At 37.0% G+C, this 72089-nt stretch overlaps 1 long non-coding RNA gene across 1 annotated transcript; it reads right to left on the bottom strand.

Annotated features, from left to right (window-relative positions):
- Positions 1–21799: 21799 nt before the first annotated feature.
- LOC150022345 (uncharacterized) lies at positions 21800–60542 on the bottom strand. Its single transcript, XR_016509437.1, has 3 exons — positions 60483–60542; positions 58860–59040; positions 21800–21879 (listed from the first exon to the last, which is right to left on the bottom strand). It is a non-coding gene; the product is annotated as an uncharacterized LOC150022345 (long non-coding RNA).
- Between the last annotated feature and the right edge of the window lie 11547 nt (positions 60543–72089).

Genomic DNA, 72089 nt, shown 5'->3' with positions numbered 1-72089 from the left:
ATCCTTCTCAGACTATTCCAAAAGATACAAGAAGAGGGAAGACTGCCAAACTCATTCTATGAAGCCAGTATAACCCTAATTCCAAAACCAGGTCAAGACACAACAAAGAAAGAAAACTACAGGCCAATATCGCTGATGAACATAGATGCTAAAATCCTCAACAAAATATTGGCAAACCGGATCCAGCAACACATTAGAAAGATCATACACCACGATCAAGTAGGATTCATCCCAGGGATGCAAGGATGGTTTAACATTCGTAAATCAATAAACGTAATACACCACATAAACAAAATGAAAGACAAAAACCACATGATAATATCAATAGATGCAGAAAAAGCATTTGATAAAGTACAACACCCATTTATGATAAAAACTCTCAGCAAAATGGGAATAGAGGGAGCATACCTCAACATAATAAAGGCCATATATGAGAAACCTGAAGCCAACATCATACTCAATGGGCAAAAACTGAGAGCATTCCCCCTGAGATCAGGAACAAGACAAGGATGTCCGCTCTCCCCACTCCTATTCAACATAGTCTTGGAAGTTCTAGCCACCGCAATCAGACAAGAAAGAGAAATAAAAGGCATCCAAATTGGAAAAGAGGAAGTAAAACTGTCATTATTTGCAGATGACATGATAGTGTACATAGAAAACCCTATAGACTCCACAAAAAAACTACTCGACCTAATAAGTGAATTCGGCAAAATAGCAGGATACAAAGTCAATATTAAGAAATCAAAGGCATTTTTATACACCAACAATAAAAACTCAGAGATAGAAACTGAAAGAAAAATTCAATTTACCATAGCAACAAGAAAAATAAAATACCTAGGAATAAACTTAACCAAGGAGGTAAAAGACCTGTACTCAGAAAACTACATAACATTGAAGAAAGAAATTAAAGAAGATACAAATAAATGGAAGCATATACCATGCTCATGGATGGGAAGAATCAACATCATTAAAATGTCCATACTACCCAAAGCAATTTATAGATTCAATGCAATCCCTATTAAAATACCAGCAACATATTTCACAGACCTAGAACAAATACTTCAAAAATTTATATGGAACCAAAAAAGAGCCCGAATAGCCACAGCAATTTTGAGGAAGAAGAACACAGTAGGAGGAATCACAATACCTGATATCAAACTATACTACAAGGCCACGGTAATCAAAACAGTCTGGTACTGGCATAAAAACAGACATATAGATCAATGGAACAGAATAGAGAGCCCAGAAATAAACCCAGGTTCATATGGTCAACTAATATTTGACAAAGGGGGAAAGAACATCAAATGGAGTGAAAAGAGCCTCTTCAACAAATGGTGTTGGGAGAACTGGACAGGGACATGCAAAAAAATGAAACTAGACCACCAACTTACACCATACACCAGAATAAACTCAAAATGGATCAAAGACTTAAATGTAAGCCGTGATACCATAAAAGTCCTAGAGGAAAAAATAGGCAGGAAAATTTCAGATATCCCACGTAGCAACATTTTCACTGATATATCTCCTAAGGCAAGGGAAATAAAGGAAAGAATAAACAAATGGGACTACATCAAACTAAAAAGTTTCTGCTCAGCTAAAGAAAACATCAGCAAGATGAAAAGGAAACCAACCATATGGGAAAATATATTCGCCAATGACATCTCAGACAAGGGATTGATCTCCAAAATATATAAAGAACTCATACGACTCAACACCAAGAAGACAGACAACCCAATTAAAAAATGGGCAAAGGACCTGAACAAACACTTCTCCAAAGAAGACATACAGAGGGCCCATAGACATATGAAAATATGCTCAACATCACTAGCCATCAGAGAGATGCAAATAAAAACCACAATGAGATACCACCTCACACCAGTCAGAATGGCCATAATCAACAAATCAACAAACAACTTGTGCTGGAGAGGATGCGGAGAAACGGGAACCCTGGTGCATTGCTGGTGGGAATGCAGACTGGTGCAGCCACTATGGAAAACAGTTTGGAATTTCCTCAAAAAACTAAAAATGGAACTGCCTTTTGAGCCAGCAATTCCATTACTGGGATTATATCCGAAAAATCCTGAAACACCAATTCAAAAGAACCTATGCACTCCAATGTTCATAGCAGCACTATTTACAATAGCCAAGTGCTGGAAACAACCTAAATGCCCATCTGTAGATGAGTGGATCAAAAAACTGTGGTACATTTACACAATGGAGTTCTATGTAGCAGAAAGAAAGAAGGAACTTCTACCATTTGCAACAACATGGATGGAACTAGAGAGAATTATGCTTAGCGAAATAAGCCAGGCAACGAAAGAAAATTACGTTATGCTGTCACGTATTACAGGAAACTAATGAACAACACAAACAAATGAGCAAAATTGAACCAGAGGTATGTAAACAAGGAGTAGACTAACAGTAACAAGGGGGGAGGGGGGAGGGAGAAAAGGGGGTAAGAAGGGGAAGTGTAAAATCAAAGAACATGTATAAATGACCCACAGACATGGGCAACTGAGTGGGGACTGAATGTGGGGGAAGGGAGGGGCAGGATACAGGGAAGCAAGAGGGGAAAAAAAAAAAGTGAGACAACTGTAATGGAAAAACAAACAAAAAAATTTTTTTTAGTGGGGGAAAATGAAAATATGAAGAATGGAAATGCCAGTTCAGTGAATATTAGGACAAAGATTTTCCTTCACGTTGTATATTTTTCTCCCTATTTGATCTCTCCAGAGTTTGGCATTCTAAACAAGTACGTAATGACTTAAGTTTCTTTGCATAGACCTAATAAGACCAGTTGTTAATAGAGGTTCCTTTTTCTGAACAAGCCTTTGACTGGAATGTCAAGCCTAAAGGAGACATGCTTGGGCTCATGTTGTTACCAAAAAGCCCTAAGGAACTGGGAATGACTTTCAAAGGTAATAAAAGCCCGCGAAATAAAAGGCCTGCTGCCATGGTTGGTTGTGCGGTCCACAGCAATCTCTCCAGGGAAGGAACGAAGGTTGTTTTCCTGAAAGATGGCTAGAAGGGACCTTAAGGCACAATGGAAAACCAGAAAGACTTGGAAAGGACAGGTGTGTACAGGCAAGGATGAATGCCAGGTATGTGGCCCAGCTTCTGTGCACTGAAGAGCAGACTGAGGGCCACCCTAAATGTTCCTTGGGTAAGTTCCAGCAAAACAGAACTAAAGATCATAAGTGATCATTTGCTGCTCTTGTTATGCTTATGCAAATGAACAGGATAAATTAAAAATGGACTTAATGTAGTCCCTTTAAAGACAAGGAGAGTAATCTTAGGGAGAAAAATCAGTATTCAAGGAAAATCACAATGATCAGTGGCAGACTGTAAAGTAGGGCAGCTAACCGTCTTAAAAGTTTCTTCTCATTTAAAAAATGGTTTCACTTGAAAATTAAACCATATCTGTGATATCACCAAAGAGATTCAAGTTGCAGGCAAGTAGAATGTCAAGTGCCTTGCAACTGTATGTCTTCCCAATAAGACAGTCTTACAGATTTAGAGACTTTTTTGTTGGTTATGTTACATAAATTAACATGTGTTTTCTGTTTTCAAAGGGCATAAGCCTATGACCGCATTACCTGAGTGATTGTCTGTACGCATAAGCCTCACTTAATCCTCTCTGCAGCGCTGCCTCCGGAGACTCAACAGTTTGGCTGAACTAAATGGCTGAGTTGGTGAAGAATGGGGTGGTCTGTGGGCTTCACTTTAAAACTGAATTCTCTTTTCTATCCTAATGGCTTGGACAGAAAGGGCCCAGAGGTCCGAGAGGGGGGAAACATAAACTATTTCCCTCAGCCCAAACTAAATAAAATGGGCAAAAGGGTTTTGGACAGGAGAGATGTGCCTAGCACACCTTCCTCCAAAGAAGCCCTTTTTTTTTTTTTTTTTTTTTTTTTTTTTCTCCTAATGTGGAACATTGAAAAATTAATCCCTGCCTTTTGCCACCTAGTAGTTATGGATTGAATGATGCTTTTTAACCCTTTTTGCCAAATCTGTTGCCCCCAGAACACAACAAGGATGCCAGCCTGCTAAACCAAGCACACCGTTGTCCGGAGACAGCCAACTGACCTGGAGTCTGCATGATCCTTCCCCATGTGGGAAGGCCACCCTCCCCTCCACACCCCCACTCTTATTAGGGATTTCTGGACCCAAGGGTAGGTAGGACGACGACCATGTCCAGCTTGAAGCAGCTAGAGGAGCTTGAGACCTTCGCCCATTGTCCTTTACAAGATTACAAAGGGTCTTAATATCTGAGAGGGAGGGATAGTTATTTTTTACGAACCATGGGTATGGACTTGGAGGGGGATGCTGGGGGAGGGAGATACTGGGTGGAGGGGAGTAAAGGGGAAAAAATTGGAACTACTGTAACAGCATAATCAATAAAATATATTAAAAAAAATTTAAGAATGGGAATTATAACAATAAAATCACTTCATCTTGCCATATCACAGTCAATGTCATTTCTAAAAACATTTACTGAATGAATATTTGTGTGTAAATTATTCTAGGAGATAACATTTCATTTAGTTCCTAAAACAACAGTTCTCAGAACCCCTTTACACTTTTAATAATTATTAAGAATTCCAAAGAACTTTTGTTTAAGGGGATTATATCTATCAACATTTGCCAAATTAGAAATTAAAACTAGTAAATGCTTAAAATATTTAATTCACTTAAAATAAAAATAATAAAATCATTACAAGTCAACATCACATATAATAAAAAAGACTTTAAAAATAGTAATGGTTACAAATATCTTTAATTTCTGGCTAAATAGAAGACAGCTGGGTTATATTTGCTTCTATATTCAGTCTCCTATGATGTCACATGTCACTAAGCCTCTAGAGAATACCACAGTACATTTGTGAGAGAATGGGAGTGAATAGGGCAAATATTAGTATTACTTGAAAATAGTTTGACCTCATAGGCCCTGTGAAAGTATCTCTGAGATCTTCCAAGATAACCACGCTTTGAGAATCCTTGCCTAGAATAATCTTTGGAGTAAATATTACATTTAACATGTGAGGAAACTAAACCTCAATGAGTAAATGACTTTCCAAAGGTGACAGAAAAAGTAAGTGATGGTTGCAGAAACTCCAATCTCTTCATTGCAGAGACAGAATTTAATCCAGTGACCACACTTTTAACTACAACTTTTATTTCTATTTATGATAGAGTAGCCATTGACCAGGGGAAGACATTTCAGTCCTTAAATTCCAAACAGCTCTAGATAACACTGTTGTGCCAAGTAAAGTGCGTATGTTCAAGAAAACTGAAAACAAGAAACTGCCACGAGAAAAAGAGCCTGACAGCTGGTTGGTGAAAAGCTCTTCAGATGATATTGGGAGAGAAGAAGCATACAGCTCAGGACCCCAAAGATAAACAGGAAAACATGGCCGATACATGAGAAAAAGAACGTTTTTTTTCTGAGAGAAATTGACAAAATTTTATCCACCTGAGTCTTTGATTGCTGAGTGGCCACGTAAGGCTATTTTGAAGTAGAAGATTGATTGATTGCAGAGGGGCAGAAAAGACTCGCTCCATATTTAGTTATTGATAAGGAATAGAGAGGTTCCCCAGGAGATGAGAAAATTGGCAGTATGTAAAACTGAAGGTTCTCAGTGTCATCTGGCAAGCACTAAATTAATGATATTTTATGTTAATTAATGTATTAATATAAACCTGTGGTAAGAGTACCTGTCTCTGAGCTATATTTAATTTTTCTCAAAAGTGCTGTAAAAGACAGTGATATGCAAACTCAGCAATATTCCTTGAAACTAATTACCCAGGAAATTTTTTCTTAGACTGTTACTGACATAGATAGATATTACATGGTCACATGTGCCAAAAATTTTTTTAATTTCTGAAGCTGAACTGTTCAAATGAATGAAAGATTACCTTTTTTAAAAGACTGTGTTTTCCTATAAATAATACTATCTAAAGTTTATTATCATTTACATCAATGTGTGGCAAAAATAACATTAAATACTGAGAAATTACTGCATGTTAGACATTGTAGTACATCATTTAGATGGATTGTTTATTTTGTTCTCACAACACACCTAAGAAGATGGCCCTTGAGTTATTCCTAATTTATAATGAGGAATAAGAAGCTCAGAACTGTTAAGTAACTTGCCTATTATCCCTTGTATAATGAATTATGAGGCTAAGATTTGATCCCACAAAAGTTTGTTTTTAACTACCATGCTTTACTAATTTGATGACACTGGAAGAGAAGAATAAGCTTTGATTTGATGAAATCGAGGTCACCTATTTGGCTCCTGTTTAGATACCAGGACTTGTTTTGCTCGTATACTCCCTGCTGGAGCCATCAATCTTTCTTGGTGGAAATGGTTTTCTGACCCTTTATTTTTAGGTTGTTATATATTACTTTTTCCAGGGTATTGGGATTTTGGGAAAAATTTAAAGATCAAGGTTTGCTCATAACTCTGAGTGAGCATGTGTATATGTGTTTTACCCTTTTAAAGGAAAAAAAAAAAATGGAACAAGAACCAATAGAAAAAATGCAGAATACTTCTGATGTCTGGTTCAAAAAAATTTTGAATCTAACCAATGAGGCTAGTTTTTCTTCTCCTCCTCCTCCTACTCTTTTTCTTCAATAGAAAATTAGCTATGTTATCTACTTGTTTGATCATTGGCAGGTCACACATCTGACTCACTTATAAAATAATTTGGTTAAACTAAATAATAATAATAGTAATGATCACGATGATGATAACAAAAATAGCAGTTCTAAAATGTGTAACAATCATCCTTACACACTATTTTTTACTTAGTTCACATTTTTAATTCTCATATTAATCTTATGAAATAGGAATCATTATGATACATAAGTTGCAAATTTAAAAAACGAAGGGACAATGAGGTTAAGATACTTGTTCAACACCAAACAGTTACTAAGTGGCTGTCAGGGTTGGAATCCACATTCTGACTCCAGAATCCATGACTTTGAGTATTCAAAACTGATTTAAACCAATACTCCCCTCCAGTTAAAAAAAAAAATTAGGCTACACCATTGAAGAATATGGTTTTTCTTTCTTAAACATTCTCTGATTATTCCATTTAAGAAAATTAATAAATAGTAGAATAATGCCTTACTAAACATTGAAATTTCAACATGCTAAAATGATACATTTTACTGAAATAACTAATATATTTTTTATTCATCTTACAGAGAGAAAGAGAAAGAGAGAGAGAGAGTCAGAGAGAGACATCAGTTTTTTGTACCACCTATTTATACATTCATGGGTTGATTTTTTTATGTGCCCTGACTGGGGACAGAACCCGTAACTTTGATATATCAGGATGACGCTCTAATCAAATGAGGTACCTGGCCAGGGTTGAAGTAACTAATATTTAGAATTTGTAAAGGAACAAGTGATTGCTTGGAAAAACCACAATAAGCACAGTCATAGATAATAAAGAGAAAATATATAAATGGCAATGTCAAGCCAACCAACATTTTTGTTGCAAATTTTCACTGGAATAAAAATATCAGCTTTGGTTTGATAATACAAATCAATGAATGCTAAAGTCCTATCTCTGATTCTTAGATACACAAGGGAACTGACCCTAAGATTCTGATATTCACTTCCATTGTTCTCAGAGTGGGATGCCTTTAAGAATGGGTACTATTTAAAAATTAAAAAGTATCCATCTCCCACAAAAATGCCAGCAACTAACAATAGTAAATCAAAATCTGGGGTGGAGGGTTAGTAAACATGCAACAAAATAAGTGTTATATACAAACAGCCCAGAAACAGAAATAAAAAGCCCCTTTATTTAGTGTGCCTTTAACATATCCTCCATATTATAATTACATAATAATTCTGGAGATGGTGCAATAAAAATAGACTGCTATTACTTCATTTGTACTTTTTGACTACCATAATATTGAAACGTACATCTGCAAAATCTGCCTCTGAGTAGTTCATGACCAGTTTGTCTTCACTTTAGTTTGTTTATGTGTTCATTTTTTGCTTTTCTTTTTGGTAGATAATCCAATTCTTTTTTTTTTTTTTTTTTTTTTTTAGTAATTTGTTTGTTTGTTTTATTTCTAGAGAGAGGGGAAAGGAGAAAGAGAGGGAGAGAAACATCACTGTGTGGTTGCCTCTCACTCGTGCCCCCAACTGCGGACCTGACATGCAACCTAGTCATGTGTCCTGACTGGGAATTGAACCACCGACACTTGGCTCACAGGCCGACACTCAATCCATTGAACCATAGCAGCCAGGTCATTTGTTTTTAATTTGTTTAGGTGTTCTGAGTCATACTTCTGTATCTAGCAGTTTTGTCTCTAAAACATTTATGAAGTCTCATTACATTACAGATCTGGTCAAAATGGCAGCATAGATAGATGTGGCTCACATCTTCACACAATCACATCAAAATTACAAATAAAATAGAGAACAAGCATCAGCCAGAACCATCATAAACTGAATTCAATGGAAGCCTGACAACTATAGAATTAAAGAAACCATATCCATCAAGATGGGTAGAGGGGTGTAGACGTGAAATGGGCTGGTCTCTAACCCACATGTGGTGGATAAAATGTCAGGAAGGATATCTCAGAAGCGAGGAGTCCCAGCCCCACACCAGGCCCCCCAGCCTAGAGTTCCAGGGCCAGGAAGATAAGTCCCCACAGCTCTGGCTGCAAAAACCAGCGGGGATTGAGTTGGTGGAAAAAACTGCTGGAGCCCCAAGCAGTTCCTCTTAAAGAACCCACACACGGACTCACCTACTCAGACCTCCTCCTTCTGAGCTCCAGCACCAGGTTAGCAGCTTGAAAGACACCAGTGGTATATGGGGAGAAACTGAAATACCTGGCATCAAGGCAAGCAGAGGCCATTGTCTCTTTTCTAAACCCTGCTCCCACAAAGCCAGCAAGCTGGTGCCATAGCTGAGACTCCATCAACCTGGCTAACACTGTTTGACCCACCTTGGAGATCCCCAGAGACTCTGCCCCACCCAACTTACAGGTCCCTCTGAGCTGCTTTTCCATATGAATGCCTGATCTTGTCTCATGCTTCACAACTTACTAAATCCTCTCAAACAAACAACAGCTGGCCTCAGTGAGCCCCAGGAACAACACTAGCAGCAGCCAGCCTAGATTCACAGCTTGGCTTCACCTGGGAATCTTCAAGCCCAGAACAAGTAGCAGCCATCTCAAACTGCTTTATAGCTCAGGTATGATGTCTATCATAGATGGGGCTGACCTTGACCTATAGCAGCCAGGAAACCCCAAGGCCAATGCACCCAATGGACAGCTACATACCACATCAGAGCACCACCACCCTGCCCCTGCAAAGCTGGTCCTCCTCAGAGGGTGGAGGCCAGTGGTCAGTGATCACAGCTAGTCCTTGCAACTGAATGGCCTGTGTAAATCCCTCCCATTGATCTGCCAACAGCAACCAAGGCTCAACTACAAGAGGAGAGTTTACTCAACTCACATGAAGGGAGCACCTTGAGTACCAAGCTTGGGTGATAGGGGAGGCAGTGCCACTGGACTCTGCATGACACCTACCACATTAGGTCACACTACAATGACACGGAGTCAAAGTACCTCTACTCGATATACAGAAACAAATACAGGGAGGTTGCCAAATTTCAGAGACAAAGACACATGGCCAAAAGAAAAGAATAGAACAAAACTACAGAAAAAGAATTAAACAAAAGAGCAATAGCCATCTTGTCAGAAGTAGAGTTCAAAACACTGGTGATCAAGATGCTCAGAGAAATAATTGAGTATAACCACAAAATAAAGGAAGAAGTTAAGGTTATACAAAGTGAAATAAAGTAAAATATACAGAGAATCGACAGTGATGGGAAGGTAGCCAAGATTCAAATTAATGATTTGGAACAAAAATAAGAATTAAACATTCACCTGAAACAAAAAGAAGAAACAAGAAGTGAAAAAAATAAAGAAAGAACTAGGAACATCTGGGACAACTTTAAACATACTAATATCCAAATCACAGAGGTGTCAGAAGGAGAAGAGGAAGAGCAAGAAATTGAAAAATTATTTGAAAAAATAATGAAAGAAAACTTCCCTTATTTGACAGAGGAAATAGACATTCAAGTCCAGGAAGCACAGAGTCCCAAACAAGATGGACCCAAAGAGGGACACACCAAGACACACCATAGCCAAAATTCCAAAGGTTAAAGATAAAGAGATAATCTTAAAAGCAGCAAGAGAAAAGCAGAGAGTTACCTACAAAGGACTTCCCATAAGACTATCAGCTGATTTTTCAAAAGAAACTTTGCAAGCACGGACTGCCAAGAAGTATTCAAAGTCATGAAAACCAAGGACCTACAACCAAGATTACTCTGTCCAGCAAAGCTACCATTTAGAATGGGATGGCAGATAAAGTGCTTCCCAGACAAGGTAAAGCTAAAGAAATTCATCATCACCAAGCCATTATTATATGGAATGTTAAAGGGACTTATTTAAGAAAAAGAAGATCAAAACTATAAACATTAAAATGGCAAAAAATTCACAACTACCAACAACTGAATCTAAAAACTAAAAACAAAAAGAGCAACAAGAACAGGAACAGAATCATAGGTATGGAGATCATTTAGAGGGTTATTAGCTGGGAAGGGGAATTGGGGAGAAATGGAAGAAATGGTGCAGAAATCAAGAAGCATAATTGGTAGGAACAAAATAGGGGGATGTTAAGAATAGTTTGGGAAAGGGTGAAGCCAAAGAACTTATATGTATGACCCATGGTCATGAACTAAGGGATGGGATTGTTGGAGGGAAGGGGGTACCAGGTGGAGGGGAACAAAAGGAAAAAATTGGAACAACTGTAATAGCATAATCAATGAAATATACTTAAAAAAGAACATTATAATTAAGGGTCCACAAGTTGCTTCAAACAAGAGCTTGATCTTAAATTGTGACAAGGAATTTTATTCTGCTTTATAGATATATATTACTATAAATGTAAAAATAAATCTAATACAATTCAAAATCTCAATGTACTCATTGTTATTCATTTTCTTTCCTATGACTTTGATATTAATTACAGAACATATTTTTTTGGTAGCAGATTAATGTCTTTATCATAGCAATGTTTCTTTTAATAGGCCATTACATGTAGTACTTTCTTTTTCTCTAATATATGAAAATCTGTGCATTATTTATGCAATGACATTCTTACAAAAACATCATTTGCTTTGGTGAAAGTTTTATGATTGGGTCTCATTAGATAGCAGGTCTCCTACAATTTAAATACAATTTTATATTTTTCAGTTATTTAACTAATAATATTTCAGAGAGATCTCCTAGCTAAAATGAGACACCTGTGCTTGGTTTGTTTGTGATTTAAATATATTTTTATGACTGTACTTTATTATAAAGATAACACATGGATTTTTGAGGGAAAAAACATGAAAAATGGAGATTAAAAAAATTCATACCAAATCCCATCTGCATATAGATAACCATTCTTATCATTAATTTCTAATTCATACTTAAAATGTTGGTTTTTATTTTTGGATCCTCAACAAAATTATAACTATTATATTTTAAAGCAATGCCCTGCTCTTCCCTCATATTTATTTATTAAAAATTTCTTTAATATGACCAATTTTTATAAGTCTTACAAATTTTAAGATATTAAGACCAGTGAGCTCTATTTTTGGAATTTTGATTGTTTATAGTAGTAATAAAAATGGTAAAAGAATTTCTCAAAAGTTAAGGGATACCCAGAGCACATGTAATTTTTAAACTTCTGTTATGTTATTTGCCCTGGCCGTGTGGCTCAGTTGGCTGGAATGTAGTCCCATACACAAAACATTACTTGTTTGATCCCTGGTGAGGGCACATTGCTAGGGTGACGGTTTAATCCCAGATCAGGGTGGGTATGGGAAGCAACTGATTATTTCTCTCTCTCTCTCTCTCTCTCTCTCTCTCTCCCTCCCTCTCTCATTAATAAATGCATTCCCTCAGGTGAGGATTGAAATAAAAAGAACAACTTCTATGATGTTATTTATGATAAAATCCAAAACATAAATTTATATTTCTTTATAAACATCAGGTCACTCTGTAGCCCCAACTCACAGATGCAGTTGTGGCCATTATCATATGACAAGTGTTTGTTGTCAATGTTCAGTTTGACTGCATGAACTTCATAGCCACCGTACTTTCACTGACTGCTGTTAGGGGCATGTTCGGTGGCCATGCACCAAACTGTATCTTAATTAATCTTATGTTTATTAGTCTGCTTTCTCAGGCACAATATTTTTTTAATAGTTTTATTGTATTTTTTCTATTACTGTTTATCTCTCTTATACCCTCTTCCACCTCCACTCACCCCCATCACACTATTGTCCCTCCCTGTCCATGTATTCTTTTTCTCTTTCGCTTGATCCCTCCATCCACCAATCCCCACCTCCCAGAGCTGTCAGCCAGCTCTCCGTCTATGAGTCTGTCTCTATTTTGCTTGTTAGTTCAGTTTGTTCATTAGATTCTACATATAAGTGAAATCATATAATATTTTTCTTTCTCTGACTGGCTTGTTTCACTTAGCTATATTTAAGCAACTGAGCAAAAACATGCCTGAATTGGCTGGACTTTTATAAGTTGAAACAATTTCAAAGGTTCACACAGACAAGCGTGCACCAAATTCAATGTATATGGTAACATAAATATGAATTATTACCTATAAAATAATAAAATAAAAACATTCTTTGCAAGTTTAAAGAATATAATTCTTCTCTGCTGCAAATTTTTATTTCACTTTATATCACTTTCAAGGCCCTTTCAAGCCATGTTGGAAAGTATGTCTTTATGTGCATGGTGTCTCATGTGTATATCAGCCAGCTCTGTGACAACAACAAATATAAAATGCATATCTAGTAACCATTTTCAATTTAGCCATATGATATGAAGTAAAATATATACCAAGATTGTAGAGTCAAAATTGCAAGATGAAAGAGTTTGTTATTTTCATAAATATATAGCTTTTTATATCACAGAAAGAGTCACACAAGTATCTACAAAAGAGACAGAAAAACTGAGAGCATACCTCATTACCACTACTGTAAAACAAATAAAGAACTCCACATTGACAATGGATTAGCAAGATGATATCACCCAGAAAATGTGCTTTTGCTGTGTCTTTATTTTTTCCTAAACCATATATATGCTTGGGATAGACAACATTCTATTTTCACATGATAATGAAACAAGGGATTGTCTTGCTGTAAACACACCTCCAAAATAGTATTTTTGATATAAATTTTTATTGAAATTACTTTCATTAGGTTTTTATAAGAATAAGGTATTCATAGATGGTTGCTGCAAAATATTCATACAATAAAAATATAAAGAAAAGACAAAGTAAAAAAAGTATGTACCTAATGCATGTAACAGTGTTGTCAGTTTTCTTCAAGATGTTTTGAGATATTTGCATAATTTTGGGAATTTTTTATACAAACTCCATGTGTAAAAACACATATATATTGTTCTGATCAATTTTTACTCCTTATGAGTAATAAAAATAGTACCTTTCTATTCTTATATACTTTTGAGTAGATTAATAATACTTAAAATTATGTAAATTGTGAACATATGTATGCATATTTTATCTTATATATGTATGTATACAATGTACATTTCATACATTTTAAATGCATGTAGAATAAAGATATACATATATAAATCTCCAAGTTTTTTAAGTGATGAGTAGTGAGGTTGTATGCAGATTATTGCCCTAATAAACAATATTGAAATGAATATCCTTAAAACAATCTTCTTGTAAATAATTATTTTGTACTTATAAAATTATCTGAAAGATGCCATACTAGAAAATTGCTGAGGATACAATCCAATACAAATTACTAATAGTATGTGTTTTACTTTTTTTTTCATAATTTAAAATTATCTTCCAAGAGGGCACTTCCTATGAGGGTAATTCTATGAAGCCTGGATTTTGTAAGCCACAGAACATGTATGAGGTTATTTTCCTGAGAAAGGTCATGTAATCCTTTTTTCTTAATAAGAGAATTATTATATCTAACTGAATGATTTTTGCATTTAAATGTGACGTTTCTCTCGTAGATGGAGAGCAGCTAGTGGAGGGGGGAACGAGGGGCTGGAGGGACTGAGCAAAAAGGAAGGACTCACGGACATGGACAACAGTGTGGGGATTGCTGGGGGAGGGGAGTGTAAGGCGGCTAAATGGTAATGGGAAAAAAAATAAAATAAAGATTAAATTTAAAAATAAAAGAAAAACAGTTCTTAAGTCCCCTTGGAAAGGACCTCACAAAACTCTTTCCCTTAAGTTACTGACCACTGACACTGTGGCTAAAGTAGAGAGAACTGAGCCGTGAATGAACAGAAACATTTCACAGCTAAAGAAGGCTCAGGCTGTGCAGATAGATGCGACAAGGAAGCTGACATCAAAACAGCCTGCTTCCTCCCAAAACTCCATATCAAGACTTCATACCTCAACTAAACGTGAAACTCTTTCTTCTTCTCCTTCTTTCCTTTATGTTGGCATTGGCCGGGAATGAAGCAGGGTGACCTTTCAGACTGCTGGGTTTGCCGTCAAAGATTCTAATCTATCCCTTTTCCTCCCTGAGACAAATTTCTGTTCTATTCCCAATGTCACTGCAAACTATAATCACCCGAGAAGTCTCTTACTGAGTTCAATGTTTGTGACCAGAACAAGCAGTGCCTTGTTTTTACCTTTCTTTTGTTATAACTATAGATACCCAATTAGACACACTTATGTGAATCTTAATACATTGCACCCCCACATTCTCATGATTACCTAGATTAGATTAGCTAGATAATATCTGTCCCTATTTTAGAAAATATCTCACCAGCAGCGCTCATCTTTGCCAAATATTTAGAACAACTTTTTATTTCAGGCTGGGAGATTTTCTTCCTGTCTGTATTAAAAACCAGCTAACTGATCCCTGGATTGAATGGGTAAATGCAGCAATCACTATAAAAAAATAAAATAAAACAAAACAAAATAAAAGTGACATTACTGTCTTGCCACTGGTTATAAATTTGATTTGTTCAATTATATCTTACTGGGAAAAAGAACATATTCATATTGAATATATGTAAATAACTACATGTCAAGAAAAATAAAGTGACTGCAAAGGTGCTTTGTACAATATTTGCCTTAGTCTAGCTTTTTCCAAAAAAAGTAGAATCTGAGACACAGACTTGCTGGTCTACATTATCAAGCTGTGCGCAGCTGGTCCTCAATAACATTTTACTTAGCTTTATTAACATTGAAATATTATTTTCTTAATTATTTTATGCTTTATCATTTCAAAGTTTTCTTTGATTGCTTAAATATTCTATATATCCATACTTAGATATCCACATATAATTCAATAAATAAAGTTTTTAAAATATATCAACCTCAGTATACAGGATAATGCCTGTACTATAAGGAATTAATCTTATTAAATTTCAAACATGTTACATAAATAGACAAAAATCTGTTAATTATTTTGCTACTAGTAGACTTTCAGCCCTAGTATGCCTGGGCCTTAGGCCTCAGGACACCCTCTCAGCCCCATTTTGAAATACCTGCCTCCCTCAGCCTGGGTCCAGCAGAGGTCAACAGTGCTGTTGAGGTAGGACAGTCCAAGATCACATATGCTCCTGTATTAACTCCACATCCTACACTGGATCCAGCCTCAGGTTTCCGCTCAAAGCACTCCTCTACCATCCACTGCATGCGTGGGTTCCAGGTCTCTGAAATGTGACTCTGTGCTTATCCTGAGCCTGGGGCTGGACCCTCACAGCAGATTCCCCACTGCAGGCCCGTGCTGCATTTCTCTCACAGAGTCATAAGATTGGTGCTGACATCGGTGGTAGTGGTGTTTGGGACGATTCTCATTCACAGGGACATGGGGTAAGTTTACTGCTCTGGGTGACATACCATGGGTTCAGGCTGCATGGGTTCACTTGTCAGCGTTCCTACTATGATACCACCTCTTGTCACTACTAACTACCCAAGGGCAGCAAGGATGACAGGAGATGTCACCCTCTTCCCTCATTTCACCGGCAGTCACATTGGTCATTTCATCCCATCCACAGGCTTCTTGCCACATAGTCCTCCAAAAAATGTACCCATTTCCTTCAAGGACATAGGACTTTTGAGATTGTTGTTCTGCAGTGCCATGGACTCTTCCAACTTATGTCCATTCTTTCCTCATTTAAATAACAATGTTGTTTTATGAGGTTGGTCTTAAACCAAACCTGAGAAGGGATAACCAGTCCTTGTATGGATGGTACGTAGTAGTCTTCTTGTTCCACCCCTGGCTCCTTGCCTGACTGGCTCTCTGGACAGTGTGCAGAAAGTGGTGGTGGGGAGTGCAATCAACACTTAAAAAGACCACATTCCAGTAATACATTGATTACAGTCTAAAGAATTCAAGAGAAGTCATAATTGGACAATGTGCTAGTCTACATTTATATTATAAAATTCTGAATGATAAGTTTAACATGACCAGAAAACAAATACATTTCACATTTTACTCCATATTCTGGGCAAGTGTAACATTTGTGGTCATTATTAATAAAAGACAGTGACAATCTTAGAGAGAGTTACTGAAAGCTAGCATTAACAGAAGGCACAATGAATGATGGATAATGTAGCACATGAGTAATGATTATAAGCAGATCCAAATAAATGGTATTGGAGAACTGCAGAGGCAAAATCTATGTTATTTCAGTACAAGCAGTTTCCCAAGAGCCATTGCATCACATGTAATAGTAGCACAGCTACCTCTTTCATGTGGTGGGAGATAGGATATCAGCTATGAATGCACAATTGATATGAACAAAAGAGATTATTCCTAGACATGAAGAGGAAGATGCTGCCAGACAATATGAAGAATCCTCACATTCACTGGTCCAATGATTAGCAAATATTTAAGTACATTTTCTCTAACTATTAATCTAACACTTTGTTGATAAATTATGATATATGAAGTCTGTCCAGAAAAAGTCCAGCCACTGGTAATATAACAAGAGTGGTTTGCACGACATCAATATAACCTTATAGTCAAGGAGAGTGGACTGAAAAGCGCATGCGTGAATAATGACAACTTCACTGTACTAGTTAGTGGGGGCAGTAGATGACACTGAGTGAGCATGTGTACTGTGTGGCTGTCACATTCAAAATGGCTGAGCAAGTAGAAAGACAAATCTCATCAAATTTTGCATTAAGCTTGAACACTCCTCTCTGTAAACTATTTGGATGATTCAGAAGGCTGGAGCCTATGGGCAACTGGTGATTGGCAGCTTCATCACGGCAACTCATGTATTGTGTCTCATGCAGTTTGTGGAGAAACATCAAATCACCCAGGTGACTCAGCTCCCTTACAGCCCAGATTTGGAATACTGCAACTTCTGGCTTTTCCCGAAACTAAAGTCACCTTTGAAAGGGAAGAAATTTCAGACTATCGATGAGATTCAGGAAAATATGATGGGGTAGCTGGTGGGGATTGGGAGAACGGTGTAAGGTCCCAAGGTGCCTACTTAGAAGGGGACTGAGGTGGTGCCATTGTCCTATATACAATGTTTCTGTACCTTGTATCTTCTTCAATAAACTTCTCTTTTTCATAATATATAGCCGGACACTTTCTGGACAGACCAGGTACTATACCACACAGGGACCTGTGAGTTTCATAATTCATTTTTGTAAATCACACTGGTCTATTCTTAGGAGTCTCAAAAAAATATATATGTCCAGGTCCCACACACCCTAGAGGTGACTTTGACACATGAGTAAACTATACATCACTTCTATGTTTCTTAAAGTGAAAATAAATTTATGTATGAATATTACTCTGTTATTGATCTATTGTTGTTTAACAAGTTACCCCAAAATTTAGAAGCTCTAAACAACCAACATTATTTCACATAATTTTGGAAGATCAGAAATATAGGAATGGCTTAAGTGAGTGGTTCTCACTCGAGGTATAATATTTTTTTAAAAAGTAAAATTGTAACCATGTGGGACCCTCCACAGGGCTGCTCACATAATATGCCAGCTGGCTTCCCCCAGAGTAAATGGTTCTAGAAAATTGAGCATGTACAAGACAAAGTCACAGTCTTTGAATATCTTCATCTCAGAAGTGACATACCATCATTTTTGCTATAGTGTATACTTTAGAAATGAATTACTAAATTTAGCTTGTACTCAAGGGAAAAATATTAAAGACCTTTATTAAGGGTAAAGTATCTCAGCATGTGTGTACATACATGTTTTCTCCCCGGCCTTATTGATGTATAATTTACAAATAAAATTAAATATATTTTTAGTGGACACATAATGATTTGATACACATTGTGAAAGGATTACCACAATCTAGTTAATTAACACACCCATCATTTCATATAGGGTGTGTGTGTGTATGCACGCTAAGAATACTTCAAAAATGTAGTAACGCCTTATGTGTGTGTGTGTGTATGTGTGTGTGTATATATATATATATATATATTTAAATTGCCACAATGATATATGCATGTTTCACTAGTTACTAGGTATTGGACATTTAACAGTATATAAAAATAAGAGTAAAAAGAAGACAAGAATATGTAGCTAGGCTATCAGGTATTTTTTTGTTTGTTTTTGCATTCTCTATAATTTTGAATTGAAATCTATTTGGAAATTCTGTAATCAGACAAACTACATATTAATAAACTCAAATAAATATCATTCTACAGTTTTATATCAGTTAAAATGCTGGAAATTATGCTTAACCTGGTCTTTCTAGAGAACCATATTTATTATTGACATGATTTTGTTTATAAGATGATAATTTTATTTTATTCCATATATTTTAAGTGTGATAAGTATTTTTAAAGAATTTTTTTCTATTCTAAATAATAATATAAATTTTGCCGAACATATGTTTTTTATAACTGTTTTATTTTAAATATTTGGAAAGTATTCTAAATTAATGTTTCATATAGTTAGTGTTAGAAATTAGAAAGCTGAATTTAATAATGATTTTTATAAAAACTCACAAATATTTCACAAATTATATTACATAACATATTTTTGCACTGTGATAATATCAAGATGAAATGTAAATTATCTAACCTGAATAATTTACTCAAGCATTCACTTTGAATAGAAATATTACAAAAAAACCTTAAATTTTATTTAACATTACCAAAGTTCTCAATTTTTTCTCCTATCAACTAGATATCAATTTTTAATTTTTTGCCTCACACACTGAACCTGTCAATCAGTCTTTACCTATAACTTGATTATTTTTCTGAACTAATATTTTTTATTTAAAAAACCAGCACATTTAAATCATTTGGACATTTTTTCTATTTCTGAGGTTATTGAGTTTTGCTTTGTTTTATTAGCTTTGATTTATGTGAATGCTTCTTAGTCTCTATAAGTCAATCAGAGCAGAGCTCCAAGGGGCTTTATAAACTAATTTATTAATTTCTCCAGAGTTAAGCAAAAGATATCAAGCCATATGTTCAAAAAATATTTTATAAGCACAATAAAAGTCTCTTATCAAACTTTCAGAGACAGAAGAAACTTGGGAGATGAAAACTTTGTGCAGGATATTAATCATTTAGCAGGGGTCTTGGTACTACAGAGACCGTAGACCAGAAAAGCCAGGATGAAGATTTCATATGCAGTGAATGTTGCTCTGTTGTTTTCTCTAGTTCTTCCAAATAGGCTTTGATGGATTGCAATATGGAATTTACTTGGCTAATGTTTATTAAACATTTACTGACAATTAATGTTAATAAATTAATTAATGCTAAGAAGTATTTATTAGACATTAATTATTATCAATACATCTAGTTAGCAAGTGTTGCGGACTACGACCAGCAGAGTCTGCAGTGTTGCAGATGAGGGGGAACAAATGGACACGGACTCAGTGGATCCTGTGGAGAAAAAAGACAGAGTGGCTACCTTCTAGGAGAGAGAGTGCCTCGACCCTTGCCTAGACCGGCTTTTTATTACCGTTCTCAAGGAATTACATCCAAGAGAGTCATAAATTATCATATTAAAGTTAATTTAAATGGTTATAGCTTACAGATAAAAAAGAAGAGAATATTGTGCATGCAGGGGGATGATAAGAATGGGCAAGCTGGCCACATTCTGTCCTTGAAACAGCTCAGAATAAACTCTAGGAAGTTACTTCAAGGTTACACACTAAACATCTGTTGTTCTCAACCTTAGGATGAGAGAGTTTTAGCAAAAGCAAGCTTTAAAGCAGCCTAGATACCATGCAGACCTGATTCCCACAGGAAAGCCAATCTGCGGGCCTGGTTCCTGTGTGCCGCCTTGTGCCTGTCGGTTTTCCGGACCAGGACCGAGCTACATGCACCACTGCCATGAAGACCGGTTCCCTATAAGCAAGTATTTTCTTCACACCTTCATTTGTCTCATTTATGTGTTTTTAAAGGTTTCTTTAGATCTTTCCACAGAAGGGAGAAAAAATATTTTACACTTAGGCTAATATCTCTGGACAAGCCAGGAATGATCTTACGCATTTAACTACATTTCAGTTTTAACACACAGTGAGCTACATTCATACAATTGTTATTGAAACTAACTAAAGGTATCTCAAAAGTCAAAAAGTTCTGATCTCTAAACCATGTACATATGACTATGGTGTACAAAAACGATGGGATTTTTAAGACTAACTGCTAGTATTCAGAAGTTCAAAACAAGAAAGAAAATGTGTCAACCCGAATCCACCCCCCAAAAGTTATAATTAAAAAAATATTCTTGGTGAGATGATAAAAGTCTTTTTAAATATATTTACAAACAGAAAACGAACAGATTCAGTTTTACAAATTTAGCCATGAGGTAGATCAGCATGTAATTAACATTTTCAACAAAAACTCACCTGCTGATTGTATCAGCTGTGTAATGAGAAGGTCAAGGAAGCACAAAGAATATCTAAAATACATTTGTTATGACTTCCTTGACGCAGTGCTTCCCCTGCACCCAGAGGACACAAAGCTTTGTTTTTGTGTGGTTTTTGTTTTCTTTAAATTATTTAAGCTCTTAATAGGACATAAACAAACCAAACAACAGAGTATGCTATAGCCTCCATACTGAGGACCAAAAATGACATAAGCCACTTTCCAACCTTATAACTAATATAAGTGAATAATCCTACTAAATCTATGACCTATAATGTCTTATAGCCTGGTAGCAAAGATATGGGTATTCCAAATGAGAGGAGATAAAATCATCTAGAACAAGATACTAATGCAAATGACAACATAAGGGGTAAACCCACCCTTTCTGTCATTTGTTACCTGACAAAACCAGTAAACCAGATCCTACAATCAAAACTAGGCTCCCAGTGTTTTATCACCAACAGAAGTCATAAATTGGTAACCAGTACAAAAGTGAATCAAACCTCACCAAGAACCAGACATACTCCAGAAAGAGAAACAGAATCTGAAACAGTAATAGAGACACCAAATGAAAAACTTTCATCTCTGAATAGCGAGACTTACCCCTGAAGCTGGAAAAAGCTGACAGCTATAAGCTGCCCACGAGCTACACCTCTTGGACAATATTTGTCTAATCAGCACCAGTGGTTAAATCAACCTGGGCATTTTGTTGGGACCTCTACCTTTGGAAAGAAATTTCATAGGTAATAGCATTAAGAAAATAAAAATTATATTTTTACCTGCAAATGGTTTAAAAGAGAATCCAAACTTTTTAGTTTTTTCCAAGATGCAAGTTTTTTCTTTCTTCCTTCCTTTCCTTCCTTCCTTCCTTCCTTCCTTCTTTCCTTCCTTCCTTCCTTCCTTCTTTTTTTCCTTCCTTTCTTCCTTCTTCTCTTTCTCTTTTTTTCTTACTGTGGAACAGGATGTGCTCAGTTGTAATGGTGTCAAGGCAAAGTTAAGTTTTACTTTCTTTAATCAAATGCATACATTTAATTATAAGCTATATTAACTATGTGAGTAAAAAATGTTACAAGTTAGTCCTTCAAATCTAATATTTTGACCCAAATACAGAACCCTGCAGTTAAAGCAGATAAGCTATTCATGCAGTCTACCTCTCCTGTTTTCTCCAATCAAATTTAATAATCAGAGTGGAGGTTATTAGCCAGAGTAAACTGTGATGTCACATCCATACCTTAATTTCTTTTATCTATAAAAAAATTAGAAAGAATATATGGTAAAGGATGAATATACTTGACTTTTATAGAGCAAATATGTCTTAGAAAGTAGGAGTAGCAATTATAGCTAAAACTATCTATTTTTTTAACTTGAATTGTTTAAAGACATCCTTAATGTCCATGCAGTCAATCTTATTAGATGTCCTTCAGGCATCATTAAATTCTCAAAGCTAATTTTCTGAATCAACATTATAATGAAGCCTTGAAAAATTATTTTGATACTGCTGACTTTGGTATATTAATTCAAAGACATCTGTGGTCCTGGCTGATGTAGCTCACCAGCCTGCTAACTGAAAGGTTGCTGGTTTGATTCTGAGTCAGGGCCCAAGCCTGGGTTGCAGGCCAGGTCCCCAGCTGGGGGTGTGTGAGAGACAGCTGATGGGTGTATCTCTTTCATGTTTCTCTCCTCTCTCTTTCTCACTCCCTTTTCCTCTCTCTAAAAGTAAATAAATAAAATCTTTTTTTTTTAATCTGCAAAATTCAGTCTTCAATGAAGAAAGATTTTTTTAGCATTTAGTCATTAAAAATTTGCTGAGTCCTTTTGAGAAAATATTAGTTGTATATGGCAAACAGAACAATGAGTAATTCTTAATTTAAGACAACCATTAATTAATCTGGTACCTTGTGTCTCATCTATTATAAAGAATGTTTTTTCTTAATATTGACCCTAAAATTCCTTTTGATAATAAAAGTCATATGTACTTTCTGTGGTTTATTTCATAAAAATTCTATTTATGCTTTTTTATTTTAAAATATAAATACTTTCAAATTATTTCCCCCAGTTATTTTATAATGTTGTTTAATTAGAACTAAAATTTTTCTTGAGTTTTTAATATGTTAAAAAATGTTGGACAAGTTTAAGAAAAATACAAAAGCTATTGGACTTTGTTTTCTTAAGTCAAAAAAAAGCTTATTGTTATTAAATGCTACTAATAGAGGAAATGCTTTATTTAAATTGTTATAGCCAATTTTAAAAAATAGCTAATGTTTGAAAGAAAAATCCCAAAACCACTATTGGAGCTGCAAGAAAAAGTTTATTGAATGAGCATGTGCAAATATTTTATAACATGATGTGCTATAAACCAACATATACGTCCAGAAATAGAAAAATGTTAAATGTTCTCCAAATAGGACAGCCTTCCCATCATACATGTATTGCCAGCTTCATAACATGTGAAAAAATGTCACAAGCAAAGCTTGACACATTTTTAATGAAGATGCAATATTAGTTTTATAATCATTTTCTGTCAGACACATATATCCAATCTTGTCTTCTCTGGAAACAACCATTTCATCTGTGATTACCTGCACTAGGCTGAAATATGTTTTCCCACTGTAGCCAGATTTTGGTGTTTAAACGCTACTACTTCAACTCCATCAAATACCTCTATTCCTTCTACTTCTCAGCACTATTATCTATTCAATTCTGCAACAGGACTTATTGCCAGTGACTCAGGAACTGAAGGAATGGAGAAAGACTGATACCATCAAATGTTATCAAAAAATTGCTTCAGAATTATACTCTAACCATTCCGTGTAAACTTACTACAAATACTATACATTCATTAGTAGATTTTTACTGCAAAAAAGAGCAGAAAAATTAGAATAGAACTAAATTTTTAAATGGTGCATAACAAACAAGAACAAATAGGACCCCCTTGGTAGAGATACTAATTCAGAGTAGAATAAAAAAATTATTGCTACTGATGAAAATGAAGAAACATTATACAGTAAGTTTACTAGGTTGAGTTGGTTAAGAGCTATTTTACTGTCATTATAATATAAAGTAAAATAAAATTCAAAGATAAATCCAAGCAAAGTGTATTTTGACTTTAAAAGAAAATTGAAAGTCATTTATAAGACATAGTTACTTACAATAACATTTGTTCTTCTAAGATGTGAAATTACATTGATTTTTTTCAAAGTGCATTGTATTTTACTGAAGCAGGGTTTTGTCACTTAATTGTAAAGTAAAACATTAATTAATTATTCATTTTTAATGGGCTGGGGTTAATGTATTATTTTATTAAATATGAAAATAGCATATTTAGTACAGAAACATATATCTATGAATCAGAAAAACTTCCAGTTTAAAGACTTTTAATTATTATGAATGTAAAATTTGAGTATTATCTAACTCATTTTCTGAGTATTAGTATGTCTAAGATACCCTGAATATTTTCCTGAAAACTGTCGTTTACAATACATTGAAGAAGATGCTATGAGGAAAAAATTCTATGTAAAAAATAGTGTTTACTAAAATAAATAGTTCTCTGCCAAGGTTTACACTACTTAAAATATCAATGGGCTGCTCACATAGTTTTACTATAAATGTTGATTTTAACAACAATGCAAACACATTAGGGAAAAATACTTTTTATGTCTTTACAATGTAATGACTTTCCATAGGCCCCTCAGAGCTTATCTAAAAGATAAATAAAATCCCTCATGAGTGTGTGTGTGTATGTGTATCTGTGTGTTTCCCAGAGATAAACTCTAGTAGCAGTTTTCCCAAAAATTAGTTTTTATTCTCATGGTAAACAATTTAGAGACTTTAACACCATTACACAAAATCAATTTGTCTCCCTTTTTCTTCTCAGCTATTTAAACCAATGTTTAATCAATACCAAGTAATATAGGCACTTATCACTATGTGAGGTTAAGGCAATTTAGGAAAGATATTTTCCTAGAGCTCCTAAATATTTGTAATCTGTGTGAAAAAATATAACCTGAATAAACTATTCCCTCTATAATTCAGGCAGATCCTTAGGAGCTAAGGTTTGGGATAATTTGAAATTTAGCAGCCCTAAGAATACCACTCTCTGCTTTCTCAAGTCATAGTTTCTATATCCAAATCAGAAACTATCTACTGTCCAGGTGCAAAGAAGTCTTCTGGAGATGCTTGGTATTTCAAGTATCTGCAAATAATATCTATTTGTTAGGAAAGCATATGTACATCTAAATATCCATTGGTCCTAAGTAAATTAATGATATAAAAACACTGTATATAATATAATCCTAAATTAATCTACATGTACTCCATAATTACAACAAAATAATTTTTAATTAGAATTATACAAATTATAAAAATATAAACATAACACACAGAGAAACTAATTCTCTTAAAGCAATATGAAGTCTGGGCCTCATAAATGAAAAAGAGAACTAAAATAATTAAATTATTGATTTAAGCCCCTTAAATCAAAACAAAGGATCTCTGTTCTTTCTGAGTTCTAATAGATGAAGTTTTATTAAAAACAGAAAAGTATATAAATAGAGAACTTAAAATTGAACCTATGCATTTGAAATAATTTATAAAATGGAATTTTTATTTATCTTTAATTGATCTATGTGTCTGTTTTTATGCCAGTACCATGCTGTTTTATTACTATGGTATTATAGTATAGTTTGATATTAGGTAGCATGATACCTCCAACTTTGTTCTTTCTTAAGATCCCTGTGGCTATTTGGGGTTCTTTGGGGTTCCACATAAAATTTTGAAATATTTGTTCTAGTTATGTGAAATATGTCATTGGTATCTTGATCAGAATTACACTGAATTTATAGATTGCTTTTGGGTGGTATGGACATTTTAATGATGCTAATTCTTCCTATCCATGAACATGGTATGTGCTTCCACTTATTTGTATCTTCTATTTCTTTCTTCAGGGTCTTATAATTTTCTGAGTATAGGTCTTTTACATACCTGGTTAGATTTATTCCCAGGTATTTTATTCTTTTTGAAGCAAATTTGAATAAGATTATTTTCTTAATTTTCCTCTCTGTTAGTTTGTTATTAGCATATAAAAATGCAACTGATTTCTGGATATTAATTTTGTATCCTGCCAGTTTGCCAAATTCATTTATCTGTTCTAGAAGTTTCTTGGTGGAATCTTTGCGGTTCTCCATGTACAGTATCATGTCATCTTTAAATAAACATGATTTCACTTCTTCCTTTCCAATTTGGATGCTTTTTATTTCCTCTTATCTGATTGCTGTGGCTAAGAATTCCAGCACTATGTTGAATAAGTGAGCATTTTATCCCAAAACAGCAGAATATACATACTTTTCAAGTGCACATGGAATGTTTTCTAGGATAGACCACATGTTAGCACACAAAACAAGTCTCAGTAAATTCAAGAAGAATGAATTTATATCAAGCATCTTCTCTAACCATATTGGTATGAAACTAGAAATCAATCACAAGAAGAACACTGAAAAACACACAAAGACATGGAAGCTAAATAGCATGTTATTAAACAATGAATGGGTCAACAAGAATATCAAGGAAGAAATCAGGTAATACCTTGAAACAAATGAAAATGATAACACAACATTCCAAAATCTGTGAGACACAGGGAAAGCAATCCTAAGAGGGAAATTAATAATATTACAGGCCTATTTCAAAAATAAAATTAAAAAACCTCAACTAAACAGTCTAACTTTACACCTAGAGGACCTTGAAAAGGAACAAGAAATAAAGCCCAATGTGAGTAAAAGGAAGGAAACAATAAAGATCAGAGCAGAAATAAATAAAATAGAATCTAAAAAAATTATACAAAAGATAAATGAATCCAAGAGCTAGTTCTTTGAAAAGATAAACAAGATTGACAAACTGTTAACCAGACTCATTAAGAAAAGAAGAGAGAGGACTCAAATAAAATCAAAAATGAAAGAGAAGAAATAATAACTGACACCAAAGAACTACAAAGAATTACAAGAAAATATTATGAACAACTATCTGCCAACAAACTGGACAAACTGGGTGAAGTGGGTAAATTCCTAGAAATATACAATTTTTCAAAACTAAATCAGAAGCAATCAGAGGATCTGAATAAACAGATTACACGTAGTGAAATTGAGGCAGTAATACAAAAAAAAAAAAAAAATTCCCAACAAACAAAAGCCCTGGACTGGAAGAATTCACAGGAGAATTTCACCAAACATTCCAGAAGAACTAACACCTCTTCTTCTCAAACTGTTTTATAAGATTCAAGAGGAGGAAAGGCCCCCAAGTTCATTTTATGAAGCCAACATTATTCTAATTTCAGAACCAGATAAAGACACTACAAAAAAGGAAGTTATAGGCCAATATCCTTGCTGAACATAGATGCTAAAATTCTTAACACAATATTAGCAAACTGAACAGGCAATTCATCAAAAATATCATACACCATGATCAAGTAGGGTTTATTCTGGGAATGCAAGGTTAGTACAAAATTCTCAAATCAATAAATGTGATTCACTGCATAAACAAAATGAAGGATAAAAACCACATGATCATATCAATAGATGCTAAAAAGCATTTGATAAAATCCAGCATCCATTTATTATAAAAACTTTCAGCAAAGTGGGATGAGCGAGAACATACCTAAACATAATAAAGGCCATATATGACAAATGCACTGCCAGCATCACACTCAATGGGCAAAAACTACAAGTGCTGCCTTTCAGATCAGGAACAAAGCAGGGATATCTGTTTTCCCTTAATTTCTATGTTGCTAAATTCCAGTCAGTGCTTTCACCAGGGCCTTTTCATATTCCACAGAGGACAAGATAATGGTAAGAGAGGGTCACACAATTAAGACAGGGCCAGAGAAGAAATGTGATCATTATAGACACAAGTTGAAATGACTATTTAGTCCAGAGGAACTTCAATAACATGGTTGCTTTGTAGAACATATTGTTAGTCTCTATTCAATTTTAAAATATATTTGAGAATACAATTTGCTTCATCACAATGTTTCTTTATGAGGACACACTTATTGCAAGTGGCAGGAAGGATTGGACTTTTTCTAGCAATTGGCTTGTTTTTGATAACTGTCTTACAGCTTTGAAAATAATTGTTTTTCTCTTTGTTGCTTACATGCTTAGACTCAAATTTGTTGCCTACCCCTAGAAAAGTGCATGTCACATATTTATCAATTAATCCTATTGCATAAACATTTCCCACCCAACTTGCACTCCTTATTTCTACTAGTTTTATCACTCATTTTTTTCATGTATTAAATTTTTCTTTCTTCAGATATCTTTAACCCCTTATCCTAGTTCAATAATCAGTCTATAACTACCAGGGAAAAACTAGTCCACACACTAATAGAAATCTGGGATATTCCATTAAACAAATGAAAAGATGAAGTTCTATAAGACTCCTCAGGGAAAGGTGAAGTTTTAGAGAAATGTAAATGGAGTACTTTTAGGCATAAAGCAAGGCTGTGTGTAAAGGTATACAGCCTAAAAAGTGGCTTCCAACTCCTGTTTTCTTGGGTGCCACAAAGGCAAGATAAACCCTTTGAGTGCCAACATCACTGTGAGTGACACTGACAAATTTTCCCAAAAGTGCCAGCTTTGCTCCCAGAGACTCTTTTTTTGATGGCTATAAATGTAAATAACAGTGGAATAATTTGTATTTTATGTTTTGTTCTCTTTTTTTGTACCTCAGGTTATATATTGATATAATTTTTCTCATGTTGATCCAAATTTTGAATTATGCATGGCACTCAAAGGGTAAATGTAGAATGTTGTGTTAGAAACCTCATATCTGAAGCTCTGTGATTGTGTTGGGTATTGAGCTTCTTTTCTCTATGTCAAGGTAACTTAGGTACCCTCAGGCAGTAATGGTATCTTTAATTCTTGATATGATTTCAGACAGAAAATTTTCTGATTATGTATAATTTTAGAGCATGAAACTTCTCAATAAGTGTAAGAAAAAAAAAAAAACCAGTCTTCACTCAAATAAGGGGGTTGCTATAACACACTTCAGCTGTAATGTACCCTTGGAAGAAATATTGTTCCTGCTAAGTCTACTGTCAACTTTACTTATGTCTGTTATCTCAGCCTCACTATAGACTTTTCTTTTTTAGTCCAAGTTAATTTTTATTTTCTCTTGTGTTTAAATATAACAATATATAAGTCAAGAATAGATGTTAAATTAATGAAATGCTAAGTTTTATGAAGTCAAAACACAATGCCAACACAGTTACAATTTCAGAACAGAATGATCTGTTTTTGGTTTTTGCAATTATACCACATACATTTAGGAAAAAAAAAGTGGTTATTTTTTCAACAAAGTCTTAATGAACTTAACCCATACTTACTAATGTTATGTTTTTGCCCCTCCATTTATGTACCATCCTAGATCACTGACTTAAAAATGGCATTCATTTTTATGGCTAAAGAAAATAAGTGTCACTTCATTGGAGTTAGATGAATCCTGAAAACTTCAACTTGCTATACCTCAGTCTAGAATTTATTCACCATGCAATTTGGAATATTACGACCAAAGAAAAATCTTAAGAATATCTAGAGATAAACACTTTAAAACATTCTTTGTACAATTACTAGAAGAACTTCAACCAGATTTACCTATCAGGACAGGAGAAAGAAGGAGGCAAGGAGTATATAATCTTTACTTTAGGCAGAAGGACAATGGAAAATCTAGCTTTGGTAGTTGCAATGAATGTAATTAAAATTGTCTTTATTAGATATGGAAATCTCAGTAATAGATATTATGGTCCTGGATACCTATAGCTATTAATAAAGATAAGTTAATGTATCCCTGACTACTACGAGGAGGCCTAAAATCTAGAAATGCATTTGGTTGCGCCCTGAGCATTGGTTATCAACACACCACCAGGCCATTCTTATGTGGTTATCAGGTAATGAAAGGTAGTAGAGCTCCACGGTCTTCTAAGAGATTTTAACATGAAAGTAATGAAAACCAGTAGCTTTCCCTCAAAGACCAATGTTTAAAAAATCAGGCAATGTTAGCAACCTCTCTCTCTTTCCTCTTGAGTTCTACAAATTCCTGTTCACTACTGACCTTAGAATGATGAACTCTCAACAAGGTCAGGAGGGAGGCAGAGTGGCATAACTGTTACCTTCAGGCTCTGAATGCAGACTAATCGAGTTTAAAGTCTGACTCCATCAATACCAGGTATGTGGCTTTGGGTAAGGGTCTTCATATTTCTAATATAAGATATTAAACACTGCAGTTTTCCTATTTATGAAATAAGGATGATGATAGTATTGTTGTAAAGAGTTAAGTAAGACGGTGTATGTCAAAAGTTTATACAGTGCTCATAACATACTATGTACTTGATAATGTTATTGGTGTGTTTTATTTGAAAACATACAACAATAGAAGTTTTCCTCAAGAAACCATGGAATACCTTTTTAAATATAACAGTCATGTTGAAGATACTAAAAATGTTTTAAATTCATGAGAAAATCTTGTCTCTAGGGGTAAACTAGGAGTAAAACACTTTTGTCTTGCAAAAAGACATTAAATAAGCACTTAATTTAAATGACAAGATATATCTAATAGTTTATTTAAATAAAAAAATGACACAGTAATTGAACCAAACATAACTTTTCTTCTCTCAGAAAAATGTATTACAGTTTCTTACAAAACTAAATGTTCTCAAACCATACCATCTATCAATTGTGGTCCTTGGTATTTACCCAAAGGAGTTCAAAACTTATGTCCACACAGAAATGTGCACCCAGATGTCTATAAAAGCTTTATTCATAATTGCCAAGACTGATGTCTTTCAATAGCACAATGGATAAATAAACTATGGTACATCCAAACAATAATATATTATTCCATGCTGAACTGAAATGAGCTACGAAGCCTGAAGAGACATGCAGGAAGCTTGAGTTCATATTGCTAGGGGAAAGAAGCCAACCTGAAAGGGCTACATATTATATGATTCCAAATATATTATGTTCTAGAAAAGACAAAGCTGTGGAGGTCATAAACAATCAGTTGTTGTAAGGGGTAAGGGTAGGTAAGAGTTATATGAACAAACAGAGGATTTGGGGGGAGTGAAAATACTCTGTATGGTAGACCTTTGTCTAAATGCATCGAATGTACAATTCCAAGAGTGAACTCAGAGATAAACTATAAACTTATAATATGTTAATTCAGGTTCATTCCTAGTTTTAAGAAAAAGTTCCATTATGATGAGCAATGCACTTAATGAGAGAGGCTATGCATGTGTTGGGGTGGGGTATATGGAAAATCTCTGTACCTGACCTTCAATTTTGCTGAAAACCTAAATCTTCTTTTAAAAAATGGGTTTTAGAAATAAAAAAAATTTAGTAGAAATGCATTCATTCATCCCATAGTAATTTGTGTCACATATATTAGATATGAAGCATACTATTTATTCTAGGAATCTTAAAGGTGAGAATGTCAAAATATCTGCATTCAAGGAGATCATGACATCTTGAGAAACAAGTGGATTTTAAGCAAGTGGAGGCTGCCCAAGTGAGGGCAGGTTGCCACACACGCCACATGTCTTATGTTCTACACCATTCACAGTGACAATGTACTGAGAAATGTTACCCCCAGAACTGTGAGAGTACAACATGAAGAGCATGTATATGGGTAGACAGACATGCTGCATCTCCCTTCATGACTAAGAAGGAATACAACTACCTCAAAACTAGAAACAACCAGAAGTTCTAGAAAATCAAACTACAGGGGAGTCCATCAAACAAAGATATAAAGAAGAAATACTCATTCAGACAGGTAGGAGGGCTGGAGAGGACATGGTGTGGTGGAAGCAGCAGCAGTAGCTGAAAGAAAGTGCAGTCACACATTTTACAAAGTCAGAAGGGACACCTGGGGAGCGTTCCCAGCTCTTCACCAGAGCTAGCAGCTCACAGACCCAGCACTGGGGAAAATCAAGCCTCATTGTTTCTGACTGTGCAGACCAGGGAGGGTTGGGGTGGAGGTGAAAACTGACGGTCTCTTAGCAGAGTCTGCTTGTTTAAAGGTCCCCCACAGTCCTAGAATGTCCACAGACCCACCCATTCTGGGAGCGAAGGCCAGGGCAGCAGCTAGAGGGGCGCCATTCCTGTGCAGAAGTGGGAGAGGTGCCTGGAAAAGGGGCGAGTGCTGGGCAGGTGGCATTGTTCTCTCTCACACCACTTCCCCACATACAGTGCCACAACGTGGTGAAACAGGTCTCCCTTTACTAATGAATCCCTAAGGCTCCATTCCTTACAACGTAACAGGAGCGACAGCTCTACCTGGGATGCAGAGGCAAACAAACACAGGAGCCTGTCAGAATGAGGAGACAGAGAAGTATGGCCCAAAAGGGGGAACGGATCAAGGTTCCAGTGGGAGAACTAAGCGATGAGGAGATAGCCAACCTAACAGATGCAGAATTCAAAACACTGGTGATAAAGATGCTCACAGGCTTGACAGATATGCTTGAGTATGGCAAATGCATAAGAAAAGAAGTCAAGACTATTCTAAGTGAAACGAAGGAAAATCCACACAAAACCAATGGTGAAGGGAAGGAAACCGGGATTCAAATCAATGATTTGGAACATAAGGAAAAAAAAAAAAGTCAACCAGTGCAGAATGAGGAAGCAAGAATTGAAAACAGTAAGAAAAACTTCCCAAATTTTGTGAAGGAGATGGACATACAGGTCTGGGAAGTACGGAGGGTCCCGGGCGAGCTGGACTCAGAGGGGACCACACCAGGACGCATCATGATTGAGATGCCAAAGGTGAAAGATAAAGACAGAGTCCTGTGGGCAGCAAGAGAGAGGTGGAGAGTTGCCTATAGGGGGGTGCCTGTAAGACTATCAGCTGATTTCTCAGAGGACACTTTGCAGGCAGGAAGGGACTGGCAAGCAGTATTCAATATGATGAAAAGCAACCTACAACCAAGATTACTCTATCCAGCAAAGCTATCATTTGGAATGGAAGGGCAGATGAAGTGCTTCCCAGACAAGATGAAGCTAAAGGAGTTCACCATCATTAAGCCATTATTATATGAAATGTCGTAGGGATTTACTTAAGGAAAAGATCAAAACTATGAACACTAAAATGACATCAAACTCACAAGTATCAACAACTGAATCTAAAAAATAAAATCAAAATCCAACTAAGCAAACCAGAATAGGAACAGAATCATAGGTATGGGGATCATTTGGAGGGTTATCAGCTGGGAGAGGGAAGAGGGAAAAATGGGGAAATGGTGCAGGGACTAAGAAGCATAATCAGTTGATACAAAATACACAGGGGGGTGTTAAGAATAATATAGGAAAGGCTGAAGCCAAAGAACTTATATCCATGACCCATGGACATGAACTAAGGGGGGGTGGGACTGCTGAAGGGAAAGGGGTACTGGGCAGAGGGGAGCAAAGGGGAAAAAAATTGGAACTACTGTAACAACATAATCAATAAAATATACTTTAAAAAAAAGAGTATGTATATGGCCTTTAGTGAGGGACTCCTATTTGACCCTAGTGCTAAAAAATAAATATTTTAATAAAGGAAATTAATTTATATAATTCAACTCAAAAATATGTATTTAGCATATTTTATTATGTATAATTTAACTGTTAATATAAACTTTAAAAGACAACATACATGGTTTACAGGTCAAATAACTGATTCTCATGCATATTAGGGAAGATATATGTGTTTATCCAATTAATAATAGTAATAGTTAACCCTTATATAAACTTACCATGTGTCAATTTCTCTTCTAAGCACTTACCATAAAAGGTCTGTCTGGAGAAAGTCCAGCCATTGTTAATATATTAGAATAGTCTGTGTAACATTGATGTAACCTGGCAAAGAGAGTGAACTGGAATGCGCACACATGAACAATGACGACTTCACTGTACTAGTCAATGGGGGCAGTAGATGCCTTTGAGTGAGACTGTGTACTGTGTGGCTGTTGCTTTCAAAATAACTGAGTAGAGCAACACATCTGCATCAAATTTTGCATTAAGCTTGAACATTCCTCCACAGAAAGTATTCAGATGATTCAGAAGACATTTGGAGACAATGCAATGAGTGCAGTGCAAATAAAAGTGTGGAATTAATGCTTCAAAGATGGTTGAGATTCTGTTGAAAGTGATCCACATTCTGGAAGGCCTGCAACAAGCAGAACACCTGAGAATGTCGAACGTGTATGGGCTGCAATCAACAAAGAGTAGCAACTGACAGTGTGAGAACTAGAAGCTGATCTGGGGTTGCAAAAACTACTGTGTCTGAGTTTTTGACAGAGGATCTTGGCATGAAACATGTCATGGAAAAATGCATTTCATGGCTTCTGCTACCAGAGCAGAAGGAGCATCATGCTGCAGTTGCTATTGACTTGATTCAAACTGCTACCAATGAACCAGATTTCCTTAAGAAGATCACAACTAGAGATAAATGGTGGGTCTATGGCTACCATCCAGAAACAAAGGCCCAGTCATCCCAATGGACGTTACCTGGTTCTCCACACCCGAAGAAGGTACGGCAAATAGCAACATGATTAAGGCCATGTCAACCGTGTTTTTTGACTGGGAAGATGTTGTCCATCACAAGTATGCCTGCCCCAGGCCAAACAATTACTAAGGAGTACTACCTCAATGTTCTTTATTGGTTGAGAGATGCAAAATGACTAAAATGGCTGCAGCTGTGGGTAACTGGTGATTGGCAACTTCATCACAACAAGCCTTCTCATGCCTCACATTTCAGGCAGAGATTTTTGGCAAAACATCAAATCACTCAGGTGACTTAGCCTTCCTACAGCCCAGATTTGGCACCCTGTGACTTCTGGCTTTTTCCAAAAACTAAAATCACCTCTGAAAGGGAAGAGATTTCAGACCATCAGTGAGATACAGTAAAATATGATGGGGCAGCTGATAGCAAGTGGGAGAACTGTGTGAGGTTCCAAGGTGCCAACTTTGAAGGGGACTGAGGCATCATTGTCCTATGTACAGTGTTTCTTGTATCTTCTTCAATAAATATCTCTTTATATTATGTCACTGGATACTTTCTAGACAGGGCTTGTATGTTAATTTAATTATCAAACAATCCTGTGATGTGCCCCAGGTTCCCAGCTGGCAAAGTAAGCATTCAAACCTGGAGTCTGGGTCTACAGTCCATATTCTTTACCACTTTGCAATTATCTAGGTATTTTTACTGCTAAATCCCAGTGTTTTGCTCTGCAGCATGCTTTATTTATATGCTTAAGTATGAACACTGAAAAATTACCTTAACCAGTATCTGATAGATTTTCTTAAACACTGAAATTATGATGAGTTATGCGGTCATGGAAATTTTGTTGTCCCCAGTCAGAGAAGGAAAACTCTGACTCCAAAAAACCTCCGCTGCCTTGCGGCATACCTCTTCAGGGGAAAGGCTAAGGGAGTAAACCCCGACAGAAAATCCGGAGCCGGAGTCCCTAAGGCGGTTTGACATTGTAGTCAACACCGGCAACTCCTGCGGCGCACCTGAACCCAAGCTGTATTGACTCCGTCTTTCCCTTGGATCCTTCAGCTGCGAAGAGAGGGGGGGTCTGCTGCATGGGCAACAGCAGACCCTCCATATCACCCTGCCCAGGCTCTGTAGCTTCAGCGTCATCGCAAGATGTCGATTCAACACGGGAGGAGACAGATACTACCATGTCACTCCCGAGTCGGACTGCACAGCCATTCTCGGCGGTGCAGATAGACTCTTAAGAAGCTACACCATCGTCTCTCGAGACGGACGGCTGCCGACGACGACGACGAGTCAGATGAAACATACAAACAAGAAGTTTGTTTTTAAAACTATAATTATTCTGTTTGAATGAGATGTGTTATGAGTTGATGAGGAACCAGACTAGGGATTAGAGGATCTGGATTCTTAAACAACTTCCTTGCTATGTGTCAGGTAGTTTCTCTCCATTGCTCATGCTTCCTCAAATATAGTTTAGCTCTGGGTTCTGTCCTTGTCTGACATTTCACAGTTCCAAAATTCTGCAGGTGCAACCACTTTTCCCAATGCTGACACCACAGAAGAATCTTTCAACACATTTTTCTAGAATGTTCCCACAATGATCTTTTGTGAATGTCTACTGTAGCTCCTTAAGAAAAGCAAGTAGTCGAAGGCATGAGGTCACAGTGCACCTGATTCCTTAAAATGCTTAACAGAATTTTTACCCCATTCTCAGGAGAGTGACTTCTAGGAGGCTAGAACAGTGTGAAAGGTCAAAGCTAAGCCAGCCAGCAGCAAAGGACTGAGCTATAACTCTGTGTCCAGGTGGAAGACAGAGCTGTGAATTTGTTCTCCTGCGCTCTGCATTTTGAACTCTGCTGAATGACCTTACTGAAGAAAGCAGTAGGCCACTTAACAAGCCACTCTTAGAGTACTAAATCCTGTATAAACTTCTGGTGAGTTTTTACTGTATATAGAAACACACTCTAATATAAAATTTAGAACAGCAAAGGAAACTTACCATCATTTTAGATGTTTATCATTATTTATCTCTAAATGTATATTTACAAATCATGAAATCCAGGGTTGTGTTTCATTATACAGCGCTTTAATTAAATTCCCAGATCTAAAGATTTAACTGTTTATTCCACCTCACTGCCAAGTTAGAACTGACACATCCAGAGACAGGAGTTTAAAATGGGATTGCACAGTCACAGCCAAAGCTTACCGTCAGCTGCCAAGCAGGATGCAGACTGCTGGCTGCTGGCGGCTGTCATCTCAGCAGACTCTCCCTGAACTGCCAAAGCCTGGGGGAAAGACTGATTTTCTTTAAAGACAGCTAAATGTTTTAGGGGGATTGTACTGCATTGAATTTGTATCATATCTACAGAATCTCTTAATTGAATTATAGAGCTTTATATGAGAACTTCATTTTAAATACATTCTGAAGAGGCCTCAATATGTATATACAAAACACTGCAGGATTCAGTCAAAAACAGTTGCAAGGATTTTGGAAGCCTCTGAATCTGCACCCACCATTTTAAGATCATCGTCGTCGTCGTCGTCGTCGTCGGCAGCTGTCCGTCTCGAGAGACGATGGTGTAGCTTCTTAAGAGTCTATCTGCACCGCCGAGAATGGCTGTGCAGTCCGACTCGAGAGTGACACGGTATCTGTCTCCTCCCGTGTTGAATCGACATCTTGCGATGACGCTGGAGTGTCCTCTCCAGTGAAGCTGAAGCTACAGAGCCTGGGCAGGGTGATATGGAGGGTCTGCTATTGCCCATGCAGCAGACCCCCCCCTCTCTTCGCAGCTGAAGGGTCCAAGGGAAAGACGGAGTCAATACAGCTTGGGTTCAGGTGCGCCGCAGGAGTTGCCGGTATTGACTACAACGTCAAACCGCCTTAGGGACTCCGGCTCCGGATTTTCTGTCGGGGTTTACTCCCTTAGCCTTTCCCCTGAAGAGGTATGCCGCAAGGCAGCGGAGGTTTTTTGGAGTCAGAGTTTTCCTTCTCTGATGTGCCCTGACTGGAAGATCGAACCAGCGACACTTAGCTCGCAGGCCGACGCTCAATCCACTGAGCCAAACCAGCCAGAATTGTTATTTACCTTGAAAGCAACCCCTAAATCAAGCAGATAGGTGGCCTTGTTTTATAATTTTAGAGCATTAAGTTCTAGTATTTGAAAGGACAAAGCATTGTCTTGGCAGTATTTCAAAAATAATTATAAGAGTGAATTTGGATATTCAGTTACACTTGGCCTTTTTGCTCATCAATAGTTAAAATTTGCACAAAATTACAAGCAAAAACAATTGTTTCAGTCCTCAGAGACAGCAGGATATTAGTTGTTAGACCTTTTATAAACAGGAAGGAAAGGGAGGCATAAATATGAGAAAACTTGCCCAATATATCTGTTCAAATACTGGGTTTAATATTTGTGTGACCTTAGAAATAATCATTAGCTCTTATCTGAAAAGTTGTTAAATCATACCTGCTTCTACAAACTATGCTAAATTAAATGTGAGGGCAATATGCAGGGTGTCCAACACCTCGATGACAATCAACACACAGTGTCTGAATCTTGAATCTTGACACAGTTATCTGTACTTAGCACAGACTCCTGTTATAGCATTAGTGGATAGGAGGTTTCCTTTTCACAAGGGATCATAACTAACTTCCAAAGTTTTAAATGAAAGGATTGTAAACACACACACCCACAAGAGTAATAAAATTCATCTTAAAAATAAGATGCAAAGTCCTGTACCTGTTGGATCTTTGGGAGTAGCCAGAATCTCAATATTTGTATTTCCATGGAATAACACATGCAAACTTTTGCCCAACACCTCTTTCACTCTTTCTTCTGATCCACTAGTCTGTCTGTATTCTTCAAATATGAACTACTCATATTTTTCAGTCTTTAAGCATTTAGAGATTTACTGCCTTCGCTCCTTTCCTATCTTCTGGATTGTGATGAAATAATCCTGAACTCAAACCTTCACTTTAGGTGGTCTGTCATGAGGCTTAAACTGATGAGGAGACTGTTAGCTACATACTTAAAACCATGTATTGCCCCAACCCTGGTAGTAAGCTTTAATATAAATGAAATTGATGTATTAATGGCCATCTGGCTGACTTTCATCTTATTCTGAATTAAATAGGAAAGATAGATGCTATTTATTGATCCCCTAAAAGCTCAGTGATGAAGGGTAAATCTCAGGCTACAAATGCAGCTCTAAACCTAATGAAAAACATTCATCCAACATACAGACAGATGAATGATGTCATACACCAATGTGTAAAAAGAAGTGAGGAAAAATCCACATGACACTTTCTGTATACCCCTTCCACATAAGATGGAAATTATTGGAATGTATTCACCTGCCTCTTCCATTATGCCATCATATCTTAGAGAGCCAGAGCAAAGTATCAGCAAAGTTCTTGGGTCATAATTTTGGCAAGTATATAAGAGCTACATACAGAAGGGTTTCAACTCAAGATGGAAAAGCTAGATGCAGAGTTATCAAAAAAGTTTGATAAATTCTTGCACAATGAATGAAGAGTTCCCTGTCATGGAAAAGCAGAGACTGCAATCATTTCGCAGGAAGGAGATAAAGGAATCTCAACCCCCAGTTGGGTGCCTGGCTTTTAAGCTTTCATCTTCAATGGTATATTATGATGGCAGTTTTCTAATGATTATCTCTTCCTCTTTCTAGACTAATGACTATCTTATCTTAATTCCTTCATTTCTCTTTAAATTAAGTTAGCTATTCAATTATAATATTTCAAGAAGAGTAGAGGTCTGCTCATTAATTCTGGCATAAAACTCACATACCAGCAAGTACAATGTCCAATGCAGAATTGAATTTCCTTAAGAAAGCTGAGGATGAGAGTGATTATACAAACTGCAATATGACTTTTCAGAGAGAAACGAAAATCAAACTTCATCAGAGACAAGGTTTCCTAAAGCTACACTCAAAACAATTGGTTAAATGTATTTTTCTATGGTTCAGAATTTTCCATTTATTAATAGATGCATTCCAAAGTGAAGTCACAAATGCATTTACCTGCAAATTTCTCCTGTCTAAAGGTAACTTTAAAATTGGAATGAACTTGATCAGTTCACCTGACAGTGATAATTACTCTGCAGAAAGATGGAGGTAGCCGGAACACTACCTCTCGTCGTCGGCAGCCGTCCGTCTCGAGAGACGATGGCGTAGCTTCTTGAGAGTCTATCTCCACCGCCGAGAATGGCTGTGCAGTCCGACTCGGGAGTGACAATCCCTGCCACACTTGTTACAGGTGAAGGCAGATGGCTGTTGTTGCTGCTGTTGACGCTGCTTCCGCCTCGATCTTTTCTGAACCGCCTCCTCGTTGCCCGCAGCCTCTGCGCGTGACGTACCTTGCCTGACTGCGAGCCTCCAGGCTAGGCGGTCGTCTGCTTGAACTTCCCATGTGTTGAGATTGATGGAGCATTGTGTCATATCCTTTTTGCAGATGTCTTTGAACCACAGTTTTGGGCGCCCTGTCATCCTCTGGCCTTCTGCTAGCTCGCCGTAGAGGAGGTCTTTGGGAATACGGCCTGCACCGATTCTTTTGACATGGCCGAGCCAACTGAGGCATCTCTCACTAAGAACTGCATGCAAACTGCTCATGTTGGCTCGCTTCAGCACCTCGGTGTTGGGGACCTTATCCTGCCAGGCGACATGCAGAACGCGTCGCAGGCACCTCATGTGGAAGCTGTTGAGTTTCCTTTCGTGCCTTGCATAGGTGGTCCACGTCTCGCTGCCATAGAGGAGAGTGCTGAGTACGCAGGCTTGGTAGATGCGCAGTCTGATTTTCTCAGTGAGGCTGGAATTGTTCCACACTCGCCGGTTCAGTTTGGCCATAACTGTGGCTGCCCTGGCGATTCTCCGATTGACCTCCAAGTCAACTGACAGAGAGCTCGAGATGGTGGACCCGAGGTAAGTGAAGTCGTTGACAACCTCCAGGGTGTATCCGTCGATGGTGATGCATGGGGGAGTCCCCGTGCCTTGAGCCATAATGTTCGTCTTCGTCAGGCTGATGGCTAGTCCGAACTCCTTGCATGCGTGGGAAAGGCAAGTGACTAGCTGCTGGAGTCCCTCTTCAGAGTGTGATGTCAAGGCTGCGTCGTCAGCGAAGAGCATCTCACGGATGAGCACCTCTTTGACTTTGGTCTTGGCTCGTAGACGGGCCAGGTTGTAGAGCTTGCCATCGGATCTGGTGTGAATGAAGACACCCTCGCTTGCAGTCCTTAAAGGCGTATTGGAGGAGCATGGAGAAGAAGATTCCGAACAGCGTAGGCGCAAGGACGCAGCCCTGCTTTACTCCGCTGCTGACTGGGAAGGCCTCAGAGGTTGAGCCATTGTAGGACACCGTGCTGTGCATGTTGTCGTGAAAGGACATGACCACAGCAAGCAGATGTGGTGGACAGCCAATCTTCCGTAGCAAGCTGAAGAGTCCGCTTCGACTGACCAGGTCAAATGCCTTCGTGAGGTCGATAAAGGTGAGGTAGAGTGGTTTATGCTGCTCGTGACACTTCTCCTGCAGCTGGCGTAGGGAGAAGATCATGTCCACTGTTGATCGGCCAGCTCTGAAGCCACACTGGGACTCTGGGTAGACGCGGGAAGCAAGGGTCTGCAGGCGGGCAAGAGCGACCCGGGCGAATACTTTGCCGACGACGCTGAGGAGAGAGATGCCCCGGTAGTTGTTGCAGTCGCTGCGGTCTCCTTTGTTCTTGTACATGGTGATAATGTTGGCGTCTCTCATATCCTGGGGGATGTAACCCTCCTTCCAGCAGAGACAGAGTAGATGGTGGAGCGGCTGTAGCAGGACTGGTTTCCCGCTCTTTAGGATTTCTGGAGGGATTCCGTCGCTTCCTGGTGCTTTCCCGCAAGCGAGGCGGTCGATGGCTTTGCCGAGCTCTGCCGCAGTAGGTGGGGTGTCTAGCTCCTCCATGACTGGTAGGTCTGGGATGGCGTTAAGAGCAGTGTCTGTTACGGTGTTCCTCGTTGCGTACAGCTCGAGGTAGTGCTGGGTCCACCGCCGCATTTGCTGTTCCTGGTCAGTGATGACCTCACCTGTCTTGGACTTAAGGGGGGCGATCTTGGAGGGGATTGGGCCTGTTGCCTTCTTGATACCCTCATACATTCCTCGTGCGTTGCCTATATCGGCGGCTACCTCTAGACTACCACATATATTGTAATAGCATCTTTAAAAATTCATTGCGTAAAATCATTGTTGCATGTGACTGATGATTTATCAGAATATTTCTAGGTATTTGAATTAAAGTTAACAAGGCAGTGTAGCTACTTTCTTTAAGACTCAAATTTGAATTTACAACTGCATATTCTTCCTGCTTTCTCTCTCCCCTTCTGTCTCTCTGGCAGGAGACTTTCCTGATTTTCCTCAATAAAGTATAAAGATGTGCACACAGAAAACCAAAAGTTCTACTCCATAATTGTGTCAAAATGTTTATAATTTTTTATATTAAATGAACTTAAAAGAGTTAAAAATATCTCATATTTTTCTTGTTGTTTGAATATAGAATCAATTGATTATCATAAATATTAAAACTCATTTTTATGGCTTGATTGAGCATACTCCACAGTAATAATGTTGATAAAAATCTAAAGTTTTAGAAACCCAGTAAGCCCTGGCCCCCATATATTTTCTCCACATTCTGCTTGAAAACTAAAAAATTTATTTTGCAATTTATTTTATTCATCTTATATTCTATTATTACTCTAGGGTGAACAGAAAATGGCTGATTTTGTATCAAACCTCTTGTTTTTTTTTCTTATCTACTCATCCCACTTCTGATGAAAATGAGTGACTTCAATAAAGCCCAATTTTTGTTTTTTATTGGTTTAGACATAAGGTAGCCTAAATCCAGGGCTAATATTCCTATTCGAACTACATTATTAAGATGTTTGCTGGGTTCATACTTCTATAATTGGATGTGGGGGAGAATGGGTAGTTTTATAAAATTTATTTTAAAATATTTAGAGATAAAACAACCAGATATGAGATATGGTCATTGATTTAATCAAACCAACACTAAAAGACATTTTGGCAACTGGAGAAATGTGAATATAGATTGAGTACTCAAATAAAACTTATTGATGTATTAATAGTGGGGATCATCTAAAAAGGGCAGGCTACAAAAGAGCAGGCATAATATGATCTTTATATTGAAAAGCTCATATATATCTGTATATCTATATAGAAACATAGATAAGTAGCTGAAAGAATATAGTTTGAGATGTAAATAATGATCATATATGGGTTGTGGCAATATATTTTTATTTTACTTTATTTCATCTGTATTTTCTAGTTTTCTATAATATACTGAAATTGCTTTTGTAATCTTAAGGAATAAAAATGAAACACAGAAATATAATTTTAAAAGACATGTAGGCTCAGGGTCAATTATTAGGTTAATTCCACTTTTTATCAATACCTGCACCCAGGTAAATAATCAGTATAATAATGCATCACTTTCTTTTGATCAGTGGCTCTGGCCTAATGCTCCCAAAGCAAAACTCTAGTACAGTTTTGCAAGTTGGCATCCCCAAGAAAACAGACTTTGAGATACATATTATACTCAATAGATTTATTAGGGAGTTCTCTGAGGATTAAGACTAGAGGAGAGTAGCAGAAAGGAAAGGAAAGGAAAGGAAAGGAAAGGAAAGGAAAGGAAAAAAGTAGGATTGGACAGAAGGAGAAGTTGACGATGATCCATTCTCATAGACAGAGTGACCCCTCAGAGCTGTCCTGAGAGTGTGGAGGCAGCAAATTGTTAGAATCATACACTGATTATTCATTAGGTATGTGCCATCCCAGGAAATGGGCATGATATTGAGCAAGGCAGCTGTCTTCCACTAAGGCAATAACACCAGAAAACTAATAGATAAAGGCTGTCTGCCAGCAACACTCCTAGGTATGGGCAGTATACTGCTGTGTTCACACAAGTGGACACTCAAAACACTGTCTTTACTTTATAAGTAGTGTCGTATACCCTAATTGCAATCCTGAAAGTGAGAATATACAAGGATACAACCTCAAAACTATAGCCAGAAGTCCAAAGAACAGGAAAATGAACAAGAGAAAGCACATTAGCTTCAATGCCCATTCTATGACACATGAGAGAGTTAGAGTCCAGTTTGCATCCCCCTGAAAGACATCAAATTAATTTACCACTCTTGCTTCTTAGATGGAAGACAGACATGAAACACCATGCCTAAATGTAGATGAAACTTTATCCCTTTGAAAGCTTCGTTTATGAAATTATTGAGCTCATTCTGTCTTTTCTTGTCCTTGATCATAACTCATTCATGGACATATAAGAAATTTCTATGTAGGGGGTATGAAGAAGAGGAGGAGAGATTCATTACCTTTTCAAGTCAATGGTTAAATCCTACCATTGACTAATTGGGTGAAGGGGGTGGGAAAGAGGAATCTCAAAGATAATGTCAATATTTTTAACTGAATGGACATGAATCAAAGAGAACATGACATTATTCAACAAATGGTATTGGAATAATTTGGCTATCCCTCCTAAAACAATATTAAAGTAAATCCCTATCTCATATCATATATACAAATAAATTTCATATACAGTAATTAACTAAACATTAAAAATGAATATAGTATTTCTTATTTTTGAGTGATTACATGACATACACATACATCCTACCTGACACAAACATACTCCAAATGCCTAAATATAACAGGGAAAAAATAAAGCTAAATAGATGCATACATATATTGGAAATAAGGAGAAAGATGCCCAGCTAAGTAAAAAACAAGTAGGGTTGCCAGATAAAATATAGGATGCTTAGCTCAATTTAAATTTCAGATAATTACCAAATCTCTTTTTAGACAAAGTAGACTCCCTGGAAAATTTAGGACATTCCTATCTGAAAATCTTTTCTTTTTCTTTTTTTTCTTTTTAGTTTTTAATATGTTGTACATTTTGAGCCTCAAAATGTACAGATAATCTTCCCCGAGTCACAGAGCTAGTTAGCAGCTGAGGCCAGATGCAATCCCAGTTCTGACTAACTCTGAAATTGTTTCTGATTCCTGCCAGTCCAGGAGGTCATCTGATGACACCAGGTTAAAAGCATTGCATCATCATTGGTAATAGCAAATGATGGGAAACAACCTAGGTATAAATCAGTGGGAAACCTGTTAAGTAGATACATTCACACAAGGGGAAAACTATTAAACTACAAACGAGAATTAGGGTATTCTTCAGGTACTGGTATGGAAAGATCTCTAAGGATATATTAAGTGAAAGAAGGAAGGTGATAGAACAGTTTTGTGAAAGAAATGGGGCTAAGTCCCATATTTAAGTTACATCCCTGGAAGGATGTAAAATAACAAAGTGGTGATAAGTGTAGGGCAGTAGGAGTGATTGGTGTGTGTAGTGAGATTTTTTTCAGATTTACTATTTTATATAATGCTGACTTTAAATAGCTTTATTGAGATATAACTCAAGTATCACACCATTCACCCATTTGAAGTGTACAGTTCGGTGGTTTTTAGTGTGTTCACAGAGTTGTGCAACCACCACTAGGCTCAATTTAGAACATTGTCATGAACCCCAGGGGAAGCCCTGTACTCATCAGCAGTCATTTGTCATCTTCTTCACTTCAGGACCTCAGCCCTAGGCGGCAACTGATCTTCTCTGTCCCTGTAGATTTGCCTGTTCTGGACATTTCATATAAATGGTTTCTTTAATTAGCATAATCTTTTCAAAGTTCGTCGTGTTGTAGCATAGATTAGCGCTCCATTCTTGTTTTATTACCAAATAATATTTCATTGTATGCATAAACCATAGTTTATTCATTTATCAATTGATGACCATTTGGGTTGTTTCCACTTTTTGGCTATTATGAATAATGCTGCTATAAACATTTCATACAAGTTTTGAAACGGACTTTTGTTTTTATTTAATTTACATCTGTATCTAGGAGTGCAACTGCTGTGTCAGCTGGATACTTTATGTTTGAACTTTTGAGGAAATGCCAAGTTGTTTTCCAAAGCAGCTGCACTATTTTACATTCCTTCCAGCAATTTCTCCATATCTTTGCCAACACTTGTTATTATCTGTCTTTTTTATTATAACCCTTCTCATGGGTATATCACATTGAGTTTTGAACCATATGAAGATCTATTCAAAGAAATAAAATTAAATTAAAATAAAAAAAATTAGAAAGAAGTGACAGCTCAAAAAAGTTTCAGATGGCCAGCCACAGGGTCAAGGTGTGGTGAGATAGCCATAGGGTAGGGATGTATAAGGTTTTCCTTGTTTGTCCTGGTGTCTTGATGCAGATAAATTTTCCTCTTTTGCTTTTCCATGGACCAGCTGATTTTTCTTTCCCTACTGCTCTCCTAGGTTCATTGCCAGAGATTTGGGGGCTTTGCTATAAAGTGTTGACCTAAGGATTTCTTGTACTTTAGAAGCAGCTCTAGAAAGCGTGGCTAGGAGCATGTCAGTTCTTAAGATCAGGGAAGTACGAGGATTCTGTGGGACATAATGCCCTCACATTGGCGTCCCCAGTACACATGGTGAAGGCATCAGATTGGTTGCTTTAGCCATTGGTGACTGGTCTTTAGAAGAAACCCAAGTATGGGTGCCTACAGACTGGAGTTTGAAATTGTGTTCTGACATTTTTAAACTGTGTGATCTTGGGGAACTTACAACTTCTACCCTCAGATTCCTTATCTATATTAGAGTAGGCTATCCTGGCTGGTTTGGCTCAGTGGATTGAGCGTCGGCCTGCGAGCTAAGTGTCGCTGGTTCGATCTTCCAGTCAGGGCACACCAGAGAAGGAAAACTCTGACTCCAAAAAACCTCCGCTGCCTTGCGGCATACCTCTTCAGGGGAAAGGCTAAGGAGAAGGGAAACTCTGACTCCAAACCTCCGCTGCCTTGCAGCATACCTCCTCAGGGGAAAGGCTAAGGGAGTAAACCCCGACAGAAAATCCGGAGCTGGAGTCCCTAAGGCGGTTTGACGTTGTAGTCAACACCGGCAACTCCTGCGGCGCACCTGAAGCCAAGCTGTATTGACTCTGTCTTTCCCCTTGGATCCTTCAGCTGCGAAGAGAGGTGGGGTCTGCTGCATGGGCAACAGCTGGCCCTCCATATCACCCTGCCCAGGCTTTGTAGCTTCACTGGAGAGGACACTCCAGCGTCATCGCAAGATGTCAACTCAACACGGGAGGAGACAGATACTGGTTATAAGCTCATCTGATTGGTGAAGGAAACGAGCGCCAGGGGTCTCCTCTGACGGTGGGAGAGGTCATCGCACCTCACTGGACAGCTACCGCCCGCCTCAAGCTGGGCAGCCCCCAGCCAATTAGGTGCCGTCTCGCCATGGCTCGCCTGCCCCACTGGGTGCGTGGGGATCAGAGAGGCATCTCTTGAAAAGTGGGCCACAAAACACTCGCACCAGGCAATTCCAAGCAAAAAACAAGAAAGAAGCCTCCAGCTCTTCGCCTCGCTAGCTGGAACATCAGGACCATGTGTCCCGGACTTACTGCAGACCTTCCGTGGATCAATGGTGCCAGGAAAACCGCCGTCATCGACAGGGAACTGGCACGACTAAACATCGACATTGCGGCCCTACAGGAGACCCGGTTCGCCGACAACGGAACTATCAGAGAAACCAACTACACCTTCTACTGGCAAGGGAAGTCTCCGGACCAACCAAGACAGCACGGTGTTGGGTTCGCTGTGAAGAACACGCTTGTTAACTCCATAGAGCCACCCACAGGAGGCACAGAGAGATTACTTACCCTCCGATTGTCAACAACTTTCGGCCCAGTCAGCATTCTTAGCGCGTATGCCCCAACCCTCTGCGCCACCACCGAAGAGAAAGAACAGTTCTACCATGCACTGGACGAAGCGTTATCCAAGATCCCCAGAAGTAACGCTCTTTATCTCCTTGGAGACTTCAACGCAAGAGTAGGAGCCGACCACATGGCCTGGCCCACCTGCCTCGGAAACTTTGGGAGAGGAAAGATCAATGAGAATGGTCAGCGACTGCTTGAGCTTTCGTGTCACCACGGCCTGTGCGTGACAAACACATTCTTCAAGTGCAAAGAGATCCACCAGGTGTCATGGAGGCACCCCCGCTCCCGTCATTGGCACCAGCTTGACCTCGTCATCACCAGAAGAACGGATATTGGCAGCACCCTCCTCACCCACAGCTACCACAGTGCAGACTGCGACACGGACCATGCCCTCGTGGTAAGCAAGGTGCGCATAATGCCGAAGAGGTTGCACCACTCCAAGATGAAGGGTCGCCCACGCATCAACACCAGTTGTGCCAGCAACCCAGTTAAGACCCAGCAATTCATCAACAGGATGGAAGATGCACTCAGCGAGGGAATGGCGGCAGATGACATTATCGAATCCAATTGGCCACGTCTCCGCAACGCCATGTACAACTCCACCATTATTGCTTACGGGAAGAAAGAGCGGAAGAACGCTGACTGGTACGAGGCTCACTGGGAAGAAATGGAACCCGTGATCGAGGCTAAGAGGAAGGCCCTGCTGGCTTACAAGGCCACGCCCACTCCCAGTACACTTCAAGCTCTACGGGCTGCCAGGAACAAAGTCCAGAAGACCGCCCGCCACTGTGCCAACACCTATTGGCTAAACCTGTGCAGAAGCATCCAGGAAGCCGCCGATATAGGCAACGCACGAGGAATGTATGAGGGTATCAAGAAGGCAACAGGCCCAATCCCCTCCAAGATCGCCCCCCTTAAGTCCAAGACAGGTGAGGTCATCACTGACCAGGAACAGCAAATGCGGCGGTGGACCCAGCACTACCTCGAGCTGTACGCAACGAGGAACACCGTAACAGACACTGCTCTTAACGCCATCCCAGACCTACCAGTCATGGAGGAGCTAGACACCCCACCTACTGCGGCAGAGCTCGGCAAAGCCATCGACCGCCTCGCTTGCGGGAAAGCACCAGGAAGCGACGGAATCCCTCCAGAAATCCTAAAGAGCGGGAAACCAGTCCTGCTACAGCCGCTCCACCATCTACTCTGTCTCTGCTGGAAGGAGGGTTACATCCCCCAGGATATGAGAGACGCCAACATTATCACCATGTACAAGAACAAAGGAGACCGCAGCGACTGCAACAACTACCGGGGCATCTCTCTCCTCAGCGTCGTCGGCAAAGTATTCGCCCGGGTCGCTCTTGCCCGCCTGCAGACCCTTGCTTCCCGCGTCTACCCAGAGTCCCAGTGTGGCTTCAGAGCTGGCCGATCAACAGTGGACATGATCTTCTCCCTACGCCAGCTGCAGGAGAAGTGTCACGAGCAGCATAAACCACTCTACCTCACCTTTATCGACCTCACGAAGGCATTTGACCTGGTCAGTCGAAGCGGACTCTTCAGCTTGCTACGGAAGATTGGCTGTCCACCACATCTGCTTGCTGTGGTCATGTCCTTTCACGACAACATGCACAGCATGGTGTCCTACAACGGCTCAACCTCTGAGGCCTTCCCAGTCAGCAGCGGAGTAAAGCAGGGCTGCGTCCTCGCGCCTACGCTGTTCGGAATCTTCTTCTCCATGCTCCTCCAATACGCCTTTAAGGACTGCAAGCGAGGGTGTCTTCATTCACACCAGATCCGATGGCAAGCTCTACAACCTGGCCCGTCTACGAGCCAAGACCAAAGTCAAAGAGGTGCTCATCCGTGAGATGCTCTTCGCCGACGACGCAGCCTTGACATCACACTCTGAAGAGGGACTCCAGCAGCTAGTCACTTGCCTTTCCCACGCATGCAAGGAGTTCGGACTAGCCATCAGCCTGACGAAGACGAACGTTATGGCTCAAGGCACGGGGACTCCCCCATGCATCACCATCGACGGATACACCCTGGAGGTTGTCAACGACTTCACTTACCTCGGGTCCACCATCTCGAGCTCTCTGTCAGTTGACTTGGAGGTCAATCGGAGAATCGCCAGGGCAGCCACAGTTATGGCCAAACTGAACTGGCGAGTGTGGAACAATTCCAGCCTCACTGAGAAAACCAGACTGCGCATCTACCAAGCCTGCGTACTCAGCACTCTCCTCTATGGCAGCGAGACGTGGACCACCTACGCAAGGCACGAAAGGAAACTCAACAGCTTCCACATGAGGTGCCTGCGACGCGTCCTGCATGTCGCCTGGCAGGATAAGGTCCCCAACACCGAGGTGCTGAAGCGAGCCAACATGAGCAGTTTGCATGCAGTTCTTAGTGAGAGACGCCTCAGGTGGCTCGGCCATGTCAAAAGAATGGATGCAGGCCTTATTCCCAAAGACCTCCTCTACGGCGAGCTAGCAGAAGGCCAGAGGATGACAGGGCGCCCAAAACTGTGGTTCAAAGACATCTGCAAAAAGGATATGACACAATGCTCCATCAATCTCAACACATGGGAAGTTCAAGCAGACGACCGCCTAGCCTGGAGGCTCGCGGTCAGGCAAGGTACGTCACGCGCAGAGGCTGCGCGCAACGAGGAGGCGGTTCAAAAAAGATCGAGGCGGAAGCAGCATCAACAGCAGCAACAACAGCCATCTGCCTTCACCTGTAACAAGTGTGGCAGGGATTGTCACTCCCGAGTCGGACTGCACAGCCGTTCTCGGCGGTGCAGATAGACTCTCAAGAAGCTACGCCATCGTCTCTCGAGATGGACGGCTGCCGATGATGTAGTACATTTAGTAATCTAGTGTATTGTTAGTCTTTATAGTATATTTGCTAAATCTGGCAATCAAATATGGGATTCTTGAAAGAAAAAAATATGATTAAATAAGAAAATAATTTACAAGACTTTATATGGTTAAAAATAACATATGGGAACATTAAGGTACTCTTTTTAACACTAGAAAGCTCTGATCTGACTTCTAATTGGGGATTTCTCAATGTCTTTCTGTCTTCCTGTGGTGAGCAGGACCAAAAAAAAAGGTATTAGTCTGATAAAGGTACTATAAAGTATATAAAACAAAATGGAGTCACTCATGTCAACTAAAATGGCTGACAACCATGGCACTTTGGTTCAAGAAGAAACTACTTAAGTCACTCTAGACAAATCTGGCAAGGAGACACACTTAAAATATCTACCCATGTGGTCAGAACAGACATGTCTTGCAAGGAGAGACAGCTAAGATGCCTGCCAATGTGATCAGAACAGCCATGTCTGCAGAGAGGGACCACCCATAAATAGGTTCCTGGGAAAATTCCACACTTGGCACCAGGGGTGCCAAGACATTTATCAAAAAGACCCAGAAGGGTGGAGGACACCACTTTCAAGGTACAACCGAGGCAGGTTCCAGACCACCACTGAGACAGCCAAGCTCCACACAGCAGAGTGCTTCTCCAGACCACACTGATCTCCCTTGGCATCAGCTACCGGAGGTTCTGCCCTGCTAGACTGAAAATTTTACTTTCCCTGCTACCCACCTGGCTCCAGAGATGCTTCCTTGCTAGACTCTGACAACTTCCTTGTCCACTGTGCTGTCTCCCAGACCTGCAGACTGAGACTCTGGAATTCGGGTTTGTTATTCCCCATTGGTTGCTGTGTGTTTGTATGTTATAATTCTCTTACATTGTTAGAATGTGAGATATTAATTCATGTTGATGTTCTACTTTGAGTGAACCTGCATTCAATAAAAGCTGAATGAATAACATAGTTACTGTGTATGACCCTTGTCTATTACTTGGTGTCAGGCTGCTCAGCAGGCAGCTAGCTGAACAGTTACCCAGAAGACTTACAAGAAAGACTTGTCACAAATATATACTTGTCACGCTTCCCATCAGTTTCCTCCTCACTTGGGGCAAGGAGTATTTAGTTTCTTTATTCCATGTAGGCTATGTTTAAAGTATTAAGGACTATTGGGTAAAGCAGAAGAAAACATAAGCTCTTCCATTCCCTTTCCACATCCAGATTTACTGACAATAATCTCATGGAACCTTGCCCTTGTCCTACATAAGAAGGGCCTTCTTTGAAAAAAAATTTGTGCACAATGCACTAAAATCAACATTACTCCCTAACATAGTTCTCATACCAGCTAAGTCTTGAACCAATGGCATGGAGCTTAGATGCATAACATATGAGCAAAGGTTATGTTGTCACTTGCATTTTCTTATTTCCACAGTGTTTGCTCATGATTAATAATAATAGGTACTTAGAAGTATTCTTTGGTCTGAGCAAGATGAATATTTTGGCAAATGTGTCCTGAGGCTAATACATTTGGAAATTGATCAAGAAAGTCTTCTAACTTTGCTTATTAACAACCTCAAAATTCTCCTGGAGTCTACTATTCTTTCAATCAAAGTTTTTTCAAGGACTTCTTTAGATGAGTTTATAGCATAATTTAGGTTATAACTATACATACACACACACACACACACACACACACACACACATATATATATATTAAAGGTATACAGAAAAATAGGCCTTGGTCCATTCTAATTCTAAATTCTAAGAATATTACCTTACCTCTCTTCTTTATTACTTTCTTTCTGTTTTGCTTATAAGTGAATGTAAATGATTATTAACACTCTATACTGCTTTTCCCTGTTGTAATTATTGTACCTATTTGAGGTGTCTGCTAACAGTGGTTTATTTTAACAACATCTTTGGTATTGCTTCCTAGAATGTAATCATTGAATTTTAAAATTCACAGAATTTTCTCAAATTTTTAAATCAAATATCAGGACACATTTTTGACTAAAATAATTTTAAGTAAACTATAAAAGTCAGAATATCAAAATCTAAAAGCAATATTTATTTATTACATAATTGCACTCATTTATCAATGCTTCTCTACCTTTGCATGCCTTATGGGTGAATCTAAACTTTTTAGATGTTAATATATTGCCAAAATTTTATACATGAACATGTATTATTTATATTTTTACAATAATATTATTTAGAAAAATATTTTAAGATATTTAAAATTTAAGTGTCTCTTTCTATATTTTTAAGAACCATATAGTGAAACCACAGGTATTCACAATTATTATTCAAATCAGAAAATGTGAGCATATAATAATTATAATAAAATTATAGTATTTGCAGAGACAAGAGAGATCATGAAAATAATGCAGTTTTTCCTATTATATTTCAGATGAGAAACCTAAGAATCAGAAAGTTCATTTACTCATTTTATGTTATATCTCTAGTTAGTTTGAGAACCTAGCTTTCTGATCCTCACTTAAGGTTCTGTCCATTATCCTCATGAATGGTTTATGTTTCCTTCTTGTTTTTGCCCCAACATCCTCATCAGATAATGAATTTTTAACTAGAAAATCAAGTTTCCTCCTAATTTTATTACAATTCCCTGTATAGCACTAAATTGAATACTAAAAATTCAAAGCATGTCAATTTACTAACTAGCTTGTGGTCCTGAAGAAAACAAAAAATCTTAAGAGATAGAAAGCATAAAGACAAGAGTAGTGGTAGCAGAACAGTTCACAGTTGACTGCAAGCAATTTAGAATTAATTCTTAGGTATTAAAAACAATTACTTAAAAGTAAACTTTTTCATGAATCATTAAGCAGCAGATAAAAAAAGATATGGTAATTTCACACAAGTCAAAAATGATCTCCATAATGTAAATCTTGATGGGCTTTTAAGGAGTTCTTGTTTTCCAAGTTCATTGTTTCTATGTAAACTAAATGTCTAGAGAGGTTAGTTTGCTCTGGGAGATCTAGATAGGATTCATTTGAATCCCCATGGCATACCTATATACAGTCAATGCTCCCCTTAAGGCATATGTAAATTCCACCATGCTTGTATTATCAGTGAATTAAAAACAGCCAATAATCAAATCCAGTAGTGTGTGTATTGAGGCAAGGTTTTAAAAATAAATACCCCTAACAGTATGAAGATCTTTCCCTTAGATATATCACACTTTGTAGGATAAAATAGAGATTTTCCTAAGCAATATTTTCATTTTAAGCATCAAATCTGACACCTGGAAATTAAGAGATTCTATCCAACTTGGCCAGCAGGAAGTACTGAATTATGGCTGTATAATTGTGAAATATGCCTTATTTTATGTGGAAATTTTAATTACAAGCATGGAGAGTTTCTAGATTTTTCTTTTTTATGATTCTCTTATTTTACAATAACATTCATGTATTTCTTGCAAGTTAGACACATGAGGGATCTAATAAATGTTGCTAAGTGATGAAACAGTCTTGAACCAATATAAGAAGCCTCCTGATTTTCACCATACTGTATATTCAAGTGCATGCAGCACTTCAAGTGAACATCAGTAATGAAATCCCAAAGATGTCTTCCTAATGACTTCTAGAATATCCAATTTCTAACTAAAATCACTGAAGGGTTCTATGTTACCTTTTGGTACATGGATTTCTCCCCTCAAAATAATAACCAGTGATAAATAGATTGACTAATTAGATTATGAATTTTCTGAGGAAAACACACCTGCTGCTTCATGCTTTAAATAATAAATCTCAAAGATAAAAATTAGACTCAAAAATAAATATTTAAAAACAAACAAAATTTTATCTTCACATGAATTGTTTTAACTTAACTAGATTTCAACCATATAACGTTAAAATGAAAATTTTATATTTAATGATCAATGTGATCATCCACCATATTTGGTTACCAACTCTACCTTACTTGATGTCATCTCTTTTGCGATGTCACAGTACAAACAGGAAGTTTGGCACCAACTTGAAACACCATCATAAAAACTAATGTGGTCAGCAATATTGTCTTTACCTGAGTAGGTTCTTTCAGGTGAAATCTGGAATGTGCCAAAATAGACATAAGGGTTTGACACTTGAAGCACAAATGGGTTTCTGCTCCAAAAGATATAGCAGGTCCTGGGAATGATTTTCAATTCTAATACATTCTCTGACCTAATAAAATTTCTTCCTGTGAATTTAACACTCCTTACCAAGGATTATGAATTCTTTTTCTCTGACATAGTGTTAAAAAATCAGAACTAGATTAACAAATATTCAGGCTCATAGTGCATTTATCTCTCATTAAATGAAAAATAAACTTTGTTTTTACTTTTTTACTTTAACTTACAAAATCATAGATTTGATATGAGGTAAAAAGTTATTCTAGTTTTATATCATTTCTACCTAGAAACAAGAGACAACCATTAATTTATTAGTGACCTCAAAAAATCTAAATTTTATTAATGCTATTAATAAAATTAATATTTTATCTATTTGAAAAAACAGTCATTAATATTTCTAATTGTAGAATTAATGTATACTTGTAGAAAACAAAAAATGTATGGAACATATACAAAAACTGAAAATGCAGATAAACAAAAAATATTCATAATCTCCAAATCCACTGAAAGTTAGTTTCTGCAAATATTGTCAGCCCACTTTTTTTTAACTCTTTTTAAACTCTTACACTCCCAATGAGACAAGCTTATAGACCAACTATCATATTTCATCATTTCTGACATTTCTGCTTTTTATCTATGTGAAGTTTATGAAAAACACCATATTTTTCTCATTTTATACATGGATTAATTTACACTTCCAAATAAAGCTTTATGTCTCCATTTTTATCTAAACATTTCAAAAATATTGATGATCATTATATTGTGCATGTGTGTGTGTAATTTAATTCACAGTTAAGAAATGCAGTTACTAACGAATCTCTTAGAACATGAGCACTAAAGAGTGAAGTTTACTCTGCACTGTTTTACGCACCACCTTCTAAAGGAGGGCTGATGGATAGACACAAAATGGCCAATCAGCCCATATCTTTGATCAAGTCCTTCTGCTTCTGAGAGCTTTCTGCACAACACCAGAGCTAGAGCTCCTAATGAACGCATCCAAGAGTTTCCATCATCATGACTAACTGCTTAACAGAGTTTTGGTGAGTTTGGGTAAATTTTGTGTTTTATGAAATTAACTGGATACAAGTAGCATCTCACTCACTCAGTGGTACAAATCAAACTACATGCAATATAGCTAAAGAAGTAGAATGCTCTTTGGTTTATTGTTTATAATTGAAAATACAACCCCTTTTCAAAAAGTGTCATAATAGTGTAATGTGCATCGTTTAATAGCTTGATGGTATATCAATACAAATGGGCTGCACTATTTTGGCTTATTATAGAATCACTCTTACTGGATTCCACCATAGTGTCTGATCATCAATCAGTCCCAAAAACATTTTTTTAAAGTCACGTTAAATGCATTTTTATGTTTATTATAAGGCTTCAATTTAGTATATTGTTCATTATACCACAAAGCATCTTTTTATATCATGCATTGTCCAGTAGATATCATATAAGGAATTTATTTCAAGTCTCAGTTCCAGAAATACCTGTTTTCTCATAAGCAGTAGCTTTAAATTTATCTTGGCAACATGATTAACTTCTACCTGAACATGATTTGCACTTTTATTTGGTTTTAGATAATTTAGAACTAAATATGCGGCCCCTTTTAATAACTATGTAAGACTCTGATGCACATTTCTGCCTGTGCTCAATGAATCCTTGCTTTTGTTATCTTCCTACCCTTATCTTTCCTTTGCTTTACTTCCCAATTGTTTATTTTAACCATTTTTATTGTGCCTATTATTTTAAGCAGCTTAAACTCCCTTGTGAAACAAATATATATAAATTAATAACATTTATTTTATCAGGCTTGATGTTTTCAAAGGAAACTTTGTTCTCATTTTGCCTCTTTTTTATCTAAATCCTTTGAGGATATGTGTGCATGTGTGTATTTTAATACTCACTGAGTTAGTACAGGAATAAAGACACACTTAAAACTGATTTAATAGCATTGTCCTTATCTGCAATTTCTATTGATTAGGCAACAACAAAAAAACTTTAAAAATCCTTTTTACTTCCTTTTAGCTCAAAGACTCAAGGATTTTTTCAAGCAAATGTAACAAAAAAAGATAAAAAGATTTCTAAAGAGGATACAAATTAATAAACCATAAGAAACTTGACTAATCCAGTGTAGAAAATTAGTTCTTCAGAAATCTCTTGATAATCCACTTTCAAACCTCTCCAGTTTGTTCAATAACAACATAAGTTTCTGTCAGTCCCAAGTAAATCACCTCTCTATACCATATTTTCAGTGTTTAACCTATAATTATGCACTTGAATGCTTGAGAATATATTTAGGCATCAACACATTACATAATAATTTTTTCTCTCTCCTCCAGATAAATAATATGAACTTGTCAGCATGAGCCATAGAATTATATGATGCATTATGCACAGTGAGTGGTTAAGCATTATCTTCACTGTTCTGCTTAAAAGATAAATTGAGATTACATAAATTAATCCACTTTGTCATTTGGTGATTTCCTTACTGGGTTCTACATGCCTAAGATTGTAGTTGCTTCTGCAAAAGTAAAACAAGGACAGATTTTGCCCTGTGGATACTACAAGCATTCATAAAAATATAAAGGTAATATTGCATTTATTTAGGAAAGCATGGCATCTAACATGAAACTAATAAAGGCAATAAGGTAGAGTTTAAAGTATTTTAAAGAGAGGCATCTTTGGAAGTGATTTAATTTGGACCCCTTATTTTATAGAAGACAGTGTTAGTCATGAAACTGAGTAATTTTCCCCAAAGCCACAAAACATTAGAATCAGGTTAGAAACAGGCCCTCTGATGGCCAAATCTGCAGGTAAATTATCAAGTCCTCTTTGACAAAAATGCTTTTATCATCTTTTATAAGTTTTAATTAGAGAAAATATTTGTTATATAATCACATTTTTATATTTTCTCAAAAAGTTATTCTAAACACTCTGGTTCTATAGCCACAAAGACAATAACTTGCCAATTTCTTGAGACTTTGGTTTGTATTTGAATAACTTTTCACACCTAATTAGTGACCCTCATGAACTTTTCATTCATATAAGAAATTTCAACAACTTAAATTACATTGCGGGTGGAACAGTGTAAGAATACAGAAAAAAATACTCAAAGAAATAATCAATTTTGTAGGGCATTCCTTTCCTTTCCAATTGTATGCATCTTCATTTTTTATTATAGGTCTGTTGTAGGTGGGCATTTAAACAGTGTGTGGATTCATAGCATGGGACTACATTTCACATGGACAAGATTCTCTAAGTCCCTCTGTCAGTGGGACAGAAATGGTAAACAGCAGATCTGTTGTCAGAATGAAGAAAGACTTGGATTGTCGGGCTTTTTCTCAATGTCTCTCTACTCCATTTCTCCTGTTGCTGCTTTAAATCATAGTGGTAACAGCCAAGCAAAGGTTTTAATGTAGTAGAAGCTGAGTTTAAAAAAGGAGATAGCATTCTTTATTAATAGAGTTAGGACGAAACCTTTTTAGGCCTAACTGGCTTACGAAAAGGGAATGTTCCATGAGATCCAGCTCCAGCTTGAATTACTGCTATTAATTTTCCATTCTCTCCCTATAGTAAAATTACACATTCACACCATTTTCTATGGGCATTTGCAGTGCCTCCCTCTTGGAGTTGAGTGTATTTCTCTGTCACTCCAACTTTGGGCTTGGCTACATGATTTGTTTTGACCAACGCATACAGTGGGTAAAATGTGTGAGGCTTTAAACTAGCTTCCATCACTGTGACACCGAGCATCTTTTTCTATGTCTATTAACCATCTGTATGTTCTCTTTGGAGAAGTGTTTATTCAGATCTTCTTTCTATTTTTAAATTGAATTGTTTAATTTTTTGGTGTTGAGTTTTATAAGTTCTTTATAAATTTTGGATACAACCCCTTATCAGATGTATCATTGGCAAATATGTTCTCCCTTTCAGTGCGCTGTCTTTTCATTTGGTTGATGGTTTCCTTTGCTATGCAAAAACTTTTTAGTTTGATGTAGTCCAGTTTGTTTATTTTTCTTTTGTTTTCCTTGTCCAAAGAGATATATCGGAAAAATAATATTACATGAAACATCACTAATCATCAGAGAAATGCAAATTAAAACCACAATGAGATATCAGATCACACCTGTCAGAATGGCTGTAATCAATTAATCAACAAAGAAGTGTTGACAAGGATGTGGAGAAAAGGAACCCTCAGACATTGTTGGTGGGAATGCAGATTGGTGCAGCCACTGTGGAAAGAAGTATGGAGTTATATCAAAACATTAAAAATGAAACTGCTTTATGATCCGGCAACTCTGTAAGTGGCAGAAAAATGGTACCAGGCATTAGCAACAAGTTGGGCCAGACCTTGGTCAGCCACCTCAGTGCTTGAGTTTGGCTTGGTAGAATTCAGAGCCAAGGAACTCAAATTATAAGGGAAAGTTTATTAGAAAGTTACAGAGGTAGTAGAAAGGCCCTTGGAGCTTATGGGAAACAGGGAGACAGGTATGCATGCTGAGAGACAAAAGAAGAGGAGAGGCATGGACATGCTCTGGAAAAGAGAGAGAGCGAGCACTCACAGGGTCCCTGTGGCAAGAGCTTTTATCTGGAGAACAATCCCAATAGAAGATTCATCAGCTTTCTAAGTGTGCCCCCTCATGGTCTCCATTGATGGTCGGTCTCAGGGGGTCATTAGTCAATGCAGCTGGTTCCCATGTCAGTCATGGTGTCACTCCATCTGATTTTGCTGCTTCTCTGGGCCTGGAGCAGAAACAGAGCTGAAGCCTAGATGTCATCTTCCAGGGGTTAATGCTGAAGGAGTGATCATGCAACGGCTTATAGTTTTGCCCATTGTTAGGCACCCAGGGCTCTCCACCCTGGCAATTCTCTGCACCTGGCCAATTGTTTCTATTACATTTCCAGTTCTGGGAATTATATCCCAAGGAATCTGAAATTCTAACTAAAAGAATATATGCACCCCTTTGTTTACTGCAGCATTATTTACAATAGCCATGATTTGGAGGCAACCCAAGTGTCCATCAGTAAATGAGTGGATTAAAAAAAGCTGTGGTATGTTTACACAATGGAATACTATGCAGCTGTTAAAAAAAGAAATCTTACCCTTAGTGACAGCATGAATGGACCTGGAAATTATTATGCTAAGTGAAATAAGCCAGTCAGAGAAAGACAAGTACCATATAATTTCACTGATGTGTGGAATCAAAATGTAACTGAATATAGTCCTGGCTGTCTGCTCTTTCAAAAGCCAATAGTTGAGACAGGTGCTGGTGTAAAGGAAGGTGGTTTATTCAGATGCTGGCCACCCAAAGGGGGACTCATGTCTCAAAGCCCATTGCCTACTCTCAGTGGAGGCAGAGGTTTTTATAAGGAGGGAGAGGGGGAGAAGAACAAAGAGATCAAGTGAGGTGGTTGAAAAATACTCTATACACAGACAGGCACAGTCCATTCCAATAAGGCAAGTGATGATCCAGTATGCGTCATCTTAGCTTAGCATCTGTCTCCAATGTCATCCTGGCTCCATGATTAAAAGTCAGCAAATCTCCCCAAAATGGGATGCTTGAATGTCAGAGTTTGTATCTGTTGAGGTTAGTTCCCAGGATTCTTATACGAACATGCTGTTTATCCACAAGCTACATATTAGTTAGAGTCAGCATTTACAGACAATGCCAGAAGAATGGTGGGTTGGGTTATAACTTCCCATTGTTACAAAATGAACAAAATGAACTAACAAACAGTATAGAAACAGGCTCATATACATAGAGAACATACTGACAGCTGTCTAGCTGTCAGATGGGAGGGGGATTGGAGGTTTGGGTGAAAATGATGAAAGGATTGAGAAAAAAAAAAAAAAACCTTTATAGACATAGACAATTGTATGGTAATTACCAGAGGAAAAGGTGGGGGAAATGAGAGGTAGAAAAGTGGGGATAAATGATAATAGGAGACTTGATTTACAGTGGTGAACACAAAATACAATATATAGATGAGGTATTATAGAATAATATACCTGAAAGCTGTATAATTTTATTAGCCAATGCCACCCCAATATATTCAATAAATAAGAAAAACACTATTACTATTCATATAAAGAAAATGCATACATACACACATACATACATAAACTAGCTTGCATGGTTTGGCTTGTGCTTTCGTGGTTTATTCCATCTGTCATCAGATCTTACCTGGGTCTCAGCATGAGTTGTGGTGGGCAGATATGAAGCTGACTTTCATTCTTAAGAATAACAACCCCAGCCAAATCCAAGACCTATGAATGAGAGCATGTATCTCCTTGTAAATCACTGAGATTGCTGGGTTGTTTGTTAAGCAGATCTATCGTGTAAAACTGACTAAAACACATTGTCTGCATTGAGAATTATAATTAAAGACAAATATAAGAATGATGTTATTTTAAAACATTAAGCAATGACTCACATGTTCTTCCAGAGTACTGTTATAGTATTAAATAATTTTTTAATTTTTTTAAAAAGAATGTATTTATTTATTTTTAGAAAGAGGGGAAGGGAGGAAGAAAAAGAGGGGGAGAAACATTAATGTGTAGTTGCTTCTCACATGTCCCCAACTGGGGACTTGGCTGGCAACCCAAGCATATGTCATGACTGGGAATCGAACAGGCGACTCTTTGGTTCACAGGCCGGTATTCAATCCACTGAGCCACACCAGCCAGGGCAGAAAAAAAGTTTTTTTTTAGATCTGGGAGCCAAAGAAGGATCAAATTAACTCAAAATCTTAATTTGCATATCTCCAGCAGTTTGAGGTTGATATATTAATCAATGCGAGATTTTTATTAATATCCCCTCTTTTTCTTTTGTCTTCCTGTCTCACATCACACAGCTGGTCTCACAATTATCACACCAAATATTCTTCCCTGCAGACCCAACCACCTCACTCTAACTTTATGCCTTTAATTCTTATTCTATACTCTCTTTCCATTTTAATTTAATTGACATAGCAGCAAAGAACTGTTCTGGGAAACAAAGATTTCCCTGGAAAGCTAGGTGGGAGAGATTAGGCAAAATCAGAATTCTCTTTTGTTGGCAGAGAGAGCTAACTGCCCCACTTTCCCATATGCTTCCCTTGGGAACTACATGGAAAAAAATGATTGGTCATCGCCAGTGCCCTACCCCCATCCTGTTCATGTCTGTCATCAGATGTCACATTTTCAACTTATTCTTTTTTTTATAGTTTCTGTATTTTTATTGAATTTTAATTATAAAAATATAGTCATTTTATTTTAATAAATTAAACAATACAAAGTTGTCAAAGAAAACATTAATAATCTTAACTTCCCTCCTTCAATCTCACTATCTCTGAACTAGTCAGTTTCCAATGTTAAGTATATGTTCCTTAAAATATTTATCTATACAATCATATCAAGATTTTCTACTTTTTCTGTAAAATAAACTCTACTATACACTTCCACCCAAGATATATACATATTTTTTACTCCATATACATGCGTAATATTTCTTCAGGTAAAAAGTTTAAATCTAATTCATTTTTAATTAAAAATAACTCTGTAATATTCTATGCTATTTATTTATTAAAACAATTCAATCACTCTTTAATTAATATTTAGTCTATTTCTAGTTGTTTCTGTTTGATTGTTTGTTTGTTTTACCAATACTGTGGCAAATTAAAGCCAATGAGTGAGGACGTGTAATCTTATAAGAAAGAAAGGACAAATTATTTGAGTCAATTATACAATTTGCTATATATCGTCTTTTACAATGTATGTGTGCATTCTATTTTGATCTTTGACCTTTTGATTCTTCCTTTTTTATTGCTTCTGAACTTCTCTACTTCAACAAACCACTGGGACAAAATGAATGCATGTTATCCATAGGACAGCAATATTGAGCAAAACAGGCAACCACTTTGTGGTATGAACTCAGAGAATTTAGAAAGACTCCTTAATTACCTCAAATCCCTCATAAATTGTTTCCTGATACCTGACATTTCTTTGTCTTAAAGTAATTCCAAATATCACTGAGAGAGCTAACACACTAAGTCTCATTAGATTTTTACATACCATTTTTTATACTTTTTTTCAAACACTGCATGATACTTTTTATGCAGAAAGAGCAAATGAATTAAATAGCAATCTTAAAAAATATATTAAACTATCTAGAACAAAAAATGTATAAAGGAAGATCAAGTAAACCAAAGACAAACTTCATTTAAATTATAACTTTATGAAAGGAAAAGCCTTAACACATGACTTTGTGTTGAAATTATTTTTGAAATCAAATACACTTCAATACATTGTGTCAGTCAAGAGCCTAAGGTAATTGAAATATTCAAATCAGGTTTTATTTTCCAACCCGATAGTAGATGGCAGAATTTCTAAAGCAAAATAGAGTACACTCTAATCTTTTAAGATGCACTCAAATTTCATGGTTGAGAGAGCCAATTTTTGTGTTGCTGTTTTTTCTTTTCTTTTCAGATGCAAGACACTGGGAATCACCACTTAACTTGCCAGTAGTGAGAAAGGACTGAAGTGTACTGAAAAACAGATCTGAGTCCCTATTAGACCCTGGGTAAATTTCAAAACAACCGTTCTTTATCTGGCTGTTAGGAAACAAATTCCAGTAATGAATGCAAAATTGTTCTTTCCGTCATAAAGGTACTTGACAAATATAAGAGGTTATCATTACTCATACTAAGAAAATTCCTATTTTCTAAATAAAGTAAAAAGTGCTTTAATATGACAAGTTCCTGATTCATCACAAAAGAATGGCTTAAATAGCTAACTCCTTAGCTTCTTTTAAACAAAAAATATTAGTTTTCTGAATTTTTATATTCTCTACAACCTGTTTGGGCTTGGAAGTGTGATTGCAGGAAGACCTAAGCAAACTAGCTACATAACACTTTCATTTCACATCTGATCAAAAACCTTTATAATTATTTTTATAATTTCATTCTCAACTTTCTTGAATCAAACTTTGTTTTTCCAAAGATATTTCCTTAATCTTAAAAAAAAAAATTCTTAAATGGCAACTGATACTAAAAAACACCTGTTTGAGGGAAAGCCTATCATTTGACATGTTCCAGAATTTTAAATAACCTGATTGAGAGGTTAAGCACTAACAGTAACAAGAAAATGAATAAAAGAAAACATAATACAAAAGAAAAGTAATAAGATACTTTCTAATGCTTCTGATAGGGTTATCAAACACCAAGCAAAGCTAAGAAAATAAAGCCATAAATTTATACAAGGTATTCATTAAAACAATATATTTGGTATTAAAATATGATCTGTAACAGGAAGATTCAGTGATTGATTAGTTTCCAAAGACCCATTAAGAAGTCATTATTAAATAGAATAGAGCAGATTTAATAATATTTTTTTAAATAGTGTCATACCCATATTATTGAATAAGTTGAAATCAATAGGATTCAAGGACGACTTGATCCTTTTTCAACATTGCCCTTTAAACTAGTTCCACCAAATTATTTTTTAGGTGGTAAAAATCTAGTGTGATCTAATATTAAGGCTTTAGTTTTTCATTTCCTTATAACTGTTCTTGCTCTCTCTGCTTGGGCCTGTCTTTGGCTAGGAAATCTTTAGTTTGGGAGGGGCCATGACTGGATTTTCACTGTTTACCCACATTGTTCTGCTATTCATTCTCCCTGACTCATTTTGCTGACTTTTGGTTTAGATGGAGGGAAATAAAGAAAAGAAATTTATTTAATATTTCTGTCCTTTCATTTTGTCATGTTTAAAATAAAAGAAATCAAATAGGTCGCCTATACAGGCTTATCTCATAGCTTTGTGAGTTTGGTTCAAGACCACCTTAATAAAGTGAATATCACACTAAATCAAGTTACACAATGTTTTTTGTTTCCCATTACATATAAAAGTTATGTTTACACTATACTATAGTCTCTTAACTGTGCAATAGCATTATGTTTAAAAAGCAATGTGTATATCTTAAGTAAAAAGAATGTTTTTTTTTTTTTGCTTATAAAAAAATGTTAACCATCATTTAAACCTGCAGTGAGTCATAATCTTTTTTGCTGGTAGAAGGTCATGCTTTGATGTTGATGGCTGCTGACTGATCAGGGTGGTGGTTATTCAAGGTTGAAGTGGTTAGGCAACTTCTTAAAATAAGATAATAAAGTTTGCACATTGATTAACTCTTCCATTCACAAACAATATCTCTCTAGAAAGCAATGTGGTTTGATTGCATTTTGCCCACCATAGAACTTATTTTCAAAATTGGAGCCATTCTTTTCAAAGTCTACCACCACTTCTTAAACTAAATTTATGCAATACGCTGTCCTTTGTTGTCATTTCAGCAATCTTCACAGCATCTTCACCAGGAGTAGATTTCATCTCAAGAAACCACTTTCTTTGCTCATCTATAAGAAACAATTCCTCATTTATAATGAGATTGCAGCAATTCAGTCACATTGTCAAACTCCCCTTCTAATTCTAGTTGTCTTGCTATTTCCATCGTACCTGTAGTTACTTCCTCCAAAGAAGTCTTGAACATCTCTCTAAGTCATCCATGAGGATTGGAATCTACTTTCAAACTTCTGTTAATGTTGATACTTCAACTTTTTTTCCAAATCACAAATGTTCTTAATAGCATCTGTAGTAGTGAATCCTTTCCTGAAGGCTTTTAACTTATATACTTTTCCCAAATTCATCAGAAGAACCACTATTTATGGCAGGTATAGCATTACAAAATAGATTTCTTAAATAATAAGACTTCAAAGTTGAAATTACTCCTTGATCCATAGTCTATGAATGGATATTGTGTTAGCAGCCAGAACCAGATTAATCTCAATGCACATCTCCACCAGAGTTCTTCAGTGACTAGGTAGGTGTATTGTCAATAAGCAGTAGTAATATTATGAAAGAAATCTTATTTTCTGAGAAGTAGTTCTCAATAGTGGGCTTAAAATATTTAGTAAACCATGTTGTAAACAGAGGTGCTGTTACCCAGTCTTTGTCCAATTTCTAGTGTACAGGCAGAGTAAATTTAGCATTAATCTTAAGGGCCCCAGGATTTTCAGAATGGAAAGTGAACACTGGTTCCAACTTTAAGTCACCAGTTGCATTAGTTCCTAATAAGAGAGTCACCTTGACCTTTGAAACTTTGAAGCCAGGAATTCACTTTCCTCTTTAGCTTATGAAAGTCCTAGATGGCATCTTCTTCCAATATAAGGCCTTTTGAAAATCTGGTGTTTAGTATAGCTATTTTTATTCATTATTTTAGCTAGATCTTCTGAGTAACTTGCTGCATCAATATTTGCTTCTTCACCTTGTACTTTTATGTTAGAGATGACTTCGTTCCTTAAACCTCCTGAACCAACCTCAGCTAGCTTTAAACTTTCCTTCTGCAGCTTCCTCATTTGTCTCAGCCTTCATAGAATTGAAAAGACTTAGAACTTTGCTCTGGATTAGGCTTTGCTGTAAGGGAATGTTGTGGCTGGTTTGATCTTCTCTCCAGACCACTAAAACTTTCTCCATATCAGCAATAAGACTGTTTCACTTTCTTATCATTTTTGCATTCACTGAAATACCACTTTTAACTTCCTTCAAGAGCTTTTCTCTTGCATTCATAACTTGGCTAACTTTTGCACCTTTCCTTTCACATGAACACTTAGTGACTGTTTTAAGGTTATTGAGTAACAATTTCAAAATTGTTGTCTCTCAGGGAATAGAGAAGCCCGAGGAGAGGGAAGGAAATAAGAAACAGCCAGTCAGTGAAACAGCCAGGACACACACAACATTTACTCATGAATTCTGCTGTGTTATATGAGCATGATTTGTGGTGCCTCACAATAATTACAATAGTAACATCAAATATCACTGATCATAAATCACTGTAATCACTTTTTAATAATAAAAAAGTTTGAAATATCATAAGAATTACCAAAATGTGACACAGAGAAAAAAAAGAAAGCAAATTCTGTAGAAAAAAAAAGGCACCAATAGATTTACTCAATGTAGGGTTGCCACAAACCTTCCATTTGTAATAAATGCAATATCTGCAAAGTGAAGTAAAATGATGTATGCTTATATTTAGTTACCTAAATAATTCTATTTTTCTCTTTTTTTATTCAAATGAAAATAAAGTCCAAAAAAGGAGGTAAAAAGCCAAATGCAAATTTCACTTTTTTGGCATTTTTTTTCTAAAGCCCTGTCATGAAAACAGCCTTCAGACCTGAATAATACTACATGTGTGCCATACATTGTGACCTTACCGAGGAAACCGATATTCATGAAGGTGCCTAGATTAGGACTTCACAGGTCAGCTGAAAATAAATGTGAAACAAATTGTAAATAGCTAGAACTTTTTTTCTGGTTCAATGTTTGTCACCATAGTGCTTACTATGTATCAGGCACTATTTTAGTTCATTATTGTGTGAACAAAGCAGAACAAGATGTCTGACCTCACAAAACTTATGTTCTGTTGAGTGTGGAAATAGAAAATAAATACAAAATGTAAATAGTTACATATTGCAGCGTATATTCAAAGGTGTGAGACATAATAGAGAAAAAACATAAATCAGGCCAAAGGGGATGTGAAATAGTGAAATGTGCAGGTGGTAGGGGAAGGTCTGGTTAACAGGATGAAATTTTAAATAGGGCCATCAAAGTAGGTTTTATTAGGAAAGTAGTATCTGAGCAAAGACTGGAAGCAAGTGAAGGAATTAGCCAGATGGAAGAAGAAACTCCCAGTGCAAAATTCCTAAAGTAGGACCTTATTCAAGGAAGAGCAGAGTTTAAATGAGATAAATTGCATGACCTGATTTACAGTTTTTAAGAGCTCACTCTGCTATTGTGTTGTGGAAAGACTGGGGACAGGGAGAGAACATATATCAGTATAGATTAAATTATACTGCGGTAGCATGCAACACTAAAATGTCAAAGGCTTAGAAAGCAAAGAACAATAAAAGGTGTTTTTCTCATTCACTTTACATAGCCATTGTGGGTAAGCTGAGGCTCAGGTCCACGTTGCCTTCTCCCTGGGACCCAGGCTGATAGCACCATTGCTATCTGGGCAATGGCAGTCTCATGGCAAAGGAAAAAGGAGACAGATTGAACCAGAAGTTGGCTCTTCAAGCTTCTTCTCAGAAGTGCCCCAGGTTACTTCTAATCACATTCAATTGACCACAGTGAGTAACAGGGTCAAGCAAGTCTAACATCAAGCAAGTCTTCCACAAGAGTGGACAAACCTCAAGAAAGGTATGCAAATGCTTTGAAAAATGATACAATTCTCCAAAGTAGGGAAGTGAATAGAAGGGACATCATTTAGAAGGCTATTGCAATGCTCTGCAGTGAGAGATGATAATGACTCCTTCACTATCACTTATACCTCAAACAGTGGAATCCTGTGATATCCAAGATACTAAACAGGGAGCTGGGCATATGACAAAGGATACAGGCTCATATAAGAATAGAAGTAACCCAGGGCACTTTTCTCAACACAGTAGCCAGAGTAAGCTTTTTAAAACTGTAAATCAGATCATGCAATTTATCTTATTTAAACTCTGCTCTTCTTTGAATAAGCTCCTACTTTAGGAATTTTGCATTGCGAGTTTTCCTCCTCCTTCTGGCTAACTCCTTCACCTGCTTCCAGTCTTTGCTCACATGCGTGGCATGAAGGCTTATAATAAAAAAAAAAAGAAAGAAAAAGAAAAGATCAAAAAAGGAATGTAAGAAACTCAAGTGAAAGAAAAACTGGTGAAAAAACAAAATACAAAAGCATAGAAATGTTATCCAGATATATTTAGTATATCTAAACTTTTAAAAATATATCATTTTATTTCATGAATACTTAGAGCTAAAATTCCCCAGAAAACTATAAAACAGAAATTCTGCATACTTAAATTCTACAATGGGGGAATTTTTATTAAAAAAAAAAAAAAAAAGACAGTGAAAGACATTTCAAGTAGAAAAAAAAAGCATACCAATAGACTGTGATAAAATGAATATTTGAGTAACAGCAATAAGTGGATAAAAATAATATGTGATGAGAGAGTGTGAAAAGATGTGAAAGAGCAGGTATAAGTAGCCCAGATCACTAAAGAGCCTGTGCCAAGCCAAGAAGCTCCAATATTACCTAATTACAGGGAATCACTGAAGTGATTCAGGTAGAAAAGTGACATAATTTTATCTTTCTGGCAGGTCTTGGTCACTTTCAATAAATAATCATTGCTTTTTCACTTATTACTCTTTGCGAAACACGGGAAAACATCTCTGCAGTGAACGGTTATAGAAATCTGTAATGTCATTCAAATATCAAATCAGATCTAAAGGCCCATCAGCACGCTGGTACTTTGCCAATCAGTTATTTTATGGTTTTATTGGAATTATAATCAGTAAGATCTCTGGAAGATCTCTTCCATAAAACTGAACATATAAAGTCACTGGGATTAGTAACCTAGACTTGGCAACAAATTTTAAGGATCTTAAGGCTATGATAGTTCTAGGTATAGCACAAAGATCATACTGGAATATATCTCCATAATGTGAAAACAAACAAAACAGCTATGTACGTAATCTGAAAGAGATGTCTTATTAAATTTTAGGGCCAAATAGATCCTTGCCTGGAATATGCATCTCGATTCCTCAACCCAACCCTCTCTCGCACTACGAACAGATCATCACCACCAACATCACAATACCTTAGACTGAATTAGCAGGAATCAAGAAAATAACAAACACAACCATGTACATACAGTCTTATATACTGATAAATCTGTGGATGTAATTCCTCAAATTTGGGTCAAAGGACATAAAAATTTAAATTGTAATAAACATCATGAGATTGTCTTCCAAAAAGGTACAGTAATTTACATTCAGACAGCAATAAACTACATTTTCTTATGGCCCATTACTCAAATATTATAGTTTTCTAATATTAGAGATAAAGTGGTGTTATGTCATATTTGTTTTAATTTGCTTTTGCCTGAGTCCTACTGTAGTTGATCATTGTTTTTAAATATTTATTGCTCACATGATTTTTCTCCTCTGTGAATTACTTATTTTCATTGCCTTCCCATGTTTATATTTAAATATATGCCTCTTTAACAATAACCTTTTGCCATGTGGCCTTTCTTTGTTGACTTTGTCAAGCCTTTGCTACTAATGAAATAAGTATTTTTTAAATATCTTCTGAACGTAAAGATATTCACAAGAAGATACTCCTACTCTTAAAGTACCAAATACTCACCTATTTTTCTTTAGTTTTTTACATTAAAATTCTTAATACATCAGCATTCCATTTTTGTTCATGAAGTGGATAAGGAACAAGTTTTAGCCACTTTATGATTGAGACCTCTAGGACATAGAGGTTATGTAAAGAGGACATAATTTTTAAAAAGAAAAGGGGTTGATAGTGGAGGGAAAAAAACACTTTGAAGCATTATCATGTTCACTTACTGTGCTAGGCAGTTTAATTTTTTCTTAAATTTAGTCAAAAGTCTTTCCCATGCCTGAAACTTGACTGTGTGAGAAATACATGTATGTCCTACCCACCTTTTTTTTTTTTTTTAATGTGAAATGTTATATTACACTGGGTAGATTTTGGAAAAGTGTTTGAGGACATGGGAAAGGTTGCAGAGAGCAGGAGCATCATGAGTAGTAGCCTCTTCTCTCTTGGTTATTTGAAAAGTATTACCAAAAAACTGAGTTCCATAAAAATGAGAGTTCTCCTGAGCTTTTGTTTATTGAACATGAGGAAATGTTTGTCAAGTTAAATAACAGAATAAAACTAGTATGAACACCTTTAATAGATGCTGAAAAACCTTTTTTAAAAAATCACTGCAGAGAAACATAAAGTAAATAAAAAGCTAATGTTAACTAGGCTCACTGAGGCTAGTTAACAGCTATGCTCAATAATTAATGAGGGATTTATAAAGGCTAAAAAGGTTAAAAGGGTAAAAATACATACAAATTAATTGCTTGCAATACCCAGTGGCAGCCAAATAAAACATAGAACTATTTGCTTACATAATGATTTTAGGGCATAGATAAAATTTCTTTTTCAGTATATATGCTTACAACAGAACACCTCAATATTTGATTAGTCAATTATTAGTGTCAAAGGATAAAAAACAACCAAAACTGTATTAGTTTTCCACAAGATCTGTCCAGAAGATATCCAGTCATGTAATATGAAAAATAGAGACATTTGTTGAAGGAGATACAAAATACAGTACAAGAAACATTGTACATCAGATAATGAGGCCTCAATTCCCTTCAAAGTAGGCACCTTGGGACCTCATACAGTTCTCCCAATCTCCATCAGCTGTCTTGTCATATTTTGCTGAATTTTCCTGAAATCAATGGTCTGAAATCTGTTCCCTTTCAAAGGTGATTTTAGTTTTGGGAAAAGCCAGAAGTTGCAGGGCACCAAATCTAGGCTGTAGGGGGCTGAGTCACCTGGATGGTTTGATGTTTTGCCAAAAAACACTGCATGAGACGTAATGCACAAGCAGGCATGTTGTTGTGATGAAGCTGCCAATCACCATTTGCCCGTAGCTGCAGCCTTCTGAATCACCCAAATAGTTTCTGTAGAGGAATGGGCAACCTTAACACAAAATTTGATGCAGATTTGTTGCTCTACTCACTCAGTCATTTTGAGTATGATGGCTCCACAGTACACATGCTCACTCAACAGCATCTACCACCCCCATGGACTCATACAGTGAAGACATAATTATTCACACATGCACATTCCAGTCCATTCTCCTTGGCTGCCAGGTTACATCAATGTCACACAAGCCATTCTCGTTATATTAACAATGGCTGGACTTTTTCCGGACAGACCTTATATTTCTACCTAACAAATTACTACAAATTTAATAGATTAAAACAAAACACACTTATTATCTCATAGCTTCTGTGGGTCAAGGTATCACAAATGGCTCTTATGGGTCTTCTGCTTAATGTTTATAAGGCTGCAATTCAGGTACTTGCATGGACTGGGTTCCCATCAGAGGCTCAATTGGGGAGGAATCTGCCTCCAAACTCCTTCAGATTATGGGCAGAATTCATCGCCTCGTAGCTGTACAGAAAGTTGCTTTTTCAAAGCCAACAATAGAGAGAGACACCAGCAATCAAGACACCACAATCTTATGTAATGATACACACACACACGCACACACACACACACACACACACATATATATATAACCAGTGTAGGCTATTGGTTAGAATCACAGGTTTCACTCACACTCAGCAGAAGTGATGAACAAAAGCATAAATACCAAGAGGCAGGAATTATAGGGTCCACCTTAAAGTGTGATCACCACAAAACAAATCTCATAGTATTTGAAATTCTATTAGGTATAATTTGCAATGCTGATTTTTCTTGTCTATATCTTTGTAAACTTGATAATAAATTAATTTAATGATTTTAAAATATTTCACCTCATCATAGAAACATATTATGGCAAGTGTAATTTATGTAACATAGAAATGAATTAAATACAACTAACTACATGACATTATGGAGAAAAGCATGGAATTACAAGCCAAATTTAAATTTTGGCTCAATAGCATACTACATATTTACCTGACATTTGTTCATGGACTTCTAGGGCTCCAAGTTCTTTATCTAAAAACCACGGCAAATTTATACACGGTTCTTATGTCAGTGAGAGAAAATATTTGGTAAGTGCATTAAAGAGATCTGGCATATAAGAGTTGTTCAGCAAAACACAAAAGTCACTAGTAAAATCACAATATTTAAAACCTATGGTGTACATACTTAAGACAGTTTTTTTCAGAATTTAAGTAATAGCTT

Source organism: Furipterus horrens, unplaced genomic scaffold, assembly GCF_987537825.1.
Source record: "Furipterus horrens unplaced genomic scaffold, mFurHor1.1.pri manual_scaffold_1, whole genome shotgun sequence".
Classification (NCBI taxonomy): domain Eukaryota; kingdom Metazoa; phylum Chordata; class Mammalia; order Chiroptera; family Furipteridae; genus Furipterus; species Furipterus horrens.
This window is presented reverse-complemented; position numbering and strand designations above follow the sequence as displayed.